This window comes from Anolis sagrei, chromosome X (genome assembly GCF_037176765.1).
Source record: "Anolis sagrei isolate rAnoSag1 chromosome X, rAnoSag1.mat, whole genome shotgun sequence".
Lineage (NCBI taxonomy): Eukaryota > Metazoa > Chordata > Lepidosauria > Squamata > Dactyloidae > Anolis > Anolis sagrei.
Genome location: NC_090034.1, coordinates 448,562 through 520,650, shown reverse-complemented (window position 1 = coordinate 520,650; position 72,089 = coordinate 448,562).

Below are 72,089 nucleotides of genomic sequence, written 5' to 3'. Positions count from 1 at the left end.
GCATTTTCCCGAATGAAGCAGAGAGTGTTTGAGGACTTGGAAATCCGTAGCGAGACCAAGCTGCTTGTTGATAAACCCATTCCCCTCCCAACCCTGCTCTATGCCTGTGAAACGTGGACTGTTTATAGACGTCACATGCAACTCCTGGAACGATTCCATCAGCGCTGCCTCCGGAAAATCCTGCAAATTGCTTGGGAAGACAGGCGGGGAAACGTCAGCATGCTGGAAGAAGCAAAGACCACCAGCATTGAAGAGATGGTCCTCCGCCATTAACTCCGCTGGGCCGGCCATGTTGTACGGATGCCTGACCACCGTCTCCCAAAGCAGTTGCTCTACTCTGAACTTAAGAACAGAAAATGGAACGTTGGTGGACAGGAAAAGAAATTGAAAGATGGGCTCAAAGCCAACCTTAAAAACTCTGGCATAGACACTGAGAACTGGGAAGCCCTGGCCCTTGAGTGCTCCAGCTGGAGGTCAGCTGTGACCAGCAGTGCTGCAGAATTCAAGGAGGCACAAATGGAGGGTGAAAAGGAGAAATGTGCCAAGAGGAAGGCGCGTCAAGCCAACCCCGACCGGGACCGCCTTCCACCTGGAAACCAATGCCCTCACTGCGGGAGAAGATGCGGGTCAAGAATAGGGCTCCACAGCCACCTACAAACCCACAAGGAAACACATAATGGAAGACCATCTTACTCGTCCAATGAGGGATCGCCTAAGTAAGTAAGTAAGTGCGTAGCTCCACGAACTCCATGAGCAGAGATGTATCTTTGCAAGTCGAGTGTTTGGGATTTCTGCCAGAGAAACAGATGAAAACAGAAGGTGGAAAACTCAGGCAGATTGCCCCTTCCCCAGCCTGCCTTGGCAAGACTGGCTGAAACATCTGGCCTTGCCAGCTACACTTTGGCACCGGTTGTCAAGAAGAGAGGCCTTCAGACAGTCTAGACACCAGGGCTGGCATCACAGAGGCTGTGCCTGCCTCGCATCTGTCAGCACCCATCAAAAAGATTAAGGAACGGAAAGGAAATCCTTGGCATTGCACGCCGCCTGCTTTGAACTTTTGGGTTTGGAGAAGATGAAAATGGGAACGGAGAGAAGAGCCCTGTGCAGGTGTTTGCTCGCAGAGGCAAAGACTTAAATTGTACATCACAACAGGGTCGGACGGGGTCGGACGGGGTCTCCCCAAATGCCTCCAGGTATGTGGGTTCTTCCCATAACCTTCTGAGTTGAATGGGAAGCCCTGGAAAAAGGTTTCTATGTCATAAGTACTTTTTAAACATGAAAAAACAATGAAAAAATATTATTTTATTTCTTTCGGAATGAGACAGAGTATATCATAGAGCAATACAGAGAAAGAAGGTAGACACACAGACTCTATATAACTAACTACACTGGATGCACAACCGAAGGGGCATTACATTTCACTCAACACTGACACACATCAACATTCATTCATCATCATACACACATTACCAACTGTAAAAAGGATGGACAATGGTTTTGCAGGTGGCAGGGGAGACCTTTCCTTTTTATCCCCACTGCTGCCACCACTGTAAACGACAAAAGTCGTTGACGTGCTGGCTGATACCCACACAAGGGATGAGCTGGAGATGTCTCTGCCTTGGCCCTTTCACTATTGGCTGCTCCCCTGAGGCAGGCCGTTCTTCTGTTTCCGCCATCTGCTTCTCTGGCCCTGGAACTCAACAAAAAAGCTCCTGTTCTGTATCTGATTTCCTTGAGTGGTGATGGCACGATCATCAGCATAGATGAATCTCTCTGTCCCTTCGGGCAGTGGCTGGTCATTTGTGTAGATGTGGAACATGGATGGAGCAAGCACGCTCCCCTGAGGCAGGCCGTTCTTCTGTTTCCGCCATCTGCTTCTCTGGCCCTGGAACTCAACAAAAAAGCTCCTGTTTTGTAGCAGGTTTCCATGTCTGTGTTTTAGATGGATTAGGGATCAGCTAGCTTTCCCTGTAATAGGCAGTAAGCGCACCTAGAGCTTCGGAGAGTTTCTGTTCAACCATCCCAAAGCTCCCTGCTTGAGCGGTGATGGCACGATCATCAGCATAGATGAAGCTCTCTGTCCCTTCTGGCAGTGGCTGGTCATTTGTGTAGATGTTGAACACGGATGGGGCAAGCACACTCCCCTGAGGCAGGTCGTTCTTCTGTTTCCGCCATCTGCTTCTCTGGCCCTGGAACTCAACAAAAAAGCTCCTGTTTGGTAGCTGATTTCCTTGAGCGGTGATGGCACGATCATCAGCATAGATGAAGCTTTTTGTCCCTTCTGGCAGTGGCTGGACATTTGTGTAGATGTTGACCATGGATGGAGCGAGCATGCTCCCCTGAGGCAGGCCGTTCTTCTGTTTCCGCCATCTGCTTCTCTGGCCCTGGAACTCAACAAAAAAGCTCCTGTTTGGTAGCTGATTTCCTTGAGCGGTGATGGCACGATCATCAGCATAGATGAAGCTTTTTGTCCCTTCTGGCAGTGGCTGGACATTTGTGTAGATGTTGACCATGGATGGAGCGAGCATGCTCCCCTGAGGCAGGCCGTTCTTCTGTTTCCGCCATCTGCTTCTCTGGCCCTGGAACTCAACAAAAAAGCTCCTGTTTGGTAGCTGATTTCCTTGAGCGGTGATGGCACAATCATCAGCATAGATGAAGCTCTCCGTCCCTTCTGGCAGTGGCTGGTCATTTGTGTAGATGTTGAACATGGATGGAGCAAGCACGCTCCCCTGAGGCAGGCCGTTCTTCTGTTTCCGCCATCTGCTTCTCTGGCCCTGGAACTCAACAAAAAAGCTCCTGTTTTGTAGCAGGTTTCCATGTCTGTGTTTTAGATGGATTAGGGATCAGCTAGCTTTCCCTGTAATAGGCAGTAAGCGCACCTAGAGCTTCGGAGAGTTTCTGTTCAACCATCCCAAAGCTCCCTGCTTGAGCGGTGATGGCACGATCATCAGCATAGATGAAGCTCTCTGTCCCTTCTGGCAGTGGCTGGTCATTTGTGTAGATGTTGAACACGGATGGGGCAAGCACGCTCCCCTGAGGCAGGTCGTTCTTCTGTTTCCGCCATCTGCTTCTCTGGCCCTGGAACTCAACAAAAAAGCTCCTGTTTGGTAGCTGATTTCCTTGAGCGGTGATGGCACGATCATCAGCATAGATGAAGCTTTTTGTCCCTTCTGGCAGTGGCTGGACATTTGTGTAGATGTTGACCATGGATGGAGCGAGCATGCTCCCCTGAGGCAGGCCGTTCTTCTGTTTCCGCCATCTGCTTCTCTGGCCCTGGAACTCAACAAAAAAGCTCCTGTTTGGTAGCTGATTTCCTTGAGCGGTGATGGCACGATCATCAGCATAGATGAAGCTTTTTGTCCCTTCTGGCAGTGGCTGGACATTTGTGTAGATGTTGACCATGGATGGAGCGAGCATGCTCCCCTGAGGCAGGCCGTTCTTCTGTTTCCGCCATCTGCTTCTCTGGCCCTGGAACTCAACAAAAAAGCTCCTGTTTGGTAGCTGATTTCCTTGAGCGGTGATGGCACAATCATCAGCATAGATGAAGCTCTCCGTCCCTTCTGGCAGTGGCTGGTCATTTGTGTAGATGTTGAACATGGATGGAGCAAGCACTCTCCCCTGAGGCAGGCCGTTCTTCTGTTTCCGCCATCTGCTTCTCTGGCCCTGGAACTCAACAAAAAAGCTCCCGTTTTGTAGCAGGTTTCCTATGAGGCGGGTGAGGTGGTCGTCCTTTGTGATATTACACATTTTTCTCAGGAGAAGGCGGTGGACATGAGAGAAGCCTCCTCACAGGATTGCAAGACATCTGGGCGTCCCCTGGGCAACGTCTTCGTAGACGGCTGATTCTCTCACTCCAGAAGCGACCAGAAGCAACTTGTAGTAAAAGCCAAGGTAATTCCACAGAAGTTAATAGGGTAAAAGCAACATTGGACTGACAGAGAATGCCCTTTGACCAGATCATTAAATAAGTTTCCCCAACATAAAAGCATTACCTTGACTTCTAGCTTCACGCTTGTTGGCAAGGCGTGCGCTTCTCCAAACTCTTAATTGCAAACGGTCCTCTCTAATCAAATCTCCACTACTATCTTCAAGGCCGGTAAGCTCATTATCTTCACCCTGCCGGGCCTGGTCACCCTGGGAACCAAGAGGCCCGGCGCTCCCAAATGGAGCCTCCACCTGGAGCTCTGAATTTCCCTATCTTTAGCTAAAGGCACATTCTTTTCTCTGGGGAACAGAAATGCTGTCTCTTCTTCAAAATCAACACTGTCTGCTTCATTTGTCTCACTAACCAGAACATGTTCAGAAATCTGTAACCCATCATCCTCCTCGTCCTGAGGAAACTCAGGTTCAGAAAGCTCAGGCTCAGACTGAACCACAACAATGAGGAGGGTGGGAGCTGATTTGATATCCCCGGGGAGGGAATTCTATAGCTGAGGGGCCACCACTGAGAAAGCCCTGTCTCTCGTCCCCACCAGTCACGCCAGCAAAGGAGACAGGACCAAGATCCGGGGCCTCCTCAGATAATCTTAAACTCTGAGATGGTTCACAGGGGAAGATCTGTTCAGACAGGTAAACTGGACCAGAACCATTGCAGAGGAGTTGCAATAGCCAGTGTCCTATACTGCTGGCCTATCAGCAGGTGTCTATAGAAGGAGGAGGAGAGGTTCCATCTTCCTCTCTCCTGTGTGACTCAGTCTAAGCATCTGTCTATTCTATATGTGACTCTATGACAATCTGATTGTTTGCAAAGTACAAGGAAAGTGGATCTGCACATCCTGTTTGTGTATTTGCATTTGCAACAGCGAAGATTGAAGCCTCCGGATATTTTCGATGAAAACTCAAATCCGTGAGGTTACTAATACTAAAAGATAAGGTCAGATGCTTGCAGCATGACTCTGCTGATAGACAGGCTCAAGCATGTGTTTGCTGTGAAGGGATTACACACACATGCTGTGTATTTTGCTTGCTTCTGGGACACTTGCTATCTAGCTTGCAGAAATTCAGAGAGGTCGTGATTTGGAAACTATAAATCACTTCATGTACCAGCACATCCTGCAACATTGGTGACATTTCCCCTGCATAAATATCTCATAATCGCTTATGTTTTTCTGCTGTCACGCGTTGGGCCTGTGAGTAATGACCATTTACAGGACGTGCTATCTGAATGCCCAGCAGGACGCCGGGGTGCCTCGGCTGAGAGGCCCTTCAGATTTCCTCACACAAAGTTCTGTTGAGTCTCTTGATAAGTCCAACAAAGTTTTATTAGGGATAAAATCTTCAAACACGGATTAAACACTCTATAACTTTGGAAAGTGGCAACTTCTTCAATCTGCCAACAAGGGACAGGCAACCGCTTAACAAACTGTTCCTTTCTTCTTTAAGGGAAACCCTTTGATCCCTCCTTGGGCAATCTCTTTACTTTGCTGCCATGGGCCCCTACTCCCGGTTCCAAAATGCGTAATGGGTGACCTGAGTAGACTTACCAGGCAAAGTCTCTGTAGATTTCCAAGTTGAAGGAAGTCCTTTACTCTCCAGCAAAGCTGGCTGTATTCCCTTTTTCCAGCGAAGGCTGGCTGTAGCTATATTTCCCCCGCGAAGATTGGTGTGAGAACTAAAGCCTTTTCCAGGCGGGGAAGAGAAACCCCACATGTCATAGAATCATAGAATCAAAGAGTTGGAAGAGACCTCATGGGCCATCCAGTCCAACCCCATTCTGCCAAGAAGCAGGAATATTGCATTCAAATCACCCCTGACAGATGGCCATCCAGCCTCTGCTTCAAAGCTTCCAAAGAAGGAGCCTCCACCACACTCCCTCCGGGGCAGAGAGTTCCACTGCTGAACAGCTCTCACAGTCAGGAAGTTCTTCCTAATGTTCAGGTGGAATCTCCTCTCTTGTAGTTTGAAGCCATGGCTCCATTGCGTCCTAGTCTCCAGGGAAGCAGAAAACAAGCTTGCTCCCTCTTCCCTGTGGCTTCCTCTCACATATTTATACATGGGTATCATCATATCTCCTCTCAGCCTTCTCTTCTTCAGGCTAAACATGCCCAGTTCCCTAAGCCGCTCCTCATAGGGCTTGTTCTCCAGACCCTTGATCATTTTAGTCGCCCTCCTCTGCACACATTCCAGCTTGTCAATATCTCTCTTGAATTGTGGTGCCCAGAATTGGACACAATATTCCAGATGTGGTCTAACCAAAGCAGAATAGAGCATGGGGAGCATGACTTCCCTGGATCTAGACACTAGGCTCCTCTTGATGCCTGAGGCCAAAATCCCATTGGCTTTTTTTGCTGCCACATCACATTCCTGGCTCATGTTTAACTTGTTGTCCACGAGGACTCCAAGATCTTTTTCACACGTACTGCTCTCGAGCCAGGCATTGTCCCCCATTCTGTATCTTTGCATTTCATTTTTTCTGCCAAAGTGTCCTGTCTGAAAGGCTTCCAACTGTAAACTACCTAAAGTCTTCCTTTTCCCTCCAAAACCTGGGGAAAGGGGCGGATCTAAAGGCTGCAACGATGATTGACAGGTGGCTGGCCCTATGATTGCACCCTGTAGGAAGCTACCAAATTGCAAAATGCATAACCTAAATGGATCAAATTTTGCCATAGTCACTGCTGAATGCTTTTATGTTGAATGTTTTTATATTGAATGTTTTATATTGTGTATAAGCTATTTCAAATTGTAAGTCACTTGGAGCACTTTGGTGGAGAGTGACTAATTAAGAAATAAAGTGATGATGACGATAACCTACAGGAATTCATGCAAACAAGCAGAGAAAGAAAAAGGGGATTCACAGTTTTCTTCTATTTACTGGCTGGTTGATGTTGCCTTTCGTCTTCCTTTTAATTGTTCCGATATCTTTGTACGTTTGCCCTGCGAGGAATATCTCGGCGCTTCCTTCTTGCTCCATTCCTCTGCGCGCTCACCACCGGAGTTTGCAATTAGGGAGAATAATCTGCTACCAAATGAGTTGCTTCCTTGCTTGGCGCATGACGGTGCTGAAAACATTCAAAGAGTGTTTCCAGACATTGGGTAAAGCAGTGCTACATGAAAGCAAAGTAAAGTATGTGCCTTGAGGTCAGCTGCCAGTGGGAACTCCACGGATTTCAGAGGGTTTTCCGAGGCAGGGAATCATCAGACGCAGCTTTCTGAAAGATGGCCTATAGCGCTTGGTCGTCCCTGGAGATCTTTGTTCCAAGCAGGAGCCAGGCCTGATCCTGCTTAGTTTTAAGATTAAAAGGGAGCCCGTGCCTTCAGGATATTACACAGAGCGTGGTGAATTAATCACTGCAACACACAAGTGAGGAATGTATGGTATAACGACAGGCACCACCTAAAATATGAATGCGTGTTCACCAAAAGGAAGAGGAAGTATGGTTGTTGAAACCGCTGTATATTTAAATTTCTCTTTATTTCAATTGTTGAAATATATCCCACTGATTATACCAATACCAGGGGAGATTTGAGCAGAGGAGGGGAGAGACACTTAGTATTTTAAAAGGTAGGAACTGGGAGACACTAGAACTGAGAGATTCAAAATGCTTCTTCAAATGAATTCCGCTGCCACCATTCCAGTATTAATCAGGCTGAGGTAATATCGTGAGTTTGTTCTGTAACACACACTGTGCCACTATAATTTCTTAGTGGCTGCTGTGAAGCTGACTTTAGAAATACTTTGACTTCCAAGGTACACACACTGAGGCTGGTATAAGTTAATAAAAGAGCAAGAATGTTTATTAAACAATCTTGAAATAATTCAGGTACAAATGCTTAATGGTTTCAGAAAATACTGGCATGAAAAGCTTGTGGTTGTGTTACAGTAGTGCTTCTCAACCTTGCTAATGCCATGACCCCTTAATGCAGTTCCATATGTTGTGGTGACCCCCAACCATAATATTGTTTTCGTTGCAACTTGATACTTGCCATTTTACTACTGTTATAAATCGTAATGTAAATATCCGATATGCAGGATGGATTTTCATTCACTGGACTAAATTGAGCACAAATCCCCAATATGCCCAAATGTGAATGCTAGTGGGGTTGGGGGGAGGATTGATTTTGTAATTTGGGAGTTGTAGTTGCTGGGATTTATAGTTCACCTACAATCAAAGAGCATTCTGAACTCCACCAGCTATGGATTTAAACTGAACTTGGCACACAGAACTCCCATGACCAACAGAAAACACAGGAAGGGTTTGGTGGGCATTGACCTTGAGTTTGGGAGTTGTAGTTCACCTACACCCAGAGAGTACTGTGCACTCAAACAATGATGGATCTGGACCAAACTTGGCACAAATACTCAATATGCCCAAATGCGAACACTGGTGGAGTCTGGGGAAAATAGACCTTGACATTTGGGAGTTGTAGTTGTTGGGATTCACAGTTCACCTACAATTAAAGAGCATTCTGAACTCGACCAGCAATAGAATTGGGCCAAACTTCCCACACAGAATCCCAATGACCAACAGAAAATACTATGTTTCTGATGGTCTTTGGTGACCCCTTTGACACCCCCTCATGACCCCCTCGGGGGTCCCGACCCCTCTAAACACAGTGTTAGAGTAAAATCTTAAACTCTTCTGGGTTACAAGTCTTCAAAGGTCCACCACAGATCAATTACTTCAGGAAATTAATCTCTGAAAGTAACTCCCAAAACTGCCCCTCAGGAATCTAGCCATAAATACCCTGAACTAGACTTCCCTAGGGATTGCACAGTCCACTAACTGGGCCCTGCTCCACAAATAGTATTCTAGCTATTTACTAATAGCTACTCTGAATACCTCACAAAAGACTAACCCTTCTTCTGTAAACCCAAACTCACTCTGAACTAACACCAACTTTTCCTCTCTCTCTAACACTCAATTCAAACTGACTAACCGGGACCTCAAGCCTCAGTTTTAAAAGGACACTTTTTTTCTCTAGATCACGTAGGCTCTGCCCCCAATCCTAGCCTCCTTATTTTCCCTCTTAGACTTGAACAGGCCCCCTCAGGAAAACCTAACTAAAACGGCTTCCACCCGGCTCCGTTTTCTAAAATGGACGTCGTGGCTTCGCCAGGCCTACTCCCTTAGGCTTCAGCCAGCTAAGGTAAGGGATTCATTACATATGGCTTTTCTGAAGTTGCCTGACTGCCGTTCCCATTGCTCAACCCAAAACACACAATGGAGAATGGAGAATGGGTGAATAACGAAACCCAACAAGAATCATAGAATCATAGGATCCTGGAGCTGGAAGAGACCTTGTGGGCCATCAAGTCCAACCCCATTCTGCCAACTAAATTGGGAGACAGCTAATTGTTTCTAAAGTATTTCTAAAATATTGTAAGGGGTCCGTATCGCAACTACTAACTAATATAATGCTATAATGAATTTTTGTTACTTTTTTGTAATTGTGTAAGTGGGGAAACTTCAGGAGCTTGAATTTTCTAGACTGTGGCACAAGATAACAGGGGAAATTGCATGGGCTAACGTGGTCAAGGTGTTATACCGTGTAGTGAGTTTCACCCCAATAGCTGTAGAAATGAGGGAGATAAGAGCCCCTGAAGTTTCCCCACTTGCACTATTACTATAAGGACATACATTAAAAATTCAATTACTCTCATTATAGTAACAAATTCTTCACTTATGATACTTTAGAAACACTTTAGAAACACTAATGATACTTTAGAAACACTTTAGAAACAATAATGATACTTTAGAAACACTTTAGAAACAATAATGATACTTTAGAAACACTTTAGAAACAATAATGATACTTTAGAAACACTTTAGAAACAATAATGATACTTTAGAACAGTGGTTCTCAACCTGGGGTCCCCAGATGCTTTTGGCCTACAACTCCCAGAAATCCTAACAGCTGGTAAACTGGCTGGGATTTCTGAGAGTTGTAGGCCCAAAACATCTGGGGACCCCAGGTTGAGAACCATTGCTTTAGAAAACACTTTAGAAACAATAATGATACTTTAGAAACACTTTAGAAACAATAATGGCCAGCTGTCAGGGGTGATTTGAATGCAATGTTCCTGCTTCTTGGCAGGGGGTTGGACTGGATGGCCCATGAGGTCTCTTACAACTCTTTGATTCTATGATACTTTAGAAACACTTTACAAACAATAATGATACTTTAGAAACACTTTAGAAACACTAATGATATTTTAGAAACACTTTAGAAACACTAATGATAGCTTAGAAACACTTTAGAAACACTAATGCTAGTTTAGAAACACTTTAGAAACACTAATGATAGTTTAGAAACACTTTAGAAACACTAGTGATACTTTAGAAACACTTTAGAAATAATAATGATACTTTAGTAACACTTTAGAAACACTAATGATAATTTAGAAACACTTTAGAAACAATAATGATACTTTAGAAACAGTAATGATACATTTGAAACACTTTAGAAACACTAGTGATACTTAAGAAACACTTTAGAAACAATAATGATACGTTAGAAACACTTTAGAAACACCAATGATATTCTAGAAACACTTTAGAAACACTAACGATATTTTAGAAACATTTTTGAAACACTAACGATACTTTAGAAACACTTTAGAAACAACAATGATAATTTAGAAACAATAATGATACTTTAGAAACACTTTAGAAACACTAATGATACTTTAGAAACACTTTAGAAACACTAATGATACTTTAGAAACACTTAAGAAACAATAATGATACTTTAGAAACACTTTAGAAACAACAATGATAATTTAGAAACAATAATGATACTTTAGAAACACTTTAGGAACACTAATGATACTTTAGAAACACTTTAGAAGCAATAATGATACTTTAGAAACACTTTAGAAACAATAATGATACTTTAGAAACACTTTAGAAGCAATAATGATACTTTAGAAACACTTTAGAAACAGTAATAATACTTTAGAAATGCTTTAGAAACAATAATGATACTTTAGAAACACTAGAAACAACAATGATACTTTAGAAACACTTTAGAAACACTAATGATATTTTAGAAACACTAATGATAGTTTAGAAACACTTTAGAAACACTAATGCTAGTTTAGAAACACTTTAGAAACACTAATGATAGTTTAGAAACACTTTAGAAACACTAGTGATACTTTAGAAACACTTTAGAAACAATAATGATACTTTAGAAACACTTTCGAAACAATAATGATACTTTAGAAACACTTTAGAAACAATAGTGATACTTTAGAAACTCTTTAGAAACACTAGTGATACTTTAGAAACACTAGTGATACTCTAGAAACACTTTAGAAACAATAATGATACTTTAGAAACACTTTAGAAACACTAATGATACTTTAGAAACACTAATGATACTTTAGAAACACTTTAGAAACAATAATGATACTTTAGAAACACTTTAGAAATGAAGCGCCAGCATCCCCCATTATATAATGACTTCTGAAACATTTTTAACACCCGCACATGCCTAATAGATACAACAAATGAGGCACAAACGAATTTTTGCACAGCCCTAGTATATATCAATCGCTCTAGATTGCAGATTGCCAGCCATTCCAGAGAGGGAGCCTGGCTTTCTCGCTGTCTGGTTCAGCGGTTTCTGTTCCATTATTTGCCTCCAAGGCAAATAACCCATTTCTGTTTCTCTTACAATCAAGAGTCAATCCGGCTGAGTGAAATCAGAAGCCATCCAAGTCTGCGCTGTCACTCGGTCTCTCCTGGGATCACTTCCTCTTCTCACAGCAAAGAGTTCTGCTAAACCTTAGCAAAGAAAGAGCCAACTCAATGGCTGCAAAGGTATACTATACACACACAGAAAGAGGCACGCACACATGAAACAAAGTTGTGTTTGCTTTCAAACTCCAGCTTCCAGGGTGGAAGAACTGAGCAGGGAAGACATCTGGCCAAACAAGCAAACAAGCAACGGGAAAATCCAATTAGGCTGCCAAGTGGAAGACGGGGTTCATCATACATAATTAAACTGTCTGGTTGAAGGAGAGCAGCGCGCGATGATGACCGAGTCCAAACCCAAATTGAAACGCAAGGAATGTTTTTATTACATGCTTACGGGGTTTTTAAAGCATACAAGCTTGGCCTGACTGTCCCGCTTTCTGGCTGTCCATCCTCTCTGGTGGAAGGCTACAGATGTGATGAAACATTTGGAGGTGCAAATAATAGGGCTGGGCAACCACGGAAAAATTTGTTTCTAAAATCGATTAGTTTTTTGGGGGGTTTTGCGTTTCGATTTTTAAAAGAATTCCAAATTTTTCTTTTAAAAAGTTCAATATTTACGAAATTTCATAAACTACAAAACAATTACGAAACAATAACGAATCGATTCGTTAATGGCGGACGCGACTGCGCAATATGCTAAAAACCCTCCATATGGGACAGGGGGGACTTCTGAAGCTTTCCTCTCCCTCTGTTGTTGACTGTTGGTGTGATATTTATAATTTTTTTTCACTGATTAAACAAACAACAACTATAAAACTTGCCCCAGACATGCAGAAATAATAACGAAACGATTTCAAAACGATAACGAAACGAATACAAAACGAATCCGAAGCAATTACGAAACGAATTAAAAAATTCGTTTCGTTTTTTAGTTTCTCCTGAATGCTTTGTTATCGCTTCGTTATATAAAAAAATAACGAATTTTTAACGAATTACGAAATTACGAAACGAAACCGCCCAGCCCTAGCAAATAATATGGATCACAATCTGCGCCCATAGTCCACAAGCTGCAGGCAATTGTGTTGCTTGGTATCAAAGTGCGAAACAGAGGTAAAGTCGTTGTTCCCAGAGACTGAAAGATAAACAAAGGGAACCCAGGTGTGAGAAAGGGCGATGTCATGGGCAAAGGGGAATATGGGACAAGCTGTCTGCCTTGGGAGCTCTGCATTAGGAGTTCTGTTCTTGGGTCTGTATCTTGTTTTCCTGTTTAAGTGCCATGTCTTCTGTTTGGATTACCAATCTTGTATGGTCATGCTCACACTTTCAAGCTTGTGGATATAATTCTAGTACAGAGTTGGTCATTGCTTTTTGTCAAGCTTCTGGAAATCTAGCTCATGGATGTATTTTGAAACTGTTTCATATTAATGTATTGTCGAAGGATTTCATGGCTGGAATCACAATTGAGATATAATTGGAGAGCTCCTTTCAAGCCTGAACGAAAGCCTGGAGTCTCCATTAACACAGAAGGCACCAATTGCTACTGGATCAATTTAGACATGTGCAGAGGTGGCCCTAGGTAATTTTCAATGGTAAGCAAATAGTATTTTGGCATGCCCCCTCCCCAACCAATCATTGATATATATTTTCTGTTTGTCGTGGGAGTTCTGTGTGCCATATTTCGTTCAATTCCATCATTGGTGGAGTTCAGAATGCTCTTTGATTGTAGGTGAACTATACATCCCAGTAACTACACTTGCCGCACTTGCTCCCTTGCCTGGCCCGCTTTGGGTCTGGAGGCGTGCCTGAAGACTCCGGCGTGTGCACCATAAGTCACCTCTTCTCCTGACTTTCTCCTCAGCCATTGGGACCAAGACAGAGAGAGAGAGAGAGAGAGAGAGGTGGAGATGCCCACCTTTCCTGAAGGTAGGCGCAAAACCAAAGGAGGGAGCGGAGGTGGGAGATACCTCCAGCCGCTCTCTCTCTCTCTCTCTCTCTCTTGGTCCCAATGGCTGAAGAGAAAGTCAGGAGAAGAGGCGGCTTTTGGTGCGCACGCTGGGGTCTTCAGGCACGCCTCCGGACCCGAAGCGGGCCAGGCACTGCGGCCCACCCGCGGATTGGGGAGAGGAGAGGACAGATTAGAGAGATGGGCCAAAACTAACAAAATGAAGTTCAACAGTGACAAATGCAAGATACTCCACTTTGGCAGAAAAAATGAAATGCAAAGATACAGAATGGGTGATGCCTAGCTCGAGAGCATTACGTGTGAAAAAGATCTTGGAGTCCTCGTGGACAACAAGTTAAACATGAGCCAACAATGTGATGTGGCGGCAAAAAAAGCCAGTGGGATTTTGGCCTGCATCAATAGGAGCCGAGTGTCTAGATCTAAGGAAGTCATGCTCCCCATGCTCTATTCTGCTCTGGTTAGACCACACCTGGAATATTGTGTCCAATTCTGGGCACCACGATTCAAGAGAGATATTGACTCTAAGCTGGAATGTGTCCAGAGGAAGAGGGCGACTCAAATGATCAAGGGTCTGGAGAACAAGCCCTATGAGGAGCGGCTTAGGGAACTGGGCATGTTTAGCCTGAAGAAGAGAAAGCTGAGAGGAGATATGATAGCCATGTATAAATATGTGAGAGGAAGCCACAGGGAGGAGGGAGCAAGCTTGTTTTCTGCTTCCCTGGAGACTAGGACACAATGGAAGAATGGCTTCAAACTACAAGAGAGGAGATTCCATCTGAACATTAGGAAGAACTTCCTGACTGTGAGAGCTGTTCAGCAGTGGAACTCTCTGCCCTGGAGTGTGGTGGAGGCTCCTTCTTTGGAAGCTTTTAAGCAGAGGCTGGATGGCCATTTGTCAGGGGTGATTTGAATGCAATATTCCTGCTTCTTGGCAGAATGGGGTTGGACTGGATGGCCCATGAGGTCTCTTCCAACTCTTGGATTCTATGATTCTATGATTCTAGGAGGCGGGTGGAGCGCCAGGGGATCGGGAAAGGGATCCGGTCATGGGGAAGGGATCGAACGTGGAGAACGATTGAGCGCCGGCTCTGCTCGCGCACCCAGTGGCTGAGTGGAGCAGGAACGAGAGGGGCGAGGCGAGGGTCAAGGGCCCGGCCCCTTTGGGAAGAGGATCTCCCGGCAGCGAGGCAAGAAAGCCGAGGCTCCCCCCGGACTGCTAGGGCTGTTGTGAGCTGAGGGGTGCTCCTCAAGTGGTGGTCGAGGGGCATTTTTTTTTGCGCCCCTGGCAAAAAAAGTGTTCTGCAACCGCTTACTTCGCGTAATGGACGAACCGCCCCTGGCGGCTAGGAGAACAGGGTTTGAATTCTGACTTCATGATATAAACCTAGGACCTCATTCCTTTCTCTGTTTCCTCATCGAGCTTCATCTTCTGGGATGGCCAGCCATCCCCTCTTGAGGTCCGCCTTTCCCTCTCTTCCACCATTTGGGGTTGTCTCCTCAAAACGCATTCCGGCCTTCATTCTCATGCACTGTGGAAATGGCATCTATGGAGTTCCACCAAAAGTGCCCTCATGTGATGTACTCCATGGGACTTTCAAAGCTCATTATCCTCCGATCTGGTTCTGGAACGTTCACCTTCTTGTTCAGAATTGAGAAGAAGCTCTGCAATAGGCAAGGTTTTCCTCTTCTGGTGTTTCCCAATTAATAGCTGGAGAGTCATTAGCGCTGAATCTGTAGCCTTCCTGCAGATGTTCGACTTGATGAAAGAGATTAGCTGATGATGCGTAAGCCAATGAGGGGCCTGGCCTAGTTGGGGAAAAGCAGCAGGTAGCGAAATACGCGTCTCATTAGCAACCGCTTGTACAAACCTATTAATATTACGGCTAATCTAATTTGAGGCTCCAGCAACCAATGTCAAGCTATTGTCATAAATAAATGATGAAAGCGTTCCTTAATCTGACACAATGGCACTAATCCATGGATTGTACTTCGAGAGCTCTTCCAAGGCTCTGGAAACCATTTCCGACGACGCGCGGGTAATATCGTCCGTGAATCAACGGCATGTTTTTGCTCAATTATAGACCGCGGTGTTCTCGGGCATAAAGCGAGCCGCTCGTTAAACGTGTCGCATAATAATAAGACGCCAAATTAGGGACTTCAAAGTCTACGTTTCGTAATTTCCCTAACATTTTTGCTATCTGTTTTCGGGATGGGATGTGACACTCATGCAGAGCCGGGGAAAGTGTCTCATGGTTTGAGTGCAATAATAATAATAATAATAATAATAATAATAATAATAATAATAATAATAATTTTATTTATACCCTGCCACCATCTCCCCAAGGGGACTCGGGGCAGCTTACATGTGGCCAAGCCCAACAACATATCAGTAAAAACAAAACAGAGAGCATATAAAACAGTACTGTATTGCCGAAGGCTTTCATGGCTGGAATCACTGGGTTGTTGTAGGTTTTTTCAGGCTATATGGCCATGTTCTAGAGGCATTCTCTCCTGACGTTTCGCCTGCATCTATGGCAAGCAACCTCAGAGGTAGTGAGGTCTGTTGGAACTAGGAAAAAGGGTTTATATATCTGTGGAATGACCAGGGTGGGACAAAGGACTCTTGTCTGCTGGAGCTAGGTGTGAATGTTTCAACTGACCACCTTGATTAGCATTGCCTGGAGCAATCTTTTGTTGAGAGGTGATGATTAGATGTCCCTGATTGTTTGGTTGTGAGGTCTGTTGGAACTAGGAAAAAGGGTTTATATATCTGTGGAATGACCAGGGTGGGACAAAGGAATCTTGTCTGCTGGAGCTAGGTGGGAATGTTTCAACTGACCACCTTGATTAGCATTGGCTGGAGCAATCTTTTGTTGAGAGGTGATTAGATGTCCCTGATTGTTTGGTTGTGAGGTCTGTTGGAACTAGGAAAGTGGGTTTATATGTCTGTGGAATGACCAGGGTGGGACAAAGGACTCTTGTCTGCTGGAGCTAGGTGGGAATGTTTCAACTGACCACCTTGATTAGCATTGCCTGGAGCAATCTTTTGTTGAGAGGTGATTAGATGTCCCTGATTGTTTGGTTGTGAGGTCTGTTGGAACTAGGAAAGTGGGTTTATATGTCTGTGGAATGACCAGGGTGGGACAAAGGACTCTTGTCTGCTGGAGCTGGGTGTGAATGTTTCAACTGACCACCTTGATTAGCATTGCCTGGAGCAATCTTTTGTTGAGAGGTGATTAGATGTCCCTGATTGTTTGGTTGTGAGGTCTGTTGGAACTAGGAAAAAGGGTTTATATATCTGTGGAATGACCAGGGTGGGGCAAAGGACTCTTGTCTGCTGGAGCTAGGTGGGAATGTTTCAACTGACCACCTTGATTAGCATTGCCTGGAGCAATCTTTTGTTGAGAGGTGATTAGATGTCCCTGATTGTTTGGTTGTGAGGTCTGTTGGAACTAGGAAAGTGGGTTTATATGTCTGTGGAATGACCAGGGTGGGACAAAGGACTCTTGTCTGCTGGAGCTGGGTGTGAATGTTTCAACTGACCACCTTGATTAGCATTGCCTGGAGCAATCTTTTGTTGAGAGGTGATTAGCTGTCCCTGATTGTTTGGTTGTGAGGTCTGTTGGAACTAGGAAAAAGGGTTTATATATCTGTGGAATGACCAGGGTGGGACAAAGGACTCTTGTCTGCTGGAGCTGGGTGTGAATGTTTCAACTGACCACCTTGATTAGCATTGCCTGGAGCAATCTTTTGTTGAGAGGTGATTAGATGTCCCTGATTGTTTGGTTGTGAGGTCTGTTGGAACTAGGAAAAAGGGTTTATATATCTGTGGAATGACCAGGGTGGGACAAAGGACTCTTGTCTGCTGGAGCTAGGTGGGAATGTTTCAACTGACCACCTTGATTAGCATTGCCTGGAGCAATCTTTTGTTGAGAGGTGATTAGATGTCCCTGATTGTTTGGTTGTGAGGTCTGTTGGAACTAGGAAAAAGGGTTTATATATCTGTGGAATGACCAGGGTGGGGCAAAGGACTCTTGTCTGCTGGATCTGGGTGTGAATGTTTCAACTGACCACCTTGATTAGCATTGCCTGGAGCAATCTTTTGTTGAGAGGTGATTAGATGTCCCTGATTGTTTGGTTGTGAGGTCTGTTGGAACTAGGAAAGTGGGTTTATATGTCTGTGGAATGACCAGGGTGGGACAAAGGACTCTTGTCTGCTGGAGCTGGGTGTGAATGTTTCAACTGACCACCTTGATTAGCATTGCCTGGAGCAATCTTTTGTTGAGAGGTGATTAGATGTCCCTGATTGTTTGGTTGTGAGGTCTGTTGGAACTAGGAAAAAGGGTTTATATATCTGTGGAATGGCCAGGGTGGGACAAAGGACTCTTGTCTGCTGGAGCTAGGTGGGAATGTTTCAACTGACCACCTTGATTAGCATTGCCTGGAGCAATCTTTTGTTGAGAGGTGATTAGATGTCCCTGATTGTTTGGTTGTGAGGTCTGTTGGAACTAGGAAAAAGGGTTTATATATCTGTGGAATGACCAGGGTGGGGCAAAGGACTCTTGTCTGCTAGAGCTGGGTGTGAATGTTTCAACTGACCACCTTGATTAGCATTGCCTGGAGCAATCTTTTGTTGAGAGGTGATTAGATGTCCCTGATTGTTTGGTTGTGAGGTCTGTTGGAACTAGGAAAAAGGGTTTATATATCTGTGGAATGGCCAGGGTGGGACAAAGGACTCTTGTCTGCTGGAGCTAGGTGGGAATGTTTCAACTGACCACCTTGATTAGCATTGCCTGGAGCAATCTTTTGTTGAGAGGTGATTAGATGTCCCTGATTGTTTGGTTGTGAGGTCTGTTGGAACTAGGAAAAAGGGTTTATATATCTGTGGAATGACCAGGGTGGGACAAAGGACTCTTGTCTGCTAGAGCTGGGTGTGAATGTTTCAACTGACCACCTTGATTAGCATTTGATAGCCTGGAAGTGCCTGGGGCAATCTTTTGTTGAGAGGTGATTAGCTGTCCCTGATTGTTTCCTCTCTGTTGTCTTGCTGTTCTAATTTTAGAGTTTTTTAATACTGGTAGCCAGATTGTGTTCATTTCCATGATTTCCTCCTTTCTGTTGAAATTGTTCACATGCTTCTTGTGTATTTCAATGGCTTCTCTGTGTAGTCAAATGGCTATCAAATGGCTATCAAAGGCTACCACTATCCCATTCTTATCAGAGTTTACTCTTCAGATCTCATTAGCAAGTCCAGCAAGCAGGTAGTTAGTCATTGCAGGCGTTAATATTATACTGATGTTTCCAAAATTATTAGCTCAATTCATACAACCTTCCATTCTTCCAGGCCATCAAATGCTAATCAAGGTGGTCAGTTGAAACATTCACACCCAGCTCCAGCAGACAAGGGTCCTTTGTCCCACCCTGGTCATTATTCCACAGATATATAAACCCAATTTTCCTACTTCCAACAGACCTCACTACCTCTGAGGATGCTGGCCATAGATGCAGGCAAAACGTCAGGAGAGAATGCCTCTAGAACATGGCCATATAGCCCGGAAAAACTTACAACTCCACCAGCTGTTGATGAGTTTCCAGACCCAATTCAAAGTATAGGATATTACCTATAAAGCCCTATATGCTTCGGATCTAGTCTATCTTCAAGATTGCATCTCCCCCTATGAACCGGGCACTAAGATATACTGGGAAGCCCTTTTCTCAGTCCCACCCTCATCTCAAGTGTGGTTGATGAGATAGAGAGCCTTCTTGATGGTGGCCCCCCAGCTTTTGAATGCCCTCTCAAGAGAGATCAAGCTAGCCCCTACTCTCAAAGCCTTCCGTACACAATTGAAGACATGTTTTTTTCCAGCACAGGCACTAACATCTACTGGGGAGGCCCTTCTCTCGGTCCCACCCCTGTCTCAAGTGTGGTTGGTGGCAAGATAGAGAGCCTTCTTGGTGGTGGCTCCCCAGCTTTGGAATGCCCTCCCAAGGGAGATCAGACTAGCCAGTACTCTCCAAGCTTTCTGTACACAATTGAAGACATGTTTTTTTTCCAGCACGGGCACTAACATCTACTGGGGAGGCCCTTCTCTCGGTCCCACCCTTGTCTCAAGTGTGGTTGGTGGCAAGATAGAGAGCCTTCTTGCTGGTGGCTCCCCAGCTTTGGAATGCCCTCCCAAGGGAGATCAGACTAGCCTGTACTCTCCAAGCTTTCTGTACACAATTGAAGACATGTTTTTTTCCAGCACGGGCACTAACATCTACTGGGGAGGCCCTTCTCTCGGTCCCACCCTTGTCTCAAGTGTGGTTGGTGGCAAGGTAGAGAGCCTTCTTGCTGGTGGCTCCCCAGCTTTGGAATGCCCTCCCAAGGGAGATCAGACTAGTCCGTACTCTCCAAGCTTTCTGTACACAATTGAAGACATGTTTTTTTCCAGCACGGGCACTAACATCTACTGGGGAGCCCCTTCTCTCGGTCCCACCCTTGTCTCAAGTGTGGTTGGTGGCAAGGTAGAGAGCCTTCTTGCTGGTGGCTCCCCAGCTTTGGAATGCCCTCCCAAGGGAGATCAGACTAGCCCGTACTCTCCAAGCTTTCTGTACACAATTGAAGACATGTTTTTTTCCAGCACGGGCACTAACATCTACTGGGGAGGCCCTTCTCTCGGTCCCACTCTTGTCTCAAGTGTGGTTGGTGGCAAGGTAAAGAGCCTTCTTGCTGGTGGCTCCCCAGCTTTGGAATGCCCTCCCAAGGGAGATCAGACTAGCCTGTACTCTCCAAGCTTTCTGTACACAATTGAAGACATGTTTTTTTCCAGCACGGGCACTAACATCTACTGGGGAGGCCCTTCTCTCGGTCCCACCCTTGTCTCAAGTGTGGTTGGTGGCAAGGTAGAGAGCCTTCTTGCTGGTGGCTCCCCAGCTTTGGAATGCCCTCCCAAGGGAGATCAGACTAGTCCGTACTCTCCAAGCTTTCTGTACACAATTGAAGACATGTTTTTTTCCAGCACGGGCACTAACATCTACTGGGGAGCCCCTTCTCTCGGTCCCACCCTTGTCTCAAGTGTGGTTGGTGGCAAGGTAGAGAGCCTTCTTGCTGGTGGCTCCCCAGCTTTGGAATGCCCTCCCAAGGGAGATCAGACTAGCCCGTACTCTCCAAGCTTTCTGTACACAATTGAAGACATGTTTTTTTCCAGCACGGGCACTAACATCTACTGGGGAGGCCCTTCTCTCGGTCCCACCCTTGTCTCAAGTGTGGTTGGTGGCAAGGTAGAGAGCCTTCTTGGTGGTGGCTCCCCAGCTTTGGAATGCCCTCCCGAGGGAGATCAGACTAGCCCGTACTTTCCAAGCTTTCCGTACACAATTGAAGACATGGGTTTTTTTTCCTGCATGGGTGCTAAGATCTACCTGAATTATGGTTTTCTGGCCTGGGCATTGAGATCTACTGGGGATGCCCTTCTCTCAATCCCACCCCTGTCTCAAGTACGGTTGGTGGGGACGAGGGAGAGATAAGGCCTTCTTGGTGGTGGCCCCCCAGCTTTGGAATGCCCTCCCAAGAGAGATTAGGCTAGTCCTTACTCTCCAAGCCTTCCAAACACAATTGAAGACATGTTTTTTTCAGGCACGGGCACAAAGACTTACTTGAATCATGTTTTATTCCGGCACAGGCACTAAGATATTCTTGAATTATGGTTTTCCATCACTGGCACAGACACTGAGATCCACTGAGGAGGCCCTTCTCTCGGTCCCACCCCTGTCTCAAGTGGGGTTGATGGCAAGAGAGAGGGCCTTCTTGGTGGTGGCTCCCCAGCTTTGGAATGCCCTCCCAAGGGAGATCAGACTAGCCCGTACTCTCCAAGCTTTCCATACACGATTGAATACATGGTTTTTTCCAGCATGGGTGCTGAGATCTACTTGAATTATGGTTTTCTGGCACAGATACTAAGATCTACCAGGGAGGCCCTTCTCTCGGTCCCACTCCCATCTGAAGTGCAGTTGGTAGGGACGAGAGAGAGAGAGAGCCCCCTGGCTTTGGAATGCCCTCCTGAGAGAGATCAGGCCAGCACTTATTCTCCAAGCCAACTGTACACAATTGAAGACCATGGGGTTTTTTTTTCAGCACAGGCACTAAGATCTACCTGAATTATGGTTTTCTGGCCTAGGCATTGAGATCTACTGGGGATGCCCTTCTCTCGGTCCCACCCCTGCCTCAAGTACGGTTGGTGGGGACAAGGGAGAGAGAAGGCCTTCTCGGTGGTGGACCCCCAGCTTTGGAATGCCTTCTTGAGAGAGATCCGGCTAGCCCCTACTCTCCAAGCCTTCCAAACACAATTGAAGACATGGTTTTTTCAGGCACGGGCACGAAAACCTACTCGAATTATAGAATCATAGAATCCTAGAGTTGGAAGAGACCTCATGGGAGAGGGCCTTCTCGGTGGTGGCCTCCCAGCTTTGGAACGCCCTCCCGAGAGAGATCAGGCTAGCTCCTACTTTCCAAGCCGATCTACTTGAATTATGGTTTTCTGTCACCGGCACAGGCACTGAGATCTACTGGGGAGGCCCTTCTCTTAGTCCCACCACTGTCTCACGTGTGATTGGTGGTGGCAAGGGAGAGGGCCTTCTTGGTGGTGGCTCCCCAGCTTTGGAATGCCCTCCCGAGAGAGATCAGGCTAGCTCCTACTTTCCAACCCTTCCTACACAATTGAAGACATGTTTTTTTCCCAGCACGGGCACGAAGATCTACTTGAATTATGGTTTTCTGTCACCAGCATAGCCACTGAAATCTACTGGGAAAGCCCTTCTCTCAGTCCCACCCCTGTCTCCAGTGCAGTTGGTGGGGACGAGAAAGAGAGCCTTCTCGGTGTTGGCCCTCCCAGCTTTGGAATGCCCTCCTGAGGCCCTCCTACACTGAGATCTACTGGGGAGGCCCTTCTCTTGGTCCCACCACTGTCTCACGTGTGGTTGGTGGTGGCAAGGGAGAGGGCCTTCTTGGTGGTGGCCCCCCAGCTTTGGAATGCCCTCCCGAGGGAGATCACACTAGCTCCTACTGTCCAAGCCTTCCATACACAAAGATATGGTTTTTTGACAAGCCTTTGACCACATTTAGACTCATTTCATGACTATCTGTGAGAACCTATAGATTGTTTTTACCAAGCACTTTACAAGACTGAGACTGATTATTGATTACCTGCAGGTATTGCTGTATAGTATTGATTTTACCCAGGGGGCATTGCCAAGTTGGGATGTTTATGTTGGTTGTTTATTGTTTTATGTTCTTGTTTTCACACTTTCTGTATTTTGAGTGCTTGTGAGATGCCCCACGTCCCTCTGGGAGATGGTGGTGGGGTGTCAATAAAGATCGTTGTTGTTGTTGTTGTTGTCGTCGTCTTGTGTTCTACTTCCAACTCACGGTCTCTCTCCAGCAGTTCATTTTGAAAGAGAAAATTGCATTTCCCTCCTTTGAATCATGTTTGTTTCATGCGGTTCAATATTCTACCCAAGATGATTAAATTTGTGAGGAATGGACTGCCCAAGGGTTGTAAACTCTTGTATTGACTCTCCGAATACAACTGCGTTCCTTCCTTGTGATGAAGGCGCTTCGCATGCTTTTAACATCGACTCCAAGCCTTATTTATCTCCTTCATTCTGCTGCGGAATCGCACAGAGACCCGTAAGAAGGCCCGGACTGTCTCTTCACCGCCTGGTTGATGCCATTTTCCGTGCAACGACTCCCACAAGACGGAATTGTAAGATTTGAGGCTTTCTTGGTTAAATATTTGGAACAATGCTGAAGAGCTCATCGGTGAATTAGAACTCTCTATTGGAATATACAATGTGAGTCTACATGGACGAGAAAACCCAGATTTACCCACTTGGCCACGGTGGTCCATGCTCTGGTTACATCCCATATAGACTACTGCAACGCTCTCTACGTGGGGTTGCCTCTGAAGACTGCCCGGAAGCTTCAAATGACTCTGGCCCAGTTTACCTGTCCGAACATATTCTCCCCTATAAGCCATCAAGGTGGTTAAGATCTTCTGGAGGGGCCCTGCTCTCGGTCCCACCACCTTCGCAATTGCGTCTGGTGGGGACGAGGGACAGGGCCTTCTCGGTGGTGGCCCCTTGGCTTTGGAACTCTCTCCCGATGCCCCTTCCCTCCTGACTTTCAGAAAGCTGGTAAAAACCTGGCTTTGGAATATAGCATTTGCAGAATGATGATCGAGTCAATAACGGCTGACCACACTAAAGGCGGATGGGGATGAATTTGTGATTTTACTCGGACGACCTGGCTTTTTGTAATTGTATGATATTGTATGATCTGTATTTTAATGTATTTTGTATGAATGTATTATGATGCTATTATGTTTACTCTGTGTATGAATTTTCTGCTGTTAGCTGGCCTGAGTCCCTCTTCGGAGGTCGAGAAGATCGGGTTATAAAAGCTCTAAATAAATAATGTATATATATAAATCTGTTAGGTTGGTTCAACAGGACAGCAAAACTCCACAACCCCCCAACGAAACTTAACCAAAATTCCCATGCCCATAACACAACCCACAAGGTACAAACATATCTACTCAAAATGAAAAACAACACAACAACACACTCACAATACGGCAAAACAACTGAGCATGCGCATTGGCACCCAGTCACAAGTTCCCTGGGTGCGGCCACAGCTTTCCGGCCAACGTTCCCTCTGCGGAAGCCATGCCCACTCCAAGCCCCACCGCGCCGCTTCCTGCACACACACACACCCTGCCGCACGCACACTCACACGCAACCCCATGCTCCATCATTCCCCCCGCCGCCTCACACACACACGCAACCCCACGCTCCATCACTCCCCCGCCGCCGCACAAACACACACAACCCCACGCTCCATCACTCCCCCCGCCGCTGCACACACACACACAACCCCACGCTCCATCACTCCCCCGCCGCCGCACAAACACATGCAACTCCACGCTCCATCACTCCCACGGCCACCGCACACACACACACAACCCCACGCTCCATCACTCCCCCCGCCGCTGCACACACACGCAACCTCACACCCCCCGCCGCCGCACACACACACGCAACCCCATGCTCCATCACTCCCCCCGCCGCCGCACACACACACACAACCCCACGCTCCATCACTCCCCCCGCCGCCGCACATACACATGTAACCCCACTTCCCCCGCCACCGCACACACATGCAACCCCACGCTTCATCACTCCCCCCCGCTGCCGCACACACACACGCAACCCCACGCTCCATCACTCCCCCCGCCGCCGCACACACACACACAACCCCACGCTCCATCACTCCCCCCGCCGCCGCACACACACACGCAACCCCATGCTCCATCACTCCCCCCGCCGCCGCACATACACATGTAACCCCACTTCCCCCGCCACCGCACACACATGCAACCCCACGCTTCATCACTCCCCCCCGCTGCCGCACACACACACGCAACCCCACGCTCCATCACTCCCCCCGCCGCCGCACACACACACACAACCCCACGCTCCATCACTCCCCCCGCCGCCGCACACACACACGCAACCCCACGCTCCATCACTCCCCCCCGCTGCCGCACACACACACGCAACCCCACGCTTCATCACTCCCCCCCGCTGCCGCACACACACACGCAACCCCACGCTCCATCACTCCCCCCCGCCGCCGCACACACACACGCAACCCCACGCTCCATCACTCCCCCCGCCGCCGCACACACACACGCAACCCCACGCTCCATCACTCCCCCCGCCGCCGCACACACACACGCAACCCCACGCTCCATCACTCCCCCCGCCGCCGCACACACACACGCAACCCCACGCTCCATCACTCCCCCCGCCGCCGCACACACACACGCAACCCCACGCTCCATCACTCCCCCCACCGCCGCACACACACACGCAACCCCACGCTCCATCACTCCCCCCGCCGCCGCACACACACACGCAACCCCATGCTCCATCACTCCCCTCGCCGCCGCACATACACATGTAACCCCACTTCCCCCGCCACCGCACACACATGCAACCCTACGCTTCATCACTCCCCCCCGCTGCCGCACACACACACGCAACCCCACGCTCCATCACTCCCCCCGCCGCCGCACACACACACGCAACCCCACGCTCCATCACTCCCCCCCGCTGCCGCACACACACGCAACCCCACGCTCCATCACTCCCCCCGCCGCCGCACACACACACGCAACCCCACGCTCCATCACTCCCCCCCCGCTGCCGCACACACACACGCAACCCCACGCTTCATCACTCCCCCCCGCTGCCGCACACACACACACAACCCCACGCTTCATCACTCCCCCCGCTGCCGCACACACACACGCAACCCCACGCTCCATCACTCCCCCCCCGCTGCCGCACACACACACGCAACCCCACGCTTCATCACTCCCCCCGCTGCCGCACACACACACGCAACCCCACGCTCCATCACTCCCCTGCCCCAATCTTACCTCCTTTTACTTCACGCCACCTCCAAACCCCACCCCGCCCCTTCCCGCCCTGTCAAAATCTAGGAAAGACAGGAAGGAAGGAAAGAAGGAAGAAAGAGAAAGGGAGGTAAAGAAAAAGGGGGAAGGAAGGAAAATTAGAGAAAGAAGGAAGAAGAAAAGGAAAGAAAAGGAAAGATGGAAGGAAAGAAAAGAGAGACAGCAGAAGAGAAAGAAAAAGGGGGAAGGAAGGAAAGAGGTAGAGCAGGAAGAAATGAGAGACAGAGGGAGGGAAAGAAAAAGGGGAAGGAAGGAAGGAGAGAAGGAAAGAAAAAAGGGAATGAAGGAAGGAAAGAGGGGGTGAAGGAAGGGGGAAGATGTAGAAAAAGAGGGAGGGAAGGAAAGAGAGAAGGAAGAAAAGAGACCAGAAGAGAAAGAAAAAGGGGGAAGGAAGGAAGGAGAAAAGAAAAAAGGGAATGAAGGAAGGAAAGAGGGAGTGAAGGAAGGGGGAAGATGTAGAGAAAGACGGAAGGAAGGAAAGAAGGAAAGAGAGAAGAAAGAAAAGAGACCAGAAGAGAAAGAAAAAGGGGGAAGGAAGGAAGGAGAAAAGAAAAAAGGGAATGAAGGAAGGAAAGAGGGAGTGAAGGAAGGGGGAAGATGTAGAGAAAGAGGGAGGGAAGGAAAGAAGGAAAGAGAGAAGAAAGAAAAGAGACCAGAAGAGAAAGAAAAAGGGGGAAGGAAGGAAGGAGAGAAGGAAAGAAAAAAGGGAATGAAGGAAGGAAAGAGGGAGTGAAGGAAGGGGGAAGATGTAGAGAAAGAGGGAGGGAAGGAAAGAAGGAAAGAGAGAAGAAAGAAAAGAGACCAGAAGAGAAAGAAAAAGGGGGAAGGAAAGAAGGAGAGAAGAAAAAAGGGAATGAAGGAAGGAAAGAGATAGAGAAGGAAGAGGAGAAGGAAAGATGGGAGGGAAGGAAGGAAGGAGGGAGTGAAATAAGGAGAGAAAGAGGGAAGGTTGGCCACAGCAACACGTGGCGGGTAAAGGTTGTTATTTCTATGATTATTATGATGCTATGATTCTTCCTCTGAGACCCTTTTAGGGGGAATGGGAGAGGTGTCAGGTCCCAGAGGCAATGCATTGCATTATTGTTCTTGTTATGATGGTGGTGAAATAAAAGGAAATAAAAAGAGAAAGAAGGAAGCAAACAGGGAGGGAAGAAAGGCAAAGGAAGAAAGGGGGAGGGAATGAAGGAAAGAGAGAAGGATGAAACCAAGTAGTGAAAGAAGGAAAGAAAGAAAGAAAGAGGGAGAGAAGGAAGAAAGGAGAGAAAGGGGGAAGGAATAGGTAGGGACCTCTCTTTCATAATAGTCCAGATATCTAACTCAGCTTTGATCAGTTTTACTATAGGCCACAGCAACGCGTGGCAGGGCACAGCTAGTAAATAATAAATAAAGCTCTGTATTGGAATACACAATGTGAGTCTACATGGACGAGAAAACCCAGATTTACCCTGAATTGACTTCTTTCTGCCCTCACAATGTTTGAGTAAATTCGGTAGGCGTCACAGCATTTTTCTTCGGTTCAGTTGGATTTCCCTTCCTTTGGACTACGTTTTAGGAAGTTTGTTGTGGCTTCAGTTCTGTCTGGGAAGATGAATTGGGTCTACTTTGGACCATCCTGCTGTTAGTTTATTGTAGGCTCATATACTGCAGTTTAACTGCTTTGAACTGCATTACGTTGACCAGTTTCCATATGCCGACGATACCATAGTCTGTGCTTATTCAGAAGAAGACTGACAAGCCAAGTTGAACGCTTTTGCAGAAGCATAAAAAAAAACTTGGCCTTTTACTTAACATAAAAAAAAAATCTAAGGTGCTCTACCAACAGGCGACAACCAATTTCCCTGCAATTCCTCTATTACGGCTTATTTATTTATTTGCACCGGGACTGTGGCACAACTGTCTGAGCGTCAGCTGCATTAAGATCACTTCTGACCAAAAGGTCACGAGTTGGAAGCCAGCCCAGGTTGGAGTGAGCTTCCAACCAATTGTGTAGCTTGTTGTTGACCTTTGCAACCTGAAAGACAATTGCATCCATCAAGTAGGAAAATTAGGTCCCACCTATGTGTGGGGAGGCTAATTTAATTAATTTACGAGGCCATAAAAAAGACTCCAGCAAAAAGCATGCGGGGAATGAGGAAGTTATTAATGACTTGGATGAAGGGCTAGAAGGCATGATCATCAAGTTTGCAGGCGACACCAAATTGGGAGGGAGAGCCAATTCTCCAGAGGACAGGAGCAGAATTCAAAACGATCTTGACAGATTAGAGAGATGGGCCAAAACTAACACAATGAAGTTCAACAGTGACAAATGCAAGATACTCCACTTTGGCAGAAAAAACGAAATGCAAAGAGACAGAATGGGGGACGATGAGGCCTGGCTCGAGAGCAGTACGTGTGGAAAAGATCTTGGAGTCCTCGTGGACAGGAAGTTAAACATGAGCCAGGAATGTGATGTGGCGGCAAAAAAAGCCAATGGGATTTTGGCCTGCATCAAGAGGAGCCTAGTGTCTAGATCTAGGGAAGTCCTGCTCCCCATGCTCTATTCCGCCTTGGTTAGACCACTTTACCTGGAATATTGTGTCCAATTCTGGGCACCACAATTCAAGAGAGATATTGACTCTAAGCTGGAATGTGTCCAGAGGAGGGCGACTCAAATGATCAAGGGTCTGGAGAACAAGCCCTATGAGGAGCGGCTTAAGGAGCTGGGCATGTTTAGCCTGAAGAAGAGAAGGCTGAGAGGAGACATGATGAGGGCCATGTATAAATATGTGAGAGGAAGCCACAGGGAGGAGGAGGAGGGAGGGAGCTTGTTTTCTGCTTCCTTGGAGACTAGGACGCGGAACAATGGCTTCAAACTACAAGAGAGGAGATTCCATCTGAACATGAGGAAGAACTTCCTGACTGTGAGAGCCGTTCAGCAGTGGAACTCTCTGCCCCGGAGGGAGTGTGGTGGAGGCTCCTTCTTTGGAAGCTTTTAAGCAGAGGCTGGATGGCCATCTGTCAGGGGTGCTTTGAATGCAATATTCCTGCTTCTTGGCAGAATGGGGTTGGACTGGATGAGGGCCCAGGAGGTCTCTTCCAACTCTTTGATTCTATGATTCTAAGTACGTCATCAGTGTCGCAGATGGACGATGAAAGCGACAGCTCCCCTGGCGGCCAGGAAAGGTAAATAGCCTCTGACTGGCTGTCCATATGTGTTGTGTGTCTTTGGCATTGAATGTTTGCTATATAGGTGTACATTGTAATCTGTCCTGAGTCCCCTGGGCAGAATATAAATACTGCAAATAAATAAATAAATATTTATTTACTTTATTTCTACCCTGCTCTATCTCACCCCGGAAGGAACTCAGAGCGGCTTCCAGTTTTGGCAATTATTCAGTGCCACCGGGAACCATAAAAGCATACAGATACACAACACATTAAACCTTAAAACCAAAGGAAGCATATACATACAAGTAAAAAAAACTATTAAAAGTATTGCACCTTATCTCATAATCATAATCCAAACTGTGTCATTTATATCAAATCTGTAGATGCATGTTGCACTGTGGTTGTGTGACTCCTCCAACGCCTGGTTCCACAGCCAGGTTTTGACTCTCTTTCTGAAAACCAGGAGGGAGGGAGAGATCTGATCGAATACCCCTGGGGAGGGTGTTCCATAGCCGAGGGGCCACCACAGAGAAGGCCCTGTCCGTCGCCCCCACCAACCGCACCTGCGAGGGGGGTGGAACTGAGAGCAGGGCCTCCCCAGAAGATCTTAGTGCCCGGGATGGGTCATAGGGGGAGATGTGTTCAAACAGGTAAGCTGGGCCGGAACCATTTAGAGCTTTACAGGCTAAAATCAGCACTTTGAATTATGCTCAGTAGCAGCCTGGAAGCCAGTAGAGCTGGCGTAACAGGGGAGTTGTGCGCTCCCTGTACCCCGCTCCGGTGAGCAGCCTGGACTACTTGCAGCTTCTGAACAGTCTTCAAAGGCAGCCCCATGTAGAGCAAATTGCAGTAGTCTATTCGAGATTGTCTAAACACTCATCAAGGAGCATGAAAGGCACTGCAGACTCCTTCAACCAGAGAAGCCAGCCATAGCAGAGCACCTGAGGAACCAACCTGGACACAGCAGATTATTATTTGAGAACACAGAAGTGCTGGACCACTCTCACAACCACCATGTCAGGCCACACAGAGAAGACACTGAAATCCACAAGAAGCATGTGGACAGTTTCAACAGAAAGGAGGAAACCATGAAAATGAACACAATCTGGCACCCAGTATTAAAAAAATCTAAAATTGCAACAGCACAACAACAGAGAGGAAACAAACAAGGACATCTTAACACCTCTCAACAAAAGATTGCTCCAGGCCCTGTCAGGCCATTACTTTACTTACTTAGGCGATCCCTCGTTGGACGAGTAAGATGGTCTTCCATGATGGGTTTCCTTGTGGATTTGTAGGTGGCTGTGGAGCCCTCTTCTTGACCCGCATCTTGACCTCCCACAATGAGGGCATTGGTTTCCAGGTGGAAGGCGCTCCCGGTCGGGGTTGGCTTGACGTGCCTTCCTCTTGGTACATTTCTCTCTTTCACCCTCCATTCGTGCCTCTTCAAATTCTACAGCACTGCTGGTCACAGCTGACCTCCAGCTGGAGCGCTCAAGGGCCAAGGCTTCCCAGTTCTCAGTGTCTATGCCAGAGTTTTTAAGGTTGGCTTTGAGCCCATCTTTCAATCTCTTTTCCTGCCCTCCAACGTTCTGTTTTCCATTCTTAAGTTCAGAGTAGAGCAACTGCTTTGGCAGACAGTGGTCAGGTATCCGGACAACGTGGCCGATCCAGCAGAGTTGATGGCAGAGGAGCATTGCTTCAATGCTGGTGGTCTTTGCTTCTTCCAGCACGTTTACGTTTGTCCGCTTGTCTTCCCAAGAGATTTGCAGGATTTTCCGGAGGCAGTGCTGATGGAATCGTTCCTGGAGTTGCATGTGACATCTGTAGACAGTCCACGTTTCTCAGGCATATAGTAGGGTTGGGAGGACAATAGCTTTATAGACAAGCACCTTCGTATCCCTACGGTATCCGTAGGGATACCAGGCCATTATATGCTAATCAAGGTGGTCAGTTGAAACATTCACACTTGCCTCCAGCAGACAAGAGTCCTTTGTCCCACCTTGGTCATTCCACAGATATATAAAGCCTTTTTCCTAGTTCCAACAGACCTCACTACCTCTGAGGATGCTTGCCAAAGTGCAGGCGAAACGTCAGGAGAAAATGCCTCTAGACCATGGCCATACAGCCCGGAAAAAACCTACAACAACCCTCCTTAGAGTTGGACGTTATCTGCGTACAGGTGGCATCCAACTCCAAAATTCTGGATGATCTCTCCCGGCGGCTTCATTTAGATCAGTGTTTCTCAACCTGAAAGTCCCCAGGTGTTTTGGCCTACCACTCCCAGAAATCCGAGCCAGTTTATCAGCTGTTAGGATTTCTAGAAGTTGAAGGGCAAAACATCTGTGGAACCACAGGTTGAGAACCACTGATGCAGATGCTAAACAACATGGGGGACAGTATTGAGTCCTGCAGGACCCCACAGGACAAAAGCTGGGGGGCCAAGCAGGTGTTTTAGATGGTTTTGTAGGCGTAGAACCAGGGGCGGCTCAACCTATTCCACTCACATTCGCAGTGCCATTCTGATGCATTGCTCCAAATCCCGTCTGCGGCTGATTACAAAACACCTGTTGTGTCGTTGCTGCCGGCAAACGTCCCTTCAAGTTGGAGCCTTTTCCTGTGTGTTTGTTGTTCTTTTAGGGGGAAAAATACAAATACTCTTTTGTAGAAATGCTATTATGGGAGCAAGGAGCATGGCAACATGCTTCACGGATCACAGTCTGAGCATCTGGTAGGGGTGCTCCCTTGAAGCTCCGTTGCGTGCTTCGCCGGCATGCTTGATCCAACTTTGCCCAAAGCTTGCATTCCTAAGAAACGCATGGGTCAGCCAATCAGAAAACCAGCGTCGCTTTGGGCTCTCGGCCAATGGGAGCGGAGGAGGCGGTCCTTGGGAAGGACAATGAAGTGAATGTCCAGATGATTGAATTAAAATCATAGAATCAATCCTAGAATCCTAGAGTTGGAAGAGACTTCCTGGGCCATCATCCAGTCCAACCCCATTCTGCCAAGAAGCAGGAATATTGCATTCAAATCACCCCTGACAGATGGCCATCCAGCCTCTGCTTAAAAGCTTCCAAAGAAGGAGCCTCCACCACACTCCCTCCGGGGCAGAGAGTTCCACTGCTGAACGGTTCTCACAGTCAGGAAGTTCTTCCTCATGTTCAGATGGAATCTCCTCTCTTGTAGTTTGAAGCCATTGCTCCATTGCGTCTTAGTCTCCAGGGAAGCAGAAAACAAGCTCGCTCCCTCCTCCTCCCTGTGGGTTCCTCTCACATATTTATACATGGCCCTCATCATATCTCCTCTCAGCCTTCTCTTCTTCAGGCTAAACATGCCCAGTTCACTAAGCCGCTCCTCATAGGGCTTGTTCTCCAGACCCTTGATCATTTTAGTTGTCCAAATGACTTGATGTGTCCAAATGACCAGCGATAAATCAAAGAATAGATTCCTCAAGCTGGTCAGGTCTCTTGAAAGGTTGAGATATGCAGATATGGCTGGCACGATTCCCCAGCTCTGGTATTTCCTTGTCACAGATATGGGTTCATTTTGTTATGTTTTTCTCAGTCCATGGGGAAATGGCAAAAGGGAGGAAAGCTGGGACACGCTGGCTTCCCTTGAAAGCAGGATGCCTCTTGGTTGGAAGATGGCTAGTTCACCAGGGAGCTCCCCTCAAGCAGTCCTACTCCGAGACCCGAGGGGGGCCGGGTTATTGCCATGCAATCATTCTTTGTTTAAAACCTTAAATCAATAGGGATATGCCTTGGGAAGGGGACTACCCAAGGCTGAGGTCACGAAAAGGTGGCTTCCCATCTATATATATAAAAATGCTCTGTGCATAATGAGTTCCTTAAAAACAAAAGAACCAACGAACGAAATCACACCAAATTTGGCAACAAAACGTCTCACAACACAAGGAGTCACAATCACTGAAAAAATTGTGATTTTGTCATTTGGGAATTGTAGTTGCTGGGATTTATAGTTCACCTACAATCAAAGAGTATTCTGAACTCCATCAATGATGGAATTGAACCAAACTTGTCACAAAGAACTCCCATGACCAACAGAAAATATTGAAAGGGTTTGGTGGGCATTTACCTTGAATTTGGGAGTTGTAGTTCACCTATATCCAGAGAGCACTGTGGACTCAAACAATGATGGATCTGGACCAAACTTGGCACGAATACTCAACATGCCCAAATATGAACACAGATGGAGTTTGGAGGAAGTAGACCTTGACATTTGAGAGTTGTAGTCACTGGGATTCACAGTTCACCTACAATCAAAGAGCATTCTGAACCCCACCAACAACAGAATCGGGGCAAACTTCCCACAGAGAACCCCCATGACCACCAGAAAATACTTAAGGCCATCCAACCCAACTCCCTTCACCAGAGCAAGAAAACGTAATCAAAATCCTCCCAACAAAGAGCCATCCAGCCATAGAGATAGATATATATGATTCACACACACACACACAAAGATATAGTATCATAGATTTGAAAGGAACCTGTAAAGAAGGACAATTATATGTCTCATGTTCCAGAGTAAGCAAACCAGACCATCTCCACATCCACACTGACAAAGAAACAGCAAGGAATACCCACCAGTATAAAGAAATTACATATATTAGAAACCAACACTTTCTCATTACTTTATTTTCCAGATCAACAGGCTGGGCCACAGCAACAAGTGGCAGGGGACAGCTAGTATTTCATATACAGACCCATACACAAGGGTCAGGGAGATACATAAGGAATAATGAAGCATAAGGGAATTTCATATACACCCATCCCACCCACCAGAGTCCAGAAGAATAAGTTCATAAGCATGAAACCATATCATCCCTCCATCATGAAAAAGGGAGTTCATAGGGCTTGGGGAAAAGTTCCATAAAGTTCTCAAAAGTTCTTGAAAGTTTGGGAAAGTTGTTCAAAGTTGTAAAATCCAGAAAAAGCAAGTGGGAAAAGGTGTCCCATATCCACGGAGTCCTTTACAGCTCCGGCCCAGCATACCTGTCCGAACGTATCTCCTTCTACCTCCCACCTCGGAGTTTAAGATCTGCTAGGGAGGCCCTGCTCTCGGCCCCACCTTTATCACAAGCGAGACTGGTGGGGACGAGGGACAGGGCCTTCTCGGTGGTGGCCCCTCACCTGTGAAATGCACTCCCGGGGGAGATTAGGTCATCAACATCCCTCCTTGCTTTGAGAAGGAAGCTAGAAACCTAGATGTGGGACCAGGCCTTCGGGTAAGCTGGCAGATGGACAAAGACAACCAATGACGACCAGAGTAGGAAAGGATAATGACAATGCTGGATGGGTTCTATTCTGTCTCCCATGCTGTTTAACATCTACATGAAGCCGCTGGGTGAGATCATCCGGAGTTTCGGGGTACGGTGTCACCTGTACGCGGATGATGTCCAACTCTGTCACTCCTTCCCACCTGCTACTAAGGAGGCTGTCCAGGTCCTGAACCGGTGCCTGGCTGCTGTGACGGTCTGGATGAGGGCGAACAAATTGAAACTGAATCCAGACAAGACAGAGGTACTCCTGGTCAGTCGCAAGGCCGAACAGGGTATAGGGTTACAGCCTGTGTTGGACGGGGTCGCACTTCCCCTGAAGACGCAGGTTCGCAGCTTGGGTGTGACCCTGGACTCAGAGGTGACCAGGGGAGCATTTGCACAGTTCAGGCTCGGGAAGTCTGACTTGGCCACGGTAGTCCACGCTCTTGTCACATCCCGCCTAGACTACTGCAACGCTCTCTACGTGGGGCTGCCCCTAAAGACGGCCCGGAAGCTGCAATTAGTCCAACGCGCGGCAGCCATGATTCTAACAGGAGCGGAGCGCAGGGAGCACACAACCCCCCTGTTGCACCAGCTCCACTGGCTGCCAATTTGCTACCGGGCCCAATTCAAGGTGTTGGTACTGGCCTATAAAGCCCTAAACGGTTCCGGCCCAAGATAGCTGACCGCATCTCGGCCTATGAACCCACCTGGACTTTGGGATCTTCCGGGGAGGCCCTGCTCTCGATCCCGCCAGCCTCTCAAGCTCGGTTGGCGGGGACGAGAGATAGGGCCTTCTCGGTGGTGGCTCCTCGGCTGTGGAACGCCCTTCCTGTAGACGTGAGGCTGGCACCATCTCTCATGACATTCCGTAGAAAGCTGAAGACCTGGATGTTTGTGCAGGCATTTGAGTAATTCAGTGCAATTTTGGTAATTTGAAGATAGGAACGGAAAAATGGACAACAAATCTGGATCACGCTTGGATGATGAGGCGATTGGGGATGGGATTGTGATACCTGTGTATTGATGATTGCTTATTAGTTATTAAGGGAAATGTGTAATTTAACTGTTACTGTATATTAATTATTGCTGTTTTTATTGCCTTTGCTGTTTGGAAACCGCTGTGAGTCGCCCCCGGGCTTGAGATACAGCGGTATACAAGAATAGTAAATAAATAATAAATAAATAAATTATGGACGATGAATTGGCGAACATTGACCACAAGATGATTTTATTGCTGCTAGTATACTGTTTGATTGTTTTAATTAGTTATAACTGTTGACATTGTATGGTAAATTTGTGTATTGTATATTGTACTGTATTTTGTGAATTGTCAGGCATCGAATTGTGCCTTTTGTAAGCCACCCCGAGTCCCCCCGAGGGGGTTGAGAAGGGCGAGGTAGAAGCACTCCAAATAAATAATAAATCATAAAACTGTAGCCGTCCGCCAATAGTGAAGATCGAGATTCATGGAGAGAACTACAGATCCCTCTACACCAAGGCCCAAGGCGACCCGCAGACATCTTAGGGATCCCATGGGTTGACCACGACAGTTTCCCAGGATAAGCAGGCTCCTTGGACATCCACAAAATGGTGGCAGCGAGGCAAAGTCTTTGGAAAAGCAGCTGGACTCCAGGTTGGGATTTCGGGGGCAAAAAAGGTTATTCCCGGGGTGGAAGGGGCAGCGGAGTGAAACTGAGATAGCCATTAGTCCTAGAATTCTCCCAGGAGAAGAATGACACCATTTTTGAAGCAATCCGTTGAGTCGCAGATACGGGGGCCCGAGGGGTTTCTGTATCCGCGGTTTAAGGGAACGTAGTTTCAGCCACCCCGGGATGCGAAGACTGCATCCCAGGAGGGCCGGCAACCATCTGCAGCCTGGGAGAAGAAAGGTTTATTAAAAGAGAAGGGGGTTCTAATGTGGAAGGGCAATGTCCTCGTTCTGCTCCCTGTTTTGCTCACCCACCAAAGCCTAAAGCTACGTCAGGTTGGAGAGCCTCTGTGGTATTTATTTACTCCCACGGCTGGCATAATTTGTGAAAGATTGATTGGCGAGAGGCTCTACCCCGCTCTCTCAGTACTTGGAGGGCCCTTGAAATCCGAAGCCCCGAAGCTCTAGCGGACTTGGCTGGCGCATCAATCCAACCCTTGGCTCGGAACATTGGCCACTGCGCGGTCGGAAGGAGCGCAAACAATATCCATAAAGGGGAATGAACTGGGTGGGTGGTGAAGTGTTTCCCTGTGATGGAAATCCTTGCCAGAGCATTGTTGATGGAGACTGAATCTTGATGAGGAATGGCTGGCGCGATGGCTTGCTTTCGGCTTCGGCGTGTGCTCGTTTTCTTTGTCCGTCCTCCTCCCCCTCCCAATAATTTCATTGGCATTCATCTTGGGATTGGATGACGGTGCTTTGTTTCTGCCTCGTTTTATAGAAAAATATTTCATTTAAGGCTTTCCAAAATACAAATTAATCCAGGCGAGCTCATAAATGGAGAAACGATGCCGACATCTGTGTTTATGACACGAGCGAGAGAGCGCGAGTGCCGATGAAAGGGTGATAATGGGAAAGCAAATATTTGCACCGGTGAGCGGAAATTGCAACAGTTCGAACGGCATCTTATTGACGGATGAAAGGGAGCGAGAGGAGAGGCCTCCCTTCTCCCTCTCGCGCTCTTCGTTCTTCGTAATGGGGAAAGCGTTGAGAGGAGATCAAAGCAGAACCTGGAGCAATGCCTTTTCTGTACACCATCTCTCAGAAATCTAGGATTTTTAGTTCTCCCAAGTTCTCACTCACTGAGACTAATGGGGCCTCTTTGGGAGAAAATAGTGGGCTTGAAATCATGGAGAGACCCTGCGGACCCACCAAAGAGAACTCACTACAATGGTGAGCAAAGAGAAGCCCAATTTAAAAGGTCTTTCCTAGGTTTTCCCAAAAGAAATCTCACCAAAGTTGAAGGAAGCGCCACCGAGATGGTTTTATTGCAATTCAACTGAAAAGGATGCAAAGCAGCAATATTTCGCCAAGTTGAGCATAACATATGTACAAATAAAAGCATTTTTTATACAGAAACAGTGTTGCCAGGTTTGAATCTCCCATTCCCCACCCCTCTGCCGGCTCGACGATGATTAGCTGGCGCTCCTGAGTGCCTGGGCCAATCGCTGGGCTTCTGCTGCCTCGGCGTCCTGATGCATCAGGAGAGAGGGAGGTGGGACGAGAGGGAAACAATGGATTCTTGAGAGGATTATGGAGATAGGAAATGTCCATGCGGCCAGTGAGTCCTGGGGCCTGCGAGCCAGCCATTGGCATTGAGTGGCTGCAATAAACATTGATGTTTGGCGATCCTGCCAAGATCCGGAGATATGGGAACAATGGGGAACTTTGGCTGAAGTCTTTAGTGAAAGAAAAGTTGAATGGGTGACAGATTAGGATGAGGTGCGGCTTTCCGAAGGCCCCCTCCATCCTATTGAGATATGATCATAATTGCCAAATGACCGCTTCCTCTGGGGGACCAACTCCGAGCTCCGGTCCTTTGTTATTGTCCATGCAAATAGTGTCTTTTGATAAGGGTCTTTTTCAACTGGAGATTTCCTTCTTTCCAGGGTCATGCAGGGGTGGCTGCCTTGTATTTTTATACATTTTTCAATAAAGGGGAAATTAGGCAAAAGCTGAGCATAACATGTACACAAATAAAAGCCTTTTTTTATACAGAAACAGAGTTGTCAGATTTGAATCTCCCATTCCCCGCCCCTCTGCCGGCTCGACGATGATTGGCTGGCGTTCTACAGCTGGGAGAAGGCTTGGCCACCTCCTGAGTGCCTGGGCCAATCGCTGGGCTTCTGTCGCATCCTGAGGAATCAGGAGAGAGGGAGGCGGGACGAGAGGGAAACAATGGATTCTTGAGAGGATTATGGTGGTAGGAAATATCCATGCGGCCAGCGAGTCTTGGGGCCTGTGAGCCAGCCATTCCTATTGTCATTGAGTGGCTGCAATAAACATTGATGTTTGGCGATCCTGCCAAGATCCAGAGATATGGGAACAATGGGGAACTTTGGCTGAAGTCTTTAGTGAAAGAAAAGTTGAATGGGTGACAGATTAGGATGATGTGTGGCTTTCTGAAGGCCCCCTCCATCCTATTGAGATATGATCATAATTGCCAAGTGGCCGTTTCCTCTTGGGGGCCAACTCCAAGCCCAGAGGTCACGATCCTTTGTTATTGTCCATGCAAATAGTGTCTTTTGATAAGGGTCTTTTTCAACTGGAGATTTCCTTCTTTCCAGGGTCACACAGGGGTGGCTGCCTTGTATTTTTATACATTTTTCAATAAAGGGGAAACTGGGCAAAAGAGTCACCGACCTTGTCAGGGAAATAGACCTTGTCATTTAGGAGTTGTAGTTACTAGGATGTATAGTTCACCTACAATAAAAGAGTATTCCGAACCCCACCATCCCACACAGAACCCCCATGACCAACAGAAAATACTGATGTGTGCCGGGGAAGGCATTTAATTTCATTGCACAACGTCCAGTGACAATGAAACGATTCCATTCTAAGTGCATTTTCTGAAACAGTGAAGCGGAGGATTCCATAGGACGTTGCCCTGGAAATTAAAATAGTACTAACGTCCTGATTCAAACAGGTCCATCCCTGGAGAGGATGCGGTTGGGTGTGTGGCAGTGGGCTGCATACCAAGTGGTGCCCGACCCACAGAGGTAATTTTCAATGGTAAGCAAACAGTATTTTGGTGCCCCCCCCCCCCAACCAATCTATATATATAAAAATGCTCATGTCGTAATGAGTACCTTAAAAACAAAAGAACCAATGAATAAAATCACACCAAATTTGGCAACAAAACGTCTCACAATACAAGGAGTGACCATCACTCAAAAAATTATGATTTTGTCATTTGGGAGTTGTAGTTGCTGGGATTCATAGTTCACCTTTAATCAAAGAGCATTCTGAACTCCACCAACGACAGAATTGGGGCAAACTTCCCACACAGAACCCCCAAAGAAAATACTGGAAGTGTTTGGTGGGCGTTGACCTTGAGCTTGGGAGTTGTAGTTCACCTACATCCAGAGAGCACTGTGGACTCAAACAATGATGGATCTGGACCAAACTTGGCAGGAATACTCAATATGTCAAAATGTGAACACAGATGGAGTTTGGGGGAAATAGACCTTGACATTTGTGAGTTGTAGTTACTGGGATTTATAGTTCACCTACAATCAGCATTCTTAACCTCACCAATGACAGAATTGGGGCAAACTTCCCACACAGAACCCCCATGACCAACATCCAGTCCTACTCCCTTCACCGGGGCAAGAAAACGTAATCAAAGCCCTCCTGACAAAGAGCCATCCAGCCATAGATAGAGATCAATATGATTCACACACAGAGAGATATAGTATCATAGATTTGAAAGGGACCCTTAAAGAAGGACAATGATAGGTTGCATGTTCCAGGGTGGGCAAACCACAACACTGACAAAGAAACAGCAAGAAATACAGTTTACCCACAAGCAGAAAGACTTGAGAGATATTAGAAACCAACACTTTATATTGCGGATCACCAGACTGGGCCACAGCAACACCTGGCGGGGGGGCAGCTAGTCACTGATCTATATTTTCTGTTTGTCGTGGGAGTTCCCCATGCCATATTTGGTTCAGTTCCATCATTGGTGGAGTTCAGAATGCTCTTTGATTGCAGGTGAACTATACATCCCAGTAACTACAACTCGCATATGTCAAGGCCCATTTTCCCCCAAGAGCACCCCTGGGCAACATCAACTATACCGCGAAGGCTTACTTTGCGTAATGGTTGTGCCGCCCCTGCCCCAACTTTATTGGTGGAGTTCAGAATGCTTTTTGATTGTAGGTGAACTATACATCCCAGTAACTACAACTCGCATATGTCAAGGTCTATTTTCCCCCAAAAGCGCCTCAAGAGCGCCCCTGGGCAATATCAACTCTACCGCGACTGCTTACTTTGCGTAATGGTTGTGCCGCCCCTGCCCCAACTCCATTGGTGGAGTTCAGAATGCTCTTTGATTGTAGGTGAACTATACATCCCAGTAATGACAACTCGCATATGTTAAGGTCTATTTTCCCCCAAGAGCACCTCAAGAGCACCCCTGGGCAAAACCAACTCTACCGCGACTGCTTACTTTGCGTAATGGTTGTGCCGCCCCTGCCTCCCCCTCTCTGAAAGGGAAGCCTTGATCTCCCCGCCTTCAAAACAAGGGCGCACACAACACAATCCTTGACATTTCTGCTTCCAATCCGTGCCAATGCTTTGCGTTCTTTGGCTTTGTTACCTCCATCAGTACCACAAAAATATAATCCTGAGCGCTGGAGTTCAAGGGGAGAACAATGATGCGTTTTCAGAGAGAGAAATAGATTAGAATCAGGGAGGGGGTCCGGTGGGGCCGTTCCCACTCACTTCCCACTCCACTTCCCTTCTTTTCCTCAAGGTCACCCGGCATATTATGGCTCCGGGGTTTAGAAACAGCGTTTGTTAGAGTTAAATGCTTTTGACCAACACAAAGGGAAGAAAGCGGCCGTGATCTTGAAAGCGATTGAGAGAAGAAAGCGATTGTTGCGGAGAAAGGAGGCCCGGGGGGGGGGGGGACACACAAGAAAGGCCCCGCCATGCCACCCTCGCCTCTTATCGTCCCCGGCGCTCAATTATCTTTGCATATTTAAGCATTCATTTAGGAGAGTCATGGGAGGGAGACTCGGAACGTGTGGCTTCCGGGCTCTTCACCCAAAGCTCCCGGTCACTCCAGATTGCTTGGACACGGTGACGAGCGGAGTGCCACCATCATGGTTCCCTCCTGGGTCCTCCTCTTGATTCAGTCCAAAATCCCATTGGCTTTCCAAGCTGCTGCATCTCAACTTTGGCTCGTGTTCAACTTGTTGTCCATGAAGACCAAGATCTTTTGTCCTAAACGGTTCTGGCCCAACTTACCTGTCCGAACGCATCTCCAGTTAGGACGTTAAGATCATCTGGGGAGGCCTTGCTCTCGGTTCTGCCTGCATCACAGGTACGTCAGGCGGGGACGAGAGACAGGGCCTTCTCAGTGGTGGCCCCTGGACACGGTGACGAGTGGAGTGCCACCACCATGGTTCCCTCCTGGGTCCTCCTCTTGATGCAGCCCAAAATCCCATCGGCTTTCCAAGCTGCTGCATCGCAACGTTGGCTCGTGTTCAATTTGTTGTCCATGAAGACCAAGATGGGCCAAAACTAACACAATGAAGTTCAACAGGGACAAATGCAAGAGACTCCACTTTGGCAGGAAAAACGAAATGCAAAGATACAGAATGGGGGATGCCTGGCTTGAGAGCAGTACGTGTGAAAAAGATCTTGGAGTCCTCGTGGACAACAAGTTAAACATGAGCCAGGAATGTGATGTGGCAGCAAAAAAAGCCAATGGGATTTTGGCCTGCATCAAGAGGAGCATAGTGTCTGGATCTAGGGAAGTCCTGCTCCCCATGCTCTATTCTGCCTTGGTTAGACCACTTTACCTGGAATCACATTGTGTCCAATTCTGGGCACCACAATTCAAGAGAGATATTGACTCTAAGCTGGAATGTGTCCAGCTTGTCAATATGCATAAAGACAAGCACACACATATACACAATATACATATGCACTTATAAACATAGAAATATATACACACATATATACACATCTACACACACATATATACACCCACACACCCCCACGTATGCATATCGCTCTCTCTCTCTCTCTATCTCTATCTCTATACACACACACACACACACACACACACACAAAACACCTATATACAGACTGAGCCACAGCAACGTGTGGCAGGGGACGGCTAGTGTATATAAATAAAAACATAATGTTCGTTTGTGGGATGAACAAAACTCAAAAACCACTGGACGAATTGACACCAAATTTGGACACAAGACACGTATCTGGCCAATGAGTGACCATCACTCATAAAAATGCTGAAAAACACAACAGAAGAGATTTAAAAAGCCAAAAAATAATAAATACTTTACAACACATGCGCAAAACCACATATATACGCAAACACACATGTGTACACAAATATATGCATACACATATACACACACAAAACACATATACACGGACTGGGCCACAGCAATGTGTGGCAGGGGACAGCTAGTAAATAAATAAATTTACAAATCTGTGCAGAACCCTACATTACAACACATGCGCAAAACCACATATACACCATATACACAAATATATGCATACACATATACACACACAAAACACATATCCACAGACTGGGCCACAGCAAGGTGTGGCAGGGGACGGCTAGTAAATAAATAAATTTGCAAATCTGTGCAGAACCCTACATTACAACACATGCGCAAAACCACATATATATGCAAACACACATATATACACCATATACACCAATATATACATAGACATATACACACACAAAACACATATCCACAGACTGGGCCACAGCAACGTGTGGCAAGGGACAGCTAGTAAATAAATACATTTACAAATCTGTGCAGAACCCTGTTGACAGGAAAGGGGTGGAAAAGCCGAGGCAATGAGGCCGATCTGGTGACCAGGGAATCCAATGATGAATGGCGCTGTCACTCTCGGAATTGACATGTCAGCCCCAGTTTACACTTTCAACTTCTCCTTTTGAGGAGCCACCAGAGAGGCAAGGCGGCGGTGGCGCGACTGACTTCTGAGGAGCCCAAGGGCAAACGTGACCAAGGCAAGGCAGCCACATGCAAGAGGATAAGAGCGGCTTGGTGGCCGTAGAACTCCCCTTGACCATCAGGGATATGTGTCATCAATACTGATATCAGAAGTGACCCTCCCCCCCCCCCCCGCAGCACTCAGTAAAAGATGGTTCAAAACCAAGGAATTTGTAGTTTTATCAAGGACACCAGTTTGGAAGGATCCCGTAGTCCCCTATCTCCACCCCTAGTGGGAACCTAAGGCTCTTTCCATGGCGATCAGGCACCACCTAAAAATATATGAACGCTAGGGCTGGGCGGTTTCGTTTCTTTAATTCGTAATTCGTTACGAATTAACGAAATGAAACCGCCCAGCCCTAGCGTTATTAATTCGTTAATAATTCGTTAATTTTTTCAATTACAAAACGATAATGAACCATTCTGGAGCAATTTTGAAAAAAAACAAATTTTTAAATAGTTTTGTAAATGCTTCGTATTTCGTTATTGTATTCATTTCGTTATTGTTTTGAGGTCGTTTCGTTATTATTTCCACTTGTCTGGGGCAAGTTTTATGGTTGTTTTTTGTTTAATTAGTGAAAAAAAATTATAATATCACACCAACAGTCAACAACAGAGGGAGAGGGAAGCTTCAGAAGTTTTTGGAGGTTTTTTAGCGTATTTCGCGGTCGCGTCCGCCATTAACGAATCGATTCGTTATTGTTTCGGAAATCGATTCGTTAATGTTTTGTAAATTTTTTCACATTTACGAAATTTCGTAAATATCGAACTTTTTAAAAGGAAAATTTTGTAATTATTTTAAATAACGAAATGCAAAAACCCCCCAAAAACGAATCGATTTTAGAAACAAATTTTTCCGTTGTTACCCAGGCCTAATGAACGCGTGTTCACCAAAAATATGAAGTTGTCAAAAGGAAGAGGGAGTTGTATAGATTTGAATTTCCCTTTAAGTTAGTTGTTGGGATATATCCCACTGAAATATAACAATATCAGGGGAGATTAGATCAGAGAAGGGGAGAGACACTTGGTATTTTAAAAGGTAGGGACTGGGAAACACTACACTTGAGAGATTTAAAATGACTCTTCAAATGAAATCCGCTGCCACCATTCCAATAATAATCAGGCTGAGGTGTTATTGTGAGATTGTTCTGTAACACACACTGTGCCAGTTTAGATTCTTAGTGGTTGCTGTGAAGCTGAGTTTAAGACTGCTTTGACCACCAAGGTATACACACTGAGGCTGGGATAAGTTAATAAAAGGACAAGAATGTTTATTGAACAAGCTTGAAATAATTCAGGTACAAATGCTTAATGGTTTCATAAAGTTTCTGGCATGTAAAGCTTGTGGTTGCGTTAGAGTAAAATCTTAAACACTTCTGGGTTACAAGTCTTCAAAGTTCCACCACAGAAAATTACTTCAGGAAATTAATATCTGACAGTAACTCCTAAAACTGCCCCTTAGGAATCTAGCCAAAAATACCCTGAACTAGACTTCCCTTGGAATTGAACTGTCCACTAACTGGCCCTGCTCCACAACAGTATTCTAGCTATCTACTTTTTTTTTAAGCGTTAGGGTTAGGGGTTAGGATTCTATGAGTGTGTAAGGAGGTACCTCATAAGTCATATGGCCTGGAATGTGGATGTCTTGAACCTTCAAGAACAGGACAGCATGTTTATTAAAGAAGAAAGATTGACTTTTGTCTATAAATGCTGAGGACCCCAAGATTAAGCACACTTCCTGATCCGCGGCAACTGGAACGTCCACACCTTCTCTGAGAAAACTGATCATCTTCGCTTTATTTATACCCCATCACCCTCTCCCCAAGGGGACTCGGGGCAGCTTACATGAGGTCACGCCCATCAACACAATATACACAATATAACACAAAAACACAACAGAAAATCAGAATGTCTGGAATGTGTGCATGAAAGCTCTCTCTTGATCTGATTCTGCTGGTGACTGTATTTCAATAAATGTTACATGAGTAGTGTTAAAACCAAATTTAGTCTCTAAAGTGTCTCATTGATTTAAACTGCCTTACTATTCCTTGAGCACAAAAGAACAGGAATCTTTTGTGGTCCATAACAGTTACTCTTGTTATACTCACAAAATTTTCACTTAGGACACTTTAGAAACAATAGAACTGAAATTCTGGCACCCCCTAATTTCATAGCGAGTTTTGAAACATTTTTTTCATCATTCACGCAGCCCTAGTGTTAGGAACCCCCAATTCAGGGTCCCTGCATTGGGTCCGGTCTCAGGCAGAAAGGCAAACACCCGTCTCAGGAGTAAAAACAAAAGCAAAATTTATTCCATCATAATTATGGTGAGACGGGTCAGCCACACCAAACACGCAGGTCTTGGTACTTTCAAGAGGCTGCCGCGCCCAGTGTCTCTTCAGACTCACATTATATAGACAAGACTCTTTGGCACTGCAGCAAAAGTTATCATAGAATCATAGAATCATAGAATCAAAGAATCATAGAATCAAAGAATCAAAGAGTTGGAAGAGACCTCCTGGGCCATCATCCAGTCCAACCCCATTCTGCCAAGAAGCAGGAATATTGCATTCAAAGCACCCCTGACAGATGGCCATCCAGCCTCTGCTTCAAAGCCTCCAAAGAAGGAGGCTCCACCACACTCCAGGGCAGAGAGTTCCACTGCTGAACGGCTCTCACAGTCAGGAAGTTCTTCCTAATGTTCAGATGGAATCTCCTCTCTTGTAGTTTGAAGCCATTGTTCCATTGCGTCCTAGTCTCCAGGGAAGCAGAAAACTAGCTTGCTCCCTCCTCCTCGCTGTGGCTTTCTCTCACATATTTATACATGGCCCTCATCATATCCCCTCTCAGCCTTCTCTTCTTCAGGCTAAACATGCCCAGCTCCTTAAGCCGCTCCTCATAGGGCTTGTTCTCCAGACCCTTGATCATTTGAGTCTCCCTCTTTCTCTGGACACATTCCAGCTTAGAGTCAATCTCTCTCTTGAATTGTGGTGCCCAGAATTGGACACAATATTCCAGATGTGGTCTAACCAAAGCAGAATAGAGCATGGGGAGCATTACTTCCTTAGATCTAAACTACCACCTAGGCTTAATTCCTTATTTGGCACATTGACTAACTGACTTCATGTCAATCCTGTGATTTCTTGACAATGGAAAGTACAAGACCCACATAGCTCTTTCCCCATATGTGGCAATAGACACTTTGTCAGCTTTTTGGCCTTCTGAAAGTAGTTGATTGCACATATTTCTTAGGCGCTAACCACAAACGTTCCAGACAAGATGGACCCTTAGTGGAAGTTCATTTCTAAATACAGAGGAGGTACATTTTTAACTTTGATTTCTCTAGTTTCATGATTATTGCTCTGTCACTAGTAGCATTTTGATTGTGCGATCTCTGTCTCAATTACACCATGTCAATCATGACCCTAACACTGTGGTTGCGTATTGGGCTTCTCTTATTTGCACTCCACGTGATGCCAATATTAAAAGTGTGCACAGAATTAATTAACCCTTTACAATGCCTGCCAGGAAATGGTTGTTGTATCTGGTACAAAAATGTCACATTGTGACAGGTAAGAGTTCGACACTGCTCTTAGAATACAACATTTATTGGACGTGACAGGATGAATTCTCAACAATGTCTGAGCTTTGCAGATCAGATGCCTTTGACAAAGACATGCCCGAAAAGTGATGGGACAACCGAAGCAAAATGGCTCATCTTTCCTGGGAATTGCGATGCTCTTATTGCAGACATCCATCATCATCTCTGTCTCACTCGTCTGTGCACATTCAGAAGAAGATCTACAAGCCATTCTAAACACCTTCGCAGAAGCATACGAGAAGCTCGGCCTCTCAGTGAACATCGAGAAAACTAAAGTGCTGTTCCAGCAGTCACCAGCCAACCCCTTTCCAATGCCAGAGATACAGCTTCATGGTGTCACATTAGAAAACGTTGACCATTTCCACTCCCTCGGCAGCCACCTCTCCACCAAAGTCAACATCAACTCCGAAATACAACACCGCCTGAGCTCTGCAAGTGCAGCATTTTTCCGAATGAAGCAGAGAGTGTTTGAGGACCGGGACATACATAGGGATACCAAGGGGATTGTTTAGAAAGCTATTGTCCTCCCAACCCTGCTATATGCCTGCGAAACGTGGACTGTCTACAGATGTCAACACTGACACTGAAATGCAACACTGCCTGAGCTCTGTGAGTGCAGCATTTTTCTGAATGAAGCAGAGAGTGTTTCAGGACCGGGACATACATAGGGATACCAAGGGGCTTGTCTATAAAGCTATTGTCCTCCCAACCCTGCTATATGCCTGCGGAACGTGGACTGTCTACAGATGTCAACACTGACACTGAAATGCAACACTGCCTGAGCTCTGTGAGTGCAGCATTTTTCTGAATGAAGCAGAGAGTGTTTCAGGACCGGGACATACATAGGGATACCAAGGGGCTTGTCTATAAAGCCATTGTCCTCCCAACCCTGCTATATGCCTGCGGAACGTGGACTGTCTACAGATGTCAACACTGACACTGAAATGCAACACTGCCTGAGCTCTGTGAGTGCAGCATTTTTCTGAATGAAGCAGAGAGTGTTTCAGGACCGGGACATACATAGGGATACCAAGGGGCTTGTCTATAAAGCTATTGTCCTCCCAACCCTGCTATATGCCTGCGGAACGTGGACTGTCTACAGATGTCAACACTGACACTGAAATGCAACACTGCCTGAGCTCTGTGAGTGCAGCATTTTTCTGAATGAAGCAGAGAGTGTTTCAGGACCGGGACATACATAGGGATACCAAGGGGCTTGTCTATAAAGCCATTGTCCTCCCAACCCTGCTATATGCCTGCGGAACGTGGACTGTCTACAGATGTCAACACTGACACTGAAATGCAACACTGCCTGAGCTCTGTGAGTGCAGCATTTTTCTGAATGAAGCAGAGAGTGTTTCAGGACCGGGACATACATAGGGATACCAAGGGGCTTGTCTATAAAGCTATTGTCCTCCCAACCCTGCTATATGCCTGCGGAACGTGGACTGTCTACAGATGTCAACACTGACACTGAAATGCAACACTGCCTGAGCTCTGTGAGTGCAGCATTTTTCTGAATGAAGCAGAGAGTGTTTCAGGACCGGGACATACATAGGGATACCAAGGGGCTTGTCTATAAAGCTATTGTCCTCCCAACCCTGCTATATGCCTGCGGAACGTGGACTGTCTACAGATGTCAACACTGACACTGAAATGCAACACTGCCTGAGCTCTGTGAGTGCAGCATTTTTCTGAATGAAGCAGAGAGTGTTTCAGGACCGGGACATACATAGGGATACCAAGGGGCTTGTCTATAAAGCTATTGTCCTCCCAACCCTGCTATATGCCTGCGGAACGTGGACTGTCTACAGATGTCAACACTGACACTGAAATGCAACACTGCCTGAGCTCTGTGAGTGCAGCATTTTTCTGAATGAAGCAGAGAGTGTTTCAGGACCGGGACATACATAGGGATACCAAGGGGCTTGTCTATAAAGCCATTGTCCTCCCAACCCTGCTATATGCCTGCGGAACGTGGACTGTCTACAGATGTCAACACTGACACTGAAATGCAACACTGCCTGAGCTCTGTGAGTGCAGCATTTTTCTGAATGAAGCAGAGAGTGTTTCAGGACCGGGACATACATAGGGATACCAAGGGGCTTGTCTATAAAGCCATTGTCCTCCCAACCCTGCTATATGCCTGCGGAACGTGGACTGTCTACAGATGTCAACACTGACACTGAAATGCAACACTGCCTGAGCTCTGTGAGTGCAGCATTTTTCTGAATGAAGCAGAGAGTGTTTCAGGACCAGGACATACATAGGGATACCAAGGTATTTGTTTGATTTATTGAAGATTTAAGCAACAATAAAAACTCTGTTGAACTTTCTGAGTCTTTAAAAGAACTTTGTGTGGAGAAATCTGAAAGGCTTCTCAGCTGAGGCACCCCCGTCGTCCCGTTGGGCATATAGAAAACACGTCCTGTCTACAGATTCTTTCACAGGCCCAGTGAGTGACAGTACAGAGGAAGAAAGGAGCCCCTGATGTTTCCCTACTTGTGTAATTACTAAAACGAAAAAGGAACGAAATTTCATTACTCTCGATATATAGGACCTAAATTTTCACTAACAATACTTTAAAAACACTTTGGAAATGAAACGCCGACACGCGCTAATTTTGTAATGAGTTTGGGAGCATTTTTTATTGACCGCAGAGCCGGGGGTGGGGGTGGGGGGGGGGTGTTCTGTCGCGCTCTGGGCCTGTAAAAATTGTCTTTGGAATAGGATGTGCACTTTGTGCCCAGCGGGAAGACAGGGTGCCTCAAAAGAGAGGCCCTCAAGGATTTTCCTCTGGAAGAGTCTTTAGAGGCTTGTTATTTGTTCAATAATAAAGCCCTTTATTACTGAACAAATTAAACAAATACTTCCCAGATCTTCAATGAGTCAAACAAATGCTTCTTAACTTGCCTACAATGGACAGGCACCTTGCTTGGAGAACTATTTCTTTCTTTTTTAACCTCTCCCGGGCTGTCTACTATCTAACTTTGCTGATGTGGGTTCTACTACCGGATCCAAACTGCTTCTTGGGCACCGAGTAGACCTACCAGTCAAGGCTTGCAGATTCTCCAGCTGGAGTTCTTTGGGTCTGTTAAGCTGTTTCCCCCCGGATGCTGTAAGGCTGAGAGAGAACCACATATGTAGGGCTGATTGGGGTAAATTGTAGGGGTGATAATGAAATATGATGTCTATACCCAGCTTGATCAGTTTATCAGTTTTATCATGTCTTATCATGTCCTATCACGGCTGTGAGAGCTGTTCAGCAGTGGAACTCTCTGCCCCGGAGGGAGTGTGGTGGAGGCTCCTTCTTTGGAAGCTTTTAAGCAGAGGCTGGATGGCCATCTGTGGGGGGTGATTTGAATGCGATATTCCTGCTTCTTGGCAGGGGGTTGGACTGGATGGCCCATGAGGTCTCTTCCAACTCTTTGATTCTATGATTCTATGATTCTATGATTTACTGTATTATTATAAGTGTCTTATTTTAACATACTACGTGGAGTGTGATCAGGTCTTATCAGGCCTTGTTGTTCTGTTTCTTATTGTGATATGGCCTAAGGCCAAGATGGCGACCTATGACACGTGTGTCAGCACTGACATGCGTAGCTATTTTTGATGACACGCGGCAACATGCAGCCACATACGCAGAAGAATGGGGCTGCATCCCGAGAAGGACATTTCATCCTCAGCTCCTGCACCAACATTTTTCTATAATATAACATTATAGAAAAAAAGCAGGTAAGTTAAATAATTAGTTTTTTTGTTTATTAAATGCAGTTATTAGGCCTGGGTAACAACGGAAAAATTTGTTTCTAAAATCGATTTGTATTTGGGGGTTTTTTTTGTTTTGATATTTAAAATAATTACAAAATTTTCCTTTTAAAAAGTTCGATATTTACGAAATTTCGTAAATGTGAAAAAAATTACAAAACATTAACGAATCGATTTCCGAAACAATAACGAATCGATTCGTTAATGGCGGACGCGACCGCGAAATACGCTAAAAAACCTCCAAAACCTTCTGAAGCTTCCCTCTCCCTCTGTTGTTGACTGTTGGTGGGATATTATAATTTTTTTTCACTAATTAAACAAAAAACTTGCCCCAGACATGCGGAAATAATAACGAAACGACCTCAGAACAATAATGAAACGAATACAATAACGAAATACGAAGCATTTACAAAACGTGTTTAAAAATTCGTTTTTTTAAAAAATTGCTCCAGAATGGTTCGTTATCGTTTTGTAATTGAAAAAATTAACGAATTATTAATGAATTACGAATTAACGAAACAAAGCAGCCCAGCCCTAGCAGTTATATATTACAATACTATATTTTTGTTATATTGGTTTTTTTCTCGAAGTGACACCCGACCTGAGTTATGCTCAGTTTTTTGGCGAGTTTTGACACACCAAGCTCAAAAAGGTTGCCCATCACTGGCCTAAGGGCTAATCAATAAAATTACTACTACTGTCAGGCTGAGAGGCTGTAAGCTCCCAGCCAAAGCTTTGGGACTTTCCCCCTGGAAATTCTGAAGAAATGAAGCTTTTCTGCAGGTGAAGCTGGTCCACGTCCTATAGCTTAGTTTCCTTCTGTAAGACGGAACTAAAAATGGCTCCCTCTCTTCCCCAGATCCCTGGGGAAAGGGGCGGAACCAAACACAACAATGACAGACAGGTGGCTAGCCCTAGAACTGCAAACCAAGGGAAGTCACTTTTTTGCAAAACCCCTGAAACCTTGGAATGCGTGCAAACATTGAATAGAAAGGAAATGAAATTGGAGCTCCTGGTACAGATGTACCAGCACAGGGGGCATTGCGTGTGTGTGGCTCTTTCTCTCTTCCACCTCCGCGAACGTTTCCGAGTGACTTCCGTCTCATCCGTAATGGAACAAGCAGGAGCCTTTCTCCGTCTTGTCTCCCGGGATTTCCGGCGGGACGGGATGGAGCTCTGACTGGCATCCCCTGCTGATCGGTGGAGACTTGTGTCTGTCGCTCCAGAGGCAAAGCCAGGAGCTTAGTGATGTCAAGGGACATGTTTGTGTGCCTGTGCCTAGAGATGGGCACAAACAACACGTATGACAGAGAGAGAGAGAGAGAGAGAGAGAGCTTCCCCTGAAAGAACAGCACTCACCTAATGGAAATAATGTATAATTCTGCATTTAATCAGACATCTGTTCCAGGCTGAATAATAGATGCTAAACCTATCTCACTGTGAAATTCATTTCGTTCTCCTGCTACAACATCCTTTGATCTTCTCCTGCTTCTCTACCAAGGTGGGAATTGCCTGGACCTTCAGATCTTCTTGGATTGCATCTCTCTCGCCATGACTGGCCCAAGGCAGGGGAGGGTTGTGGTTCAATAATAACACAAGAGGTTGGGACCTGAGGTTGTGTACCTTCCTCTTCTTCCTTTGAGGAGGAGTTGGATGAAAAGAAGGCTGAAGAGGAAGACACAACACCTGAAGTGATTTATAGTTTCCAAATCCCGCCCTCCTTGAGCAGCTACAGCAGTGTTTCTCAACCTGGGGGTCGGGACCCCTGAGGGGGTCGTGAGGGGGTGCCAGAGGGGTCACCAAAGTCCATCAGAAAATACAGTATTTTCTGTTGTTTATGAGGGTTCTGTGTTTGGCTCAATTCTATTGTTTATGGGGTTCAGAATTTCCTTTGATTGTAGGTGAACTATAAATCCCAGCAACTATAACTCTCAAATGTCAAGGTCTATTTCCCCCAAACTCCACCAGTGTTCACATTTGGGCATATTGAATATCCGTGCCAAGTTTGGTCCAGATCCATAATTGTGTGAGTCCACAGTGCTCTCTGGATGGAGGTGAACTACAGCTCCAAAACTCAAGGTCGATGCCCAGCAAACCCTTCCAGTATTTTCTGTTGATCATGGGACTTCTGTGTGTCAAGTTTGGTTCAATTCCACTGTTGGTGGAGTTCGGAATACTCTTTGATTGTAGGTGAACTATAAATCCCAGCAACTATAACTCTCAAATGTCAAGGTCTATTTCCCCCAAACTCCACCAGTGTTCACATTTGGGCGTATTGAATATCCGTGCCAAGTTTGGTCCAGATCCATAATTGTGTGAGTCCACAGTGCTCTCTGGATGGAGGTGAACTACAGCTCCAAAACTCAAGGTCGATGCCCAGCAAACCCTTCCAGTATTTTCTGTTGATCATGGGACTTCTGTGTGTCAAGTTTGGTTCAATTCCACTGTTGGTGGAGTTCGGAATACTCTTTGATTGTAGGTGAACTATAAATCCCAGCAACTATAACTCTCAAATGTCAAGGTCTATTTCCCCCAAACTCCACCAGTGTTCACATTTGGGCGTATTGAATATCCGTGCCAAGTTTGGTCCAGATCCATAATTGTGTGAGTCCACAGTGCTCTCTGGATGGAGGTGAACTACAGCTCCAAAACTCAAGGTCGATGCCCAGCAAACCCTTCCAGTATTTTCTGTTGATCATGGGACTTCTGTGTGTCAAGTTTGGTTCAATTCCACTGTTGGTGGAGTTCGGAATACTCTTTGATTGTAGGTGAACTATAAATCCCAGCAACTACAACTCCCAAATGACAAAATAAATACATTTTCTAATGTTACACCATTAAGCTGTATCTCTGGCATTGGAGAGGGGTTGGCTGGTGACTGCTGGAAGAGCACTTTGGTTTCCTCGATGAGAGGCTGTGCTTCTCGTACACTTCTGTGAAGGTGTTTAGTGTGGCTTGTAGGTCTTCTTCTGAATGTGCACAGACTACGTTGTCATCAGCAGCGTCATCAGCCTGGAATACAGTTCGTTTCTATGCACTGTCCCCTTTTGTTTAGCAGCCCCTGAAGAAAGCCATGACTTTCGGTGCATCTACATTGTAGTATTAATGCAGTTTAGCACCCCTTTAACTGCCACGGCTCAATGATATGGAAAGCAGGGATTTGTAGTTTGGTGAGGTGCCAGCACTTTTTGGCAGAGAAAGCTGAAGTTTTGGCAAAACTCCACTTCCAAGGATTCCATAGCATTGGCCCATGGGCGTGTCAAACTGCATTCATTCTACAGTGTAGATGCACCCAGAGCCAAACTCTCTCAGCCACAGAGGAAGACTGTAGCAAACCTGTATCCCTGAAATAATGTTTGCCCTTCCTTGGATCATCTGGCATTTCCACAAATGGGAAACAATTGAATCATGGCGTAATTCTTGCCTAAGAAAAGCCTTGGAAATGCATCGTGTGTGTTGGCGCGAGTGGCGCCACCTATATGTAGAACTGTAAGTTGCAGGATTTGAACTGTTGTATCATGCCTGATTTTGCCTTTTTACCCTGTAAATGTATAGTTGGATTGATTGGTTATTTATAACTGTCAATCAATGTTGTTTGCACCAGTTTAATTGCTCCTTCTGCTCAATTGTTTGACCCCACCTCTTCCTAGAGAGCAGGACAGTGTTTCCTTTTCCATTCCACCATCAAACTTTCTATCAGATGGACGTGAAAGAGAGACTTGGCTCTGAAGCCTTTGATTAAGTTACCTCTCAGCACCAATTCTGAGGTTCTTACCCTTGAGACTTATGCTTCATGCTCAGATCAACCTGTACGATGTTGAGAAATCTCAAGCGCCTTCAAACCAGTTCTTTGGCACCAGAGGAAGGCTTCGTGCCTTCAAAATATAGGCCATTGGAATTGGGGTTGTGATTATTCCGATATTCACAGCCATTGAGAAAGAGGGACCTGGAAAAGCTTCTCAGCTGCAAAACTCCTTGGACCCAAGACAACCAGAGACTGTAATGTATATTTTCCTTTACCCCTTTGAAACTTCCAGCTTATTGCCTTAAAGGGATAACTCTTTGTGAACAATTAAACCTATTTTGAGTTGTCTACAGTGTTTTGGTCCTTGGGAGTTCCAGTTTTCCTAAAGGAGGGCAAGAAGCAATCCCATGGGGTTGCAATGAGGGCAATTTGATTGCATGTGCACAAATGCCAGGAATCCAGGAGATGCAAATGGGGTTGTTGGTGTGCAGAGTGAAATGAACTCCCATTGATTCAAATGGTGGCAGGAGAAGCAATTTCCCTTGGATTTTGCTTGGGAATGATACAGAGAGTGGACGAGCAATGCTCGCGTACTCTCATCATTCGCGTACTCTCATCATTCCTGCAAATCCTCTGCCCTGCCCGTCACGTTTTCCAAAAATAGGACGCAACAACAGATGTTTGGGACCGACATCCACAGGCAGATGTTTGCAAATGTTTGCAAATGTTAAATCCTTCCTGCTTTCTCTGCCTAGCGTGGACAGAGTCCATGCTCAACATCTATGCGGATGAGAAACCAACACCTAGCACACACAACTCAACGTCCAACTCATCGGTGCCGGATTGCGCTCTGCTTATGGGCAGAAAAGAAGCCCCTTCCCCGCAGAATTGCTCTGGGTTTAAGGAGGAGGAGGAGGTTTGCACCGGATAAGGGATTTGCTCTGCACGATAAGCATGTAGATTGCGTTACGTAACTAAATTGTTTGAGTTCCCAATGTAGGCGGAAGCGAAGCATTGTAAACAAATGGGCAGCAATGATGAGAGTAGCAACTCCAATGAGTACAGATGGTTGGGAGGAGGAGGAAGAGGAGGAGGAGGAGGAGGAGGGAGGACTAAATTGGGAAAGAATGGCCACAGTTCAGTGACAGAGCATGGGTTCAAAAGATCGCAGCAAGGCAACGACGGGAGGAAGTAATAATAATAACTGCCTCACCACCAGCTACTTTCAGTGGGACAATGAGTTCTATGAACAGAAAGACAGAGTAGCCATAGGAAGCCCCCTCAGCCCAGTCGTAGCTCATTTCTACATGGAACACTTTGAAAAACAAGCCCTGGAGACAGCAACCAAAAGGCCCACGATATGGTTCAGAGATGTGGATGACACCTTCACCATCGGGAGCCATGGAGAAGAAGAACTCAACAGGTTCCTGGACCCTCTCAACAGAATCCACCCAAACATCCAGTTCACCACGGAAAAAGAAAAGGAAGACGGCCTTAGAATCCTAGACTCCTTGAGTTGGAAGAGACCTCCTGGGCCATTATCCAGTCCAACCCCATTCTGCCAAGAAGCAGGAATATTGCATTCAAAGCACCCCTGACAGATGGCCACCCAGCCTCTGCTTAAAAGCTTCCAAAGAAGGAGCCTCCACCACACTCCGGGAGGTGGAGGTGGGGATGGGGATGGGGATGGGGATGGGGATGGGGATGGGGATGGGGATGGGGATGGGGATGGAGATGGAGATGGAGATGGAGATGGAGATGGAGTTGGGGATGGGGATGGGGATGGGGATGGGGATGGAGATGGAGATGGAAATGGAAATGGAGATGGGAGATGGAGTTGGGGATGGAGTTGGGGATGGGGATGGGGAAGGAGATGGAGATGGAGTTGGGGATGGAGTTGGGGATGGAGTTGGGGATGGAGTTGGGGATGAAGTTGGGGATGGGGATGGGGATGGGGATGATGGAGATGGAGATGGAGATGGAGTTGGGGATGGAGTTGGGGATCGAGTTGGGGATGGGGATGGGGATGGAGATGGAGTTGGGGATGGAGTTGGGGATGGAGATGGAGATGGAGTTGGGGATGGGGATGGGGATGGAGATGATGGGGATGGAGATGATGGAGATGGAGTTGGGGATGAAGTTGGGGATGGGGATGGGGATGGGGATGATGGAGATGGAGATGGAGATGGAGTTGGGGATGGAGTTGGGGGTGGAGTTGGGGATGGGGATGGGGATGGAGATGGAGTTGGGGATGGAGTTGGGGATGGAGATGGAGATGGAGTTGGGGATGAGGATGGAGATGGAGATGGGGATGGAGATGGAGATGGAGTTGGGGATAGGGATGGGGATAGGGATGGGGATGGGGATGGGGATGGGGATGAGGATGGGGATGGGGATGGGGATGGAGATGGAGATGGAGATGGAGATGGAGATGGAGATGGAGTTGGAGATGGAGTTGGGGATGGGGATGGAGTTGGGGATGGGGATGGGGATGGAGATGGAGATGGAGATGGAGATGGAGATGGAGATGGAGATGGGGCTGGAGAAGGAGAAGGAGATGGAGATGGAGATGGAGATGGAGTTGGGGATGGAGTTGGGGATGGGGATGGGGATGGGGATGGGGATGGAGTTGGGGATGGGGATGGGGATGGGGATGGAGATGGAGATGGAATTGGAGATGGAGATGGAGATGGAGTTGGAGATGGAGATGGAGTTGGGGATGGAGTTGGGGATGGGGATGGGGATGGGGATGGGGATGGAGATGGAGATGGAGATGGAGATGGAGTTGGGGATGGAGTTGGGGATGGAGTTGGGGATGGGGATGGGGATGGGGATGGGGATGGGGATGGAGATGGAGATGGGGATGGGGATGGAGATGGAGATGGAGATGGAGTTGGAGTTGGGGATGGAGTTGGGGATGGAGTTGGGGATGGGGATGGGGATGGAGATGGAGATGGAGATGGAGATGGAGTTGGGGATGGGGATGGGGCTGGAGAAGGAGAAGGAGATGGAGATGGAGATGGAGATGGAGATGGAGATGGAGATGGAGTTGGGGATGGAGTTGGGGATGGGGATGGGGATGGAGATGGAGATGGAGATGGAATTGGAGATGGAGATGGAGTTGGGGATGGAGATGGAGATGGAGATGGAGATGGAGTTGGGGATGGGGATGGAGATGGAGATGGAGATGGGGATGGAGATGGAGATGGAGATGGAGTTGGGGATGGGGATGGGGATGGGGATGGGGATGGGGATGGGGATGGGGATGGGGATGGAGATGGAGATGGAGATGGAGATGGAGATGGAGATGGAGATGGAGATGGAGATGGAGATGGAGATGGAGTTGGAGATGGAGTTGGAGATGGAGATGGAGTTGGGGATGGAGATGGAGTTGGGGATGGAGATGGAGATGGGGATGGGGATGGAGATGGAGATGTAGATGGAGATGGGGATGGAGCTGGGGGATGGGGATGGAGATGGAGATAGGGATGGAGGTGGAGACGATAGAGATAGAGACAGAGACATAGACATAGAGATAGAGATAGAGATAATCCTAGACCCTTCCCCTGTCAAAATGCCAGCACATGCCAAGCAGAAAGCAGCAGGGTTTGTTTTGGGCAACGCATGCAAGTGGAAACAGCGGGAGCAGAGAACAACCGCACCAGCCTCTCCGCAACTGGCTTGCTAAATAAATTACCATTCATGTTTAATTCAAGAAGGTGGAGTTGCCGTTGGAGGAGAACACGGAGAGGAAGGCCGCTTCCCGTTAGAGCCAAACACGCGTGGTTTTCCTTTGGGAACGCACAGGACTCCCTGGAGTGCGCTGCGCAAGACAGAGGTGTGTTTGTGTGCTAAGTCCTGCGCTTTTCTCATGGGTCGGGCGGTGGATCCACTTAACCCAGAAACGGAGCAACAGCTCAGTGAAGACACTCACTCTGGAATATTTTGAAGCTCTTTTGTTGAGGCTCCGAGGGATGAGGAAGCTCGTAATGAGGGAGGAGGTGGAAGTATATCATGATCAAATGATGCCTGGAGTGGAGCTGAAGAGCTCTTCCACGCAACACCATCACAGCACGTCGATCTCACTCTAGCTCCGTCCTGACAAAAGCCTCTGGCAAAGAATGTGGAATGCCCCACCCAACTAAAGGAGCATGATATCAAAGTGATACAAATGAATCCGTTTTATTGTCATAGAATCATAGAATCCTAGAATCAAAGAGTTGGAAGAGACCTCATGGGCCATCCAGTCCAACCCCATTCTGCCAAGAAGCAGGAATATTGCATTCAAATCACCCCTGACAGATGGCCATCCAGCCTCTGCTTAAAAGCTTCCAAAGAAGGAGCCTCCACCACACTCCGGGAAAGCAGAGAGTTCCACTGCTGAACGGCTCTCACAGTCAGGAAGTTCTTCCTAATGTTCCGATGGGATCTCCTCTCTTGTAGTTTGAAACCATTGTTCCCTTGCGTCCTAGTCTCCAAGGAAGCAGAAAACAAGCTTGCTCCCTCCTCCTCCCTGTGACTTCCTCTCACATATTTATTATACATGGCCCTCATCATATCTCCTCTCATCCTTCTCTTCTTCCGGCTAAATATGCCCAGCTCCTTAAGCCGCTCCTCATAGGGCTTGTTCTCCAGACCCTAGTCTCCAAGGAAGCAGAAAACAAGCTTGCTCCCTCCTCCTCCCTGTGGCTTCCTCTCACCTATTTATACATGGCTATCATCATGTCTCCTCTCAGCCTTCTCTTCTTCAGGCTAAACATGCCCAGTTCCCTAAGCCGCTCCTCATAGGGCTTGTTCTCCAGACCCTTGATCATTTTAGTCACCCTCCTCTGGACACATTCCAGCTTGTCAATATCTCTCTTGAATTGTGGTGCCCAGAATTGGACACAATATTCCAGGTAAAGTGGTCTAACCAAAGCAGAATACAGCATGGGGAGCATGACTTCCTTAGATCTAGGCACTAGGCTCCTCTTGATGCATGGTCACAGACCAAGAGTATTTATTTATTTATTTATTTGGGACATTTATATCTTGGGAAGCCTGACTTGGCCACGGTAGTCCACACTCTGGTTACATCCTGTATAGCAGTGGTTCTCAACCTGGGCGTCGCGACCCCCAGAGGGGTCGTCTGGCAATTTCAGAGGGGTCGTGGAACCACTTCATTAGGCCCCGCCCCCTCCTGCATGCTCCATGCGCCATCCAAAGCGTGCCAAAAAGGCCCCAAGAAGCCTAGATCTTCTCCTGGCATTGGCAAGAGTGTGGTAGGTGAGGGTTGGTGGAGAGTGCGCGCACCCAGGGGACAGTGGAGGGAGCGTGCTCTTCCCCCACCCACTTGTGAACACAGGGAGAGGGACACTCTCTGGTGTTGGAAAGTGTGTGGGGGAAGAGAACTGGTGCACAGTGCGCATTCCCTCCACCAGCCCTTCCCCCGCGCACGTGCGAATGCCGGGTGAGGGATGCTCTCTGGCATTGGCAAGCGCACGGGCGAATATGGTTGGGGGTCCCCACAACATGAGGAACTTTATTTAGGGGTCACGGCATTAGAAAGGTTGAGAACCACTGCTGTATGGACTACTGCAATGGGCTCTCCATGGGGCTGCCTTTGAAGACTGTCTGGAAGCTTCAACTAGTCTAACGAATAGTAGCCAGGTTGCTAACAGGGAGCATCCAACCCCCTTGTTGCGCCAGCTCCACTGGCTGCCGGTTTGCTACCTGGCCCAACCCAAAGTTCTGGCCTTGGCCTATTAAGTCCTAAACGGTTCTGGCCCAACTTACCTGTCCGAACATATATCCCTTTACGAACCATCGAGGACCTTAAGATTGTCTGGGGAGGCCGTGCTCTCGCTCCCGCCTTCGTCACAAGTACGTCTGCCAGGGACGAGAGACAGGGCCTTTTCAGTGGTGGCCCCTCGGCTATTGAACAATTTACCTGTCCGAACGTATGTCCCCTTACAAACTATCGAGGACCTTAAGATCGTCTGGGGAGGCCCTGCTCTCGCTCCCACCTTTGTCACAAGTACATCTGCCGGAGAGGAGAGACAGGGCCTTTTCAGTGGTGGCCCCTCGGCTATGGAACAACTTACCTGTCTGAACGTATGTCCCCTTACGAACTATCGAGGACCTTAAGATCATCTGGGGAGTCCCTGCTCTCACTCCCGCCTTTGTCACAAGTACATCTGCCAGGGACGAGAGACAGGGCCTTCTCAGTGGTGGCCCCTCGGCTTTGGAACACCCACCCTAAGGAGATAGGATCTCCACCCTCCCTCTTAACATTTCAGAGGCTCACAATGGATCTGGACCAAACTTGTCACACAGACCCAACATGACCAACTTTGCATACTGGCAAAGTTTTTGGGTGATTAACCTTGGAATATGGGAGTTGTAGTTCACCCACATCCTGCGAACACTGGACCCAGCTGATAACAGATCTGGACCAAGTGGTGCACAGACCCAACATGGCCAACTTTGCATACTGGTAAAGTTTTTGGGTGATTGACCTTGGAATATGGGAGTTGTAGTTCACCCGCATCCAGAGAACACTGAACCGAGCCGATAACAGGTCTGGACCAAGTGGTGTACAGACCCAACATGGCCAACTTTGCATACTGGCAAAGTTTTTGGGGGATTAACTTGGAATATGGGAGTTGTAGTTCACCCACATCCAGAGAACACTGAACCCAGCTGATAACAGATCTGGACCAAGTGGTGCACAGACCCAACATGGCCAATTTTGCATACTGGCAAAGTTTTTGGGTCATTAACCTTGAAATACGGGAGTTGTAGTTCACCCACATCCTGCGAAAGCTGAACCCAGCTCGCTGTGGAGACCCAACATAGCCAACTTTGCATACTGATGGAATTCCATGGTGATTGGCCTTGGAATATGGGAGTTGTAGTTCACCCACATCCAGCGAACACTGGACTCAGCTCACGGTGGAGACCCAACATAGCCAACTTTGCATACTGATGGAATTTCATGTTGATTGGCCTTGGAAAATGGGAGTTGTAGTTCACCCACATCCAGAGAACAGTGAACCGAGCTGATGACAGATCTGGACCAAGTGGTGCACAGACCCAACATGGCCAACTTTGCATAGTGATGGAATTTCATGATGATTGGCCTTGGAAAATGGGAGTTGCAGTTCACCCACATCCTGCGAACACTGAACCGAGCTGATGACAGATCTGGACCAAGTGGTGCACAGACCCAACATGGCCAACTTTGCATAGTGATGGAATTCCATGGTGCTTGGCCTTGGAATATGGGAGTTGTAGTTCACCCGCATCCAGAGAACACTGAACTGAGCCGATAACAGATCTGGACCAAGTGGTGCACAGACCCAACATGGCCAACTTTGCATAGTGATGGAATTTCATGATGATTGGCCTTGGAAAATGGGAGTTGCAGTTCACCCACATCCTGCGAACACTGAACCGAGCTGATGACAGATCTGGACCAAGTGGTGCACAGACCCAACATGGCCAACTTTGCATAGTGATGGAATTCCATGGTGCTTGGCCTTGGAATATGGGAGTTGTAGTTCACCCGCATCCAGAGAACACTGAACTGAGCCGATAACAGATCTGGACCAAGTGGTGCACAGACCCAACATGGCCAACTTTGCATACTGGCAAAGTTTTTGGGTGATTAACCTTGGAATATGTGAGTTGTAGTTCACCCACATCCTGTGAACACTGAACCCAGCTCGCGGTGGAGACCCAACATAGCCAACTTTGCATACTGATGGAATTTCATGATGATTGACCTTGGAAAATGGGAGTTGCAGTTCACCCACATCCTGCGAACACTGAACCGAGCTGATGACAGATCTGGACCAAGTGGTGCACAGACCCAACATGGCCAACTTTGCATAGTGATGGAATTCCATGGTGATTGGCCTTGGAATATGAGAGTTGTAGTTCACCCACATCCAGAGAACACTGAACCGAGCCGATAACAGATCTGGACCAAGTGGTGCACAGACCCAACATGGCCAACTTTGCATAGTGATGGAATTCCATGGTGATTGGCCTTGGAATATGAGAGTTGTAGTTCACCCACATCCAGAGAACACTGAACCGAGCCGATAACAGATCTGGACCAAGTGGTGCACAGACCCAACCTGGCCAACTTTGCATAGTGATGGAATTCCATGGTGATTGGCCTTGGAATATGAGAGTTGTAGTTCACCCACATCCAGAGAACACTGAACTGAGCCGATAACAGATCTGGACCAAGTGGTGCACAGACCCAACATGGCCAACTTTGCATGCTGGCAGGGTTTGGGGGTGACTGACCCACGATTCTGGGAATTGTAGTTCACCCTCACCCTTGCGCATTTTCTAATGGGAGCATTCATGAAAAACAAAAGCCAGGACTGCCCGAACAATAGCATAACAAATTACGTAAGTGATACGACCTAACATCTGATCACAAATAAATAATCAGGGCCTAGCAAGGTACCCAAGCTTATATATATATCTATATATTATATCGAATGAGAATGATTCTCCGGCAGCAACAGGGTTATTCCGTTCCCTTTCCTCCACCAGCTGCTGGCAAACTCCGGAGGGGATCATCTCGGAAGCGCATTCTGATCAATGATTCATTTGGCAATCCATTTATATCCTGTTCTGCCTTCCACCCCATTAAGGCTCTCAGTTCAGATCTCGCAACACGCCTGCTTTTGTGATGGGTGAGGAAAGAAAACACTGGGGGGGGGGGGAGCCCATTTTCCAAATTGCCAGCAAGTAGGCGTGTGACAGCAACGGAAAAAATGGCGGAGATTCAATTCTTAGAATCATAGAATCCAAGAGTTGGAAGAGACCTCGTGGGCCATCCAATCCAACCCCATTCTGCCAAGAAGCAGGAATATTGCATTCAAAGCACCCCTGACAGATGGCCATCCAGCCTCTGCTTAAAAGCTTCCAAAGAAGGAGCCTCCACCACACTCCCTCCAGGGCAGAGAGTTCCACTGCTGAACGGCTCTCACAGTCAGGAAGTTCTTCCTCATGTTCAGATGGAATCTCCTCTCTTGTAGTTTGAAGCCATTGTTTCCTTGCGTCCTAGTCTCCAGGGAAGCAGAAAACAAGCTTGCTCCCTCCTCCTCCCTGTGGCTTCCTCTCACATATTTATACATGGCTCTCATCCTGTCTCCTCTCAGCCTTCTCTTCTTCAGGCTAAACATGCCCAGTTCCCTAAGCCGCTCCTCATAGGGCTTGTTCTCCAGACCTTTTATCATTTGAGTCGCCCTCCTCTGGACACATTCCAGCTTGCCAATATCTCTCTTCAATTGTGGTGCCCAGAATTGGACACAATATTCCAAATGTGGTCTAACCAAAGCAGAATAGAGCATGGGGAGCATGACTTCCCTGGATCTAGACACTCGGCTCCTATTGATGCAGGCCAAAATCCCATTGGCTTTTTTTGCCGCCACATCACATTCCTGGCTCATGTTTAGGTGTTTCTTAAGTGTTTATAAAATACTAGCTGTCCCCCTGCCAGACGTTGCTGTGGCCCAGTCTGTTGATCTGAGTAATAAAGTAATGAGAAAGTGTTGGTTTCTGATATACGTAATGTCTTTATGTTTGTGGGTAAACAGTATTTCTTGCTGTTTCTTTGCCAGTGTTGACGTGGAGAGTGTCTGGTTTGCCCACTCTGGAGCATACAACATGTAATTGTCCTTCTTTAGGGGTCCCTTTCAAATCTATGATACTATACTCTCTCTGTGTGAATCATATCCATCTATCTATCTATCTATCTATCTATCTCTATCTATCTATCTATCTATCTATGGCTGGATGGCTTTTTGTCAGGAGGACTTTGTTTACATTTTCTTGTCCTGATGAAGGAGTTGGATTGGGTGGCCTTAAGTATTTTCTGTTGGTCATGGGTGTTCTGTGTGGGAAGTTTGCCCCTTTTCTGCCGTTGGTGGGGTTCAGAATGCTCTGATTGTAGGTGAACTATAAATCCCAGTAACTACAACTCCCAAATGTCAAGGTCTATTTCCCCCAAACTCCATCTGTGTTCATATTTGGGCGTATTGAGTGCTTGTGCCAAGTTTGGTCCTGATCCATCATTGTTTGAGTCCACAGTGTTCTCTGGATGTAGGTGAACTACAACTCCAAAACTCAAGGTCAATGCTCACCAAACCCTTCCAGTATTTTCTGTTGGTCATGATAGTTCTGTGTGCCAAGTCTGGTTCAATTCCATTGTTGATGGAGTTCAGAATGCTCTTTGATTGTAGGTGAACTATAAATCCCAGTAACTACAACTCCCAAATGTCAAAGTCTATTTTCCCCAAACTCCATCTGTGTTCATATTTGGGTGTATTGAGTGTTTGTGACAAGTTTGGTCCAGATCCATCATTGTTTGAGTCCACACTGCTCTCTGGATGTAGGTGAACTACAACTCCCAAACTCAAGATCAATACCCACCAAACCCTTCCAGTATTTTCTGTTGTTTATAGGAGTTCTATGTGCCAAGTTTGGTTCAATTCCATCGTTGATGGAGTTCAGAATGCTCTTGGATTGTAGGTGAACTATAAATCCCAGCAACTACAACTCCCAAATGACAAAATCATAATTTTTGAGTGATGGTCACTCCTTGTGTTGTGAGACGTTTTGTTGCCAAATTTGGTGTGATTTCGTTCATTGGTTCTTTTATTTTTAAGGAACTCATGATGCACAGAACATTTATATATATATAGATTGTAACTATTAAGACGTCACAAAATCTTTGTTATTATTTTGTTATGTCATTGTGTGAATGGGGAGACTTTCTGGGCTCCTTTCTCCCTCATTTTAGAGCTGTTGGGGTGGAGATTTCTACAATTATACCACACATTTACCACTGTCATACCCCCAAGTTTTCACCCTCTTGCTGAAGGTCAGGAGGGAAGGAAGGGGCTGACCTCATATCGCTGGGGAGGGAGTTCCACGGCCAAGGGAGGGGCCACCTCTCATGGATCATGTTCTGCAGTTGTTGGTGGTGGTAGGCCTAGCAGTTGGTGATGGAAGGGTTAATGTAAGTCTTAGTTCTAAAGGGTTGAGTAATCTGTGAGTAAGAGTTGATGGGTGAAAGCAATTAAGGGTGGAGTTATGCAAGAGATGGGTTGCAGCTGGGTGTTTCTGGATATAAGGAGCTAGCCTTGGGACTGATCTTTGGGAGAAAAGTATTTGTATTACTTTGGTGGTGGACGCTGCTGGTTTTCCCCCAGGTTTGTGGATTTTCGGTGTCCTGACCTGTCTCCTGTGCTCTTGGAACCTTTAATCTCTGGACCGGCTTTTGACTATGGATATTTATTTATTTCCTTATTTATTTATTTCCTGCATTTATTAACCGCCGCTCTCAGCCCTAGGGCGACTCGTGGCGGTGTACAGTACAAAAAGACACTTTACAAAGAAATCAGAACAACAAACTAACATCACTAATACACAACATCTAATTATACTAAAATAATCCGCTCCGTCTTATCGTGGAATCATAATCAATCTCGTAGTCGTAATCCATTCCGGTTGTCATTTCCAGTAACATAGCACTCAGTTGAATGCCATCTCGAAAAGCCATGTCTTCAGGGCCTTACGAAAGGCCATAAGGGAGGGCGCCTGTCTGATGTCAGCAGGGAGGGTGTTCCACAGCCGAGGAGCCACCACCGAGAAGGCCCTCTCTCTCGTCCCCGCCAAGCGTGCCTGTGAGGCAGGCGGGATCAAGAGAAGGGCCTCCCCAGACGATCTCAAGGCCCTCGTGGGCTCATAGGCCGAGATGCGGTTCTCAAGGTATTTTGGGCCGGAACCGTTTAGGGCTTTGTAGGATAACACCAGCACCTTAAATTGGGCCCGGTAGCAAATCGGCAGCCAGTGGAGCTGGTGCAACAGGGGGGTTGTGTGCTCCCTGCGCTCTGCTCCTGTTAGAATCATGGCTGCCGCGCGCTGGACTAGCTGCAGCTTCCGGGCCGTCTTCAAGGGCAGCCCCACGTAGAGAGCGTTGCAGTAGTCGAGGCGGGATGTGACCAGAGCGTGTACCACCGTGGCCAAGTCAGACTTCCCAAGGTACGGGCGCAGCTGGCGCACGAGCCTGAGCTGTGCAAATGCTCCCCTGGTCACCGCTGAAACCTGAGGTTCCAGGCTCAACGATGAATCCAGGATCACACCCAAGCTGCGAACCTGCGCCTTCAAGGGGATAGACCCTTGATCCCTCGACTTTGCTCGGCGTTTGACCACTGGACTGGACCTTTTGACTACAGCAGTGTTTCTCAACCTTCCTAATGCTGCAACCCCTTAATACAGTTCCTCATCTTGTGGTGACCCCCAGTCATAACATTATTTTCGTTGCTACTTCATAACTGTAATTTTGCTCCTGTTATGAATCGTCATGTAAATATCAGATAGGCAGGATGTATTTTCATTCACTGGATTAAATTTGGCACAAATATCCAGTACACCCACATTTTAATACTGGTGGGTTTTGAGGGTATTTATTTTGTCATTTGGGAGTTGTAGTTGCTGGGATTTATAGTTCACCTACAATCAAAGAGTATTCCAAACTCCACCAACAGTGGAACTGACCAAACTTGGCACAAAGAGGACCCATGACCAACAGAAAATACTGGAAGGGTTTGCTGGGCATCAACCTTGAGTTTAGGAGCTGTAGTTCACCTACATCCAGAGACCACTTTGGACTCACACAATGATGCATCTGGACCAAGCTTGGCACAATTACTCAATGTGCCCAAATGTGAACACTGGTGGAGTTTGGGGGAAATAGACCTTGACATTTGAGAGATATAGTTGCTGGGATTTATAGTTCTACAATCAAAGGAAATTCTGAACCCAATCAACAATAGAATTGGGCCAAACACAGAACCCCCATGATCAACAGAAAATACTGTGTTTTCTGATGATCTTTGGTGACCCCTCACGACCCCGTCAGAGGTCCCGACCCCCAGGTTGAGAACCACTGGACTACGGTGTTCTTTTGATCCTGCAACAGTGTTTGCTTTCTTTGTTTTATATTCTGTGGCTGAGTGCAATCTTTATGTTTTGGACTGTTAAAACTGCCAGAAAGTAAGTGCTGTTTGAATTAAATTGTTTAACACAAATTGGGAGTTTGGTTCATCTCTGCCTAAATATTGGCAGAGCCCTGGCAATGTGACACCACCACTGAAAAGGCCCTGTCTGTCTCTCATTCCCACCAATCACACCTGTGAAGAGGCTGTTTTATATTTTGGAGTATTAAAACAGTCAAAAAGTAAGTGCTGTTTTAATTAAATTGTTTAACACAAAGTGGGAATTTGGTTCATCTCTGCCTAAATATTGCCAGAGCCCTGGCAACATGACACCAACACTGAAAAGGCCCTGTCTGTCTCTCGTTCCCACCAATCACACCTGTGAAGTAAGTGCTGTTTTAATTAAATGGTTTAACACAAACTGGGAGTTTGGTTCATCTCTGCCTAAATATTGGCAGAGCCCTGGCAACGTGACACCACCACTGAAAAGGCCCTGTGTCTCTCTCGTTCCCACCAATCGCATCCGTGAAGAGGCTGTTTTATATTTTGGACTATTAAAACAGCCAGAAAGTAAGTGCTGCTTTAATTAAATTGTTTAACACAAACAGGGAGTTTGGTTCATCTCTGCCTAAATATTGGCAGAGAAGAACCGCTCTGAGTCACCCAAGGGCTGTATTTCTTATCGTATGAATTTCTTTTGAAATGCAACCTTAGATTAGACAGATAGATAAGCCTTGCAACTGGATTAATATCCTCGGAAAGGAACCAAAATCCCTTTCGTGAGGAAGCATATGCTCAGAGTCGGAGTTGTCCCCTTAATTCCGATGCATTATTTTGCAACTGCGTAATCTCGGGATTGCATTCTTTAAAAAGACCAAAATCCTACGAAGAATCATCATGCTTGGGGCTACAACTCCCATCAATCACAGGGAGGGATTATGGGAGGTGTAATCATCATCATCCCGTAATGTTTCCTTTCCTGCCGCTGCCGACATCTGTAATCCCACCGCGGCACTTTTATCCCCGCCTGAACCCGATAAGTCTGCAAAGAGGGAAGGAAGGAAAAGCCTTGTTCCCACCAAGTTAGTCACATCGCCGCTGACTGTCTGCCAGCCTTTGCAAAGTAATCACACTTCCCGCTCCGTGACGTTCCCTCTCGGATGCAAACACGGCTTAGCCGCCAAGTTCAGCCGGGGTTGCCGACGCTGATGCGTTTCGCCGCATTGATGTGTTATGCTTCCAAGTCGAAGGCCAATCGCGCCTCCCACAATAACTCCTAAGAGCCAGCATTCCATTATTATTATTATTATTATTATTATTATTATTATTATTATTTGTGCCATCGCTCCTGAGGGATATTATTCTCAATAAAGGAGGGATGGACGTGGCATCTTTCCCCCAAGGGATTGCTTCTTGCCCTCCTTTGGGAAACTGGAACTCTCAAAAACCCAAAACGCTGTAAATAACTCAAAGTAAGTTTTATTGATCACAAAGAGTTATTTCTTAAAACAATAAACTGGAAACTTCAGAGAGGCGAAGAAAAATATACATTACAGTCTCAATCAGTCCTGGGTCCAAGGGGTTTGAAGCTGAGAAGCCTCTCCAAGATTCCTCTTTCCTCAATGGCTGTGAATGCCGGAGCAAACCACAACCCCAGTTCAGATGGCCTATGTTTTGAAGACTCGGGATCTTCCTTTGGTGCCAAAAGAAGGCACCTGGGTCTCCTCAATTATTATCCAGGACAATCTGGACATAAAGCATGAGTCCCAGGGGTAAAAAACCTCAGAACTGGTGCTAAGAGGTAACTTAAATCAGGGTCCTTTAGAATCAAGTCTTTTACTCATGTCCATGTGGTAGGAACTCTGATGGCAGAATGAAGAGAAAAAGGAAGTTCTCCCCTCTTGCAGGAAGAGGTGGAGCCAAACAGTACTGATTGACAGCTACAAGCAACCAATCCATACAACTATATATAAGCAGTGTAAAAAAGGGGCAGGATTAAGCATGATACAGGACAACTAACAGTTCTATACATAGGAGGCGCCACTCGTGCCGTCACATTATTATTATTATTATTATTATTATTATTATTATTATTATTATTAGGAGCCCCCTGGTGGCGCAATGGGTTAAACGCTTGTGCCGGCAGAACTGAAGACCAATAGGTCACAGGTTCAAATCCGGGGAGAGTGCAGATGAGCTCCCTATGTCAGCTCCAGCTCCCACAAGGATGGTAAAACATCTGGACAACATCCAATGGGCAATGTCCTTGCAGACGGCCAATTCTCTCACACCATAATAATAATAATTTTTCATGTCAGGAGTGACTTGAGAAACTGCAATCCAGTTGTTTCTCTGCAATCCTGCTCTCACCTGGGAGTGCAACATCCACAATCCATACTTTGTTTTTTAACACGATTGTGAGGTCAGGGGTCTTGTGCTCCAAAACTCTGTCTGTCTGAATCCGGAAGTCCCAGAGGAGTTTGGCGTGTTCATTCTCTGTAACTTTTGTCAGGCTTGTGGTCCCACCAGTTTGTCACAGGCAGCTGGTATTTGTGGCACAAGTTCCAGTGGATCATCTGAGCAACGGTGTTGTGCCTCTGCTTGGAGTCTGTCTATTATTATTATTATTATTATTATTATTATTATTATTATTATTTATAACATATTATCTATTATTATATTATATTTATTCTATATTTCTCTTCTGGAAATGTTGTGTCCCTCATTTCTCTTGGTAATTCCACTCTTTGAAGTGTCCTAGGGAAATGATCGCAAGCAAGTGTGACGTGGTGGTTTGAATGTTGGGGTGTCGAACTCAGACATCGGGATTTGAATTCCTCTTCGTTCTTAACCACACCAAGACACTTAGTGTTACAGTAAGATGTAACAGGACCAAGTGTGTGTGTGTGTGTTGAAGAAAAACCTTATGATGGCAATTACTATGTGCAGCTGATAATGTAGGTCAACCAGCAATCTTAGACCACACCGATAGGGTGTAACTGTATGGGTTTTTGGAATACAGTTCTGGAGAGCACATCTCACAGGTGTAGAGCAGGGTTGGGAAGACAATAGCTTTATAAACAAGCCCCTTGGTATCCCTATGGATGTCCCGGGTAATTACTATATGCAGCTGGTAATGTAGGCCAACCAGCAATCTTGGATCACACCGATAGGGTGTAACTGTATGGGTTTTTGGAATACAGTTTGGGAGAGCACGTTTTGCAGGTGTAGAGCAGGGTTGGGAGGATAATAGCTTTATAAACAAGCACCTCGGTATCCCTATGGATGTCCCGGGTAATTACTATGTGCAGCTGGTAATGTAGGTTTAACTAGCACTTTTGTAGCACACCGATAGGGTGTAACTGTATGGGTTTTTGGAATACAGTTCTGGAGAGCACGTCTCGCAGGTGTAGAGCAGGGTTGGGAGGACAATAGCTTTATAAACAAGCACCTCGGTCTCCCTATGGATGTCCCGGGTAATTACTATGTGCAGCTGCTAATGTAGGTCAACCAGCACTCTTGGTCCACACTGATAGGGTGTAACTGTATGGGTTTTTGGAATACAGTTCTGGAGAGCACGTCTCGCAGGTGTAGAGCAGGGTTGGGAGGACAATAGCTTTATAAACAAGCACCTCGGTCTCCCTATGGATGTCCCGGGTAATTACTATGTGCAGCTGCTAATGTAGGTCAACCAGCACTCTTGGTCCACACTGATAGGGTGTAACTGTATGGGTTTTTGGAATACAGTTCGGGAGAGCTTTTTCTCTGAGGAGGTCTATGCTCAAAGGCTATGCTCTGAGGAGCAGGATGGAGAGAAGCTGTCATACTGCTCTAAAGGTGGAATCGCTATTTACTCAAGGTTTATGTTTTGCTTTCTCATTGGACTTAGGCCTTATTTTGTGTTACTTACAAAGACTATGTAAGTTGCTTGCACTGTTTGTTTTTGTATGCAACATTGCAAGTGTGTGTTTCATCTCTGCTATTAAGAGTAAATATTTTCCTGTTCGTTTCTCCTCTTGCCTGTGTGTTTTGTGCACAGGACGTGGCTAAGATCCGCTTGCTGCGCAACACATTGTATCCCTCTTGAAATGATACCAACAACCCCCCAATTTGCATTCGCACATTAAATGAGCCAAACCCCGCTTTTGTTGGCACTGTGCTTTCTTCCCCCGTGATGGATCACGCGGCTCTGTAATCTCCTTCATCTTGCGGAGTCGAGGCCCCGGGAATGGCGCCCTTGCCAGATGGAAGCCCAGAAAGCAAAGGGAACTTCAAATAGAAATATTGAAGAGGGACTCGTTCGTTCGTTCATTCGTTCGTTCATCCATTCAGGCGCAGAGCCCGACCTGGCTGCCTCGGGTAGACGGCTGTGGAGAATGTCCGCCACAAAGGGCGGAAAGCGCGGCAGAGCCAACAGGTCTCTGATGTTGTTGTGCAACATCTGTTTGGAAGGATGGAAATGGGGCACGAAGCAATGCTACGGGGAAAAGGCAGGATTCCTTTCAACTGCCTCGCGATCGCACTGCAGTGTTCTATATGTATTCCTTGCACTCGTTTATAATTGATAGTCACTTGAAAAATTAATTTGCTTGCTAATGAGCTGATCTGACGGGAAAGCAGAGGAAGGCTGGAGGAATCAATGGAGTAGATACACACGCAGCTGCATCATATCATCCAACGGCTCGTACCAACTAGGACG